The sequence below is a fragment of the Brassica napus genome, chromosome C9, assembly GCF_020379485.1.
Source record: "Brassica napus cultivar Da-Ae chromosome C9, Da-Ae, whole genome shotgun sequence".
Taxonomy (NCBI): Eukaryota; Viridiplantae; Streptophyta; class Magnoliopsida; order Brassicales; family Brassicaceae; genus Brassica; species Brassica napus.
The window spans coordinates 44356512-44420581 of record NC_063452.1 but is presented as its reverse complement, the minus strand read 5'-3'; the positions used below and the strand labels follow the sequence as shown (position 1 = coordinate 44420581).

Genomic DNA, 64070 nt, shown 5'->3' with positions numbered 1-64070 from the left:
ACTTCTGGTACGACTTACCTGTTAGTCGTCTAAAATATAATGCACTAGACGACTTCCAGGAAGTCTTCCAGACGACTTCCAGGACTTCCTGGAAGTCTTCTGACGATGTCTCCCTTTCATAATAGATCTGAGCGTTTTGGTAAGTTTTTATGTCTGATTTTTTTTCATTTGGTAACTTCTTGTTATATAAAGTTCTTACTTTTTTTCCCAAACTAAAACTCTCCAAACCCACTCTAATCTTTTTGACTTGAAAACACCAAACTTTATATGAATTTTTCAGTTTTTTCTCATGTCTTTCTTACTAATCTATCTTTTTTTGCAAGTTTTTAATCAGATGGTACTCATCTTCTACTCATTTAAAGGTAGATCTATTAATTTTAGATATGTATTTTTGTGTATTCTATAAAAGTAGATTTATCTAATCTTCCACTCATTTTCTCTGTTTTTAACCCATTTGAAAGTTTTTTTATATGCAGGTTTTTCAGATCTGGATTTGATATGCAGGTTTTTCAGATCTGGAAGACTTCTGGGACGACTTACCTGTTAGTCGTCTGAAATATAATGCGCTAGACGACTTCCATGAAGTCTTCCAGACGACTTCCATGAAGTCTTCCAGACGACTTCCAGGAAGTCTTCTGGACTTCATGGAAGTCTTCTGACGAAGTCTTCTTCCATATCAAGTGGAGTCCAAGCTTGTCTTTGTAGAGGAATGATCTATAATAGTTTTGTTTGTGGTCTGTTTTGTGATTTGCATGTCTACTCTTTTAGTTGTGAATTTTTTGTAAAATCAGTAATAATGTTTCCCAAGATGTAATACATGTGCTAACAATGTGCTTACACATTTACAAATCAATGAAATAATAGACTTCAATAGCCTTTTTCTTATCTTTGGATCTCTCATATGCAATAATAAACTCCAATGGTCTTTTTCTCATCTTAATAAACAAGAATGTTGGTAGCTTCATATTGATACAACATTTTAAGAAGCATTTTAACCCTTTTTCCAACTCATAGCAATAATTATCATTAGTGTCTATAACAATAATACTTAAGAGATGGAAACAAATAATAGTAACTAGTCAAAGCATATCATATTTTTTATAATTTTGTGTTGAAAAACTTAGTAAAAATTTAGTAAAAGTAAGGGAGAAAACATATTTTGAAAATATGAGTTTTACATATCTTGAAGTTACTTATCACTCTTAAAAATACAAGTTATTCAAAAACTAGCGTAGAAGACTTCCACGGAAGTCTTCTCGGATCAGTTAGAAACTTTAATTAATATGAATGTTGGTAACCTCATAAATATCACCAATTAAGTTATAAATTTCATTCAGTAGCCCAAATATTCATTAATAAACATGAATTAACAAGAAAATGTTAAAAAGTCTTTATAGTTTTAGAGAAAATGCAAGTTTATTAAACATTGGCGCATACAACATCCACGGAGGTCGTCTAGTAGACTTCCAGAGAAGTCGTCCATTTAGGTCATTTTTGCAATTAAATTTTTACAAAGACTATGTTGTAATGAGTAGGTTAATTCCATAGATTATGTGTTCATGTCCAGGTTATAATCTTCTTGAGCCATTGCAACAAGATCAGCATGTGTCGAACCTTCACTCAAAAATAACATTCTCGCTCCTCTGAAATGATCAACCACAAAATTCCAACATCCATCTTTCAACAACCATTCTTCATACACTAAATGTAACTAACACATCATCTGAAAAGTAAAAATAAAACACATTAGCAAACATAGAACAAAGAAAACGAAAGTTTATTAAAGATCGACGCGGACGACTTCAATCTAAGTCTTCCTGACGACTAAAATATAATTGACTTTGAAATCTGTTATCTGAGACGACTGAAAAATAAGTCGTCTACTTTTGTTTGGTTAAAAGAAAACTCAAAAAAAGCTAGACGACTTACATTTCAGTCGTCATATGTTAGTTTTGCATTTGACTGGATTATTTCAAAAGTTTGACTTTCCTGGACGACTTACATTTCAGTCGTCTGGTGAAAAATTGAAATATCAATAATTTATTAAAACTCGACAACTTACAATTAAGTCGTCATAGGTTAGTTTTGCAATTGAAAAATAAAACTTCAATATTTAATTATATATAGACGATTTACAATTCAGTCGTTCGTCCGACGACTTACATGTAAGTCGTCCAGGATTTATGAGGTTTGACCATAATCTCGGAATAAAATCCTGGACGACTTACATGTAAGTCGTCGGGCGGACGACTGAATTGTAAGTTGTTTGGGTATAATTAAATATTGAAGTTTTTTTTTCAATGGCAAAACTAACCTACGACGACTTACATGTAAGTCGTCGGGTTTTAATAAAATATTGATATTTCAATTTTCCACCAGACGACAAAAAAATAAGTCGTCTAGGAAAGTCAAAATTCCGACAAAATCCAGTCAAATGCAAAACTAACCTATGACGACTTACATGTAAATCGTCATAGGTTCTTTGGAGATTTTTTTGTAACCAAACAAAAGGAGACGACTTATATTTCAGTCGTCTCAGAAAACAGATTTCAAAGTTAATTGCAAAAATAACCTCTGCATTGACCAGACGACTTCCAGGTAAGTCGTCTACAGCCAGACGACTTACCTGGGAAGTCGTCTGGACGAATAGATCTGGAAAAAAACTCGATTTCATACCTTAAATTGGTGAGATAACTTCCTTAGCACACATAAGGCTTCTCCAAGCACACATAATCTCAAACGAAAGTGACCCACCCAGAATTGTTAGCTTCTATGACTCTATGAACCATAAAAAATATAGAATCAAAATCTTGGGTTTTTTTAGTTGAATGTGGAGAGAAAGTGAGAGAGATGTTGTGTTTAGTTCATAAGAATGGAGAAAGAAGAAAGGTAAATCGATTTTGGAAGCATTAAGAGCTTCAAATTGGTTGTTCATGGTGGTTGGGGTATTGATGACAATGACAATCTTGTATTTACTTGAAGATGATGAGGGTGAGAGAGTAAAAATGTCATTTTCGAAAAAAATAAAATTGATGGTATTTTCGTGAATTATATGGACTTGTGGGGTGAATAGAGCAAAACTCATTTCCATAAAAAAATGAGGTTAGTTTTGTGTTTGACTTTGAGTTTTAGGTCGATTTTGAAAAAAACCCTATTAAAACCTCTAAATGAATAATGATCAAAACAGTCAAAAATAGACAAATGTAAAGTCATGTCATCATCTTCTTCCTTTAAGATCAGAGATTTTTGGGTTTCAAAATTTTACAGGCTGATGATGTATCATATGAGGGTGTGTTTTTTCTTTGGTAAAAATGTTACATATTAGTCCCATCTTCCAGATATTTGATAGGAGAGCACATAAAAACTAGTAGGAGATGGCTATTCTTCTCTAAACAACAAGAAAGCCAACATATTAGCTTAACAAAACAACAACAATAGGGCGTAAAACTTTAGCACAACCTAAACTAGAAGACTAATTAAGCGAAGGAGAAATGTCTGGACAAACTTCAACTCTCAAGAGGATACCCACGGTTAAATCGCGAGACTGGACTCGGTAGAGTTTGGCTTGCACAAAGGCTAACTCGATAAGATTATGCCTCAACGTAAACAAACATCGAAAGCAAAAATCACCGTCAAGCTAGCCAAGCAGCACGAACACCCAGGGGTTTAGGCGCAAAATCTTATAAGATGTTCAGGGGTGACAAATATGGTAAATTTCACCCTAGTCTAGTGGATGTTACCTTATCCTCTTGACCAACCTTTCACGTGTTCGACTTAATTCCCCTTTTGGATAATAATAACATTTTTGTTCCTATGATGATGCTAATAACAATTTAATTTGATTCATTCATGGATACAGAGAGAGACGGTTAATTACTTAATCTAACAACTGGTTTCTTTAATTATACATCTTATCTACTAATAATAGCAATCCCGATTAATTTTAAAGGTTGTGAATCTCACTTATGTTAAAATTGTGTCTTTTCTAAAAGTTGTCCAAAAAGTTGTGTCTTTACTAAAAATTGAATGTTGAAAGGTTGTGTATTTTTTAAAAGTTGTCTAAATAGTTGTGTCTTTTCTGAAAGTTGTCAAAACGGTTGTGTATTTTCTAAAAATTGAATGTTGAAAGGTTGTATATTTTCTAAAAATTGTCTAATAGTTGTGTCTTTTCATCCTAAAAATATTTTATAAACATCTCAATTAATGTGAAAGGTTGTGTCTTTTAAATAATAAAAATGTGATTAATCCTCAAAATTTCTCAAATTTTGGAATGATATATCTTCCTACAATTATTTGAATTTTCACATGCAATAATTATAAAAGGTTGTGAAATAGTAATAAAAATCCTAACAGTTTTATCCTTTCACTATAAAAAGTTGTGAAAAATGTCGCCAAGATTGCATCCTTCTATTTCTACAATTGTACCTAACCACTTAACTTTTTAGAAGTTGCACATTTTACTACTCAATACTTGTACATTTTCAATTTGATCAGTTGTACGTAAATGTTTTACAATTGCAACTTTATTTCTATTAATTGTTATATATACCTGTTCGTTTTAAAGCGTTAAACTTTTGAAAGATTGCGTACTTTGCCATTCATACATTTTCAATTCTATTTAAACAATCTTGGTGGAATTTTAGACACAAAAAAAATCAAATATTGGGTGTATCACACATGACGTGATCAAGGAGTTATCTCCTCCAGTGTTATGAATCTCGCTGGTCATAAAATCAATTAAAGCTAACACACAGTGCCATATCATCCGAAAGAAAGCCCTATCTCCAAACCATTCTCTCTTTGCTATTTGCTGTCCCTGTCTCTCCACTACAAGAAAACATAACCTTAACGAGGGCGGATTTCCTCGTTATTTCGTCGTAAAAGAGGCTTTACGACGAAATAGCGAGGAAGCGCGTTTGCTCGTTACTCGTCCGTCGTAACACATATTTCCTCGCTAATTCGTCGTAACTTAGCGAGGAATATATTTCGTCGTAAAGACGAAGTAGGGCGATTCGTCGTAAAGACCACGTCAATATTCCACGCAAGGACGTCGCTACAATTCCTCGTAAATACCTCGAAATGAGTTCCTCGTAACCTACACGTAAATACCTTGAAAGAGTTTCCTCGCAAAATACACGTAACAACCACGAAACGATTTCCTCGTAAAATACTCGTAAAATACTCGTAAATTTTTCCTCGTTATTTCCTCGCAAATGTTTCCTCGTAAAATAGTCGTTAACTGTTTTTCGTCATTTCCTCGTAAGGTTTCCACGTAAAGAGGTCGTACATTAGCTACGAATTTACTTCGTTTTTATTATTTTTACAGAATTTAAAAATATAATTAAAAAATAATTAAAATTAATTAATTTAATAATAAATTAAAATTTAAAATAAAAATAAATCAATATGAAAATATTTTATATATAAATAAGTTTTGAAAATTTATATAATACAACAACCAAAAATAAAACTAAGGGTCGTTCATCGCCCGGTAGAATTCATCACTCCTCCTCGTAACATCCGCCTCGTTATGTACGTCGGATGACTCGCCTTGAATGAGATGTTGTTGTCGCATGTTCCTCAACATGGACTCCCATTCCGGATTTGTGGCCGCAATAACGTCCAAGAAGCCCTCGACTCCACCCATACGAGATTTTGTCGCGGTCAACTCGTTACGCAGCTGAGCGGACTCTCTACGCAGCTCAGTGACTTCATCATCCCGTCACTGACCATAAGACGATGTCTCTCTCGGAACATCGTTGACGGAACCAATACCCAACATCCGTCCCTTTTTTTAGGGACAACCTTAAAAACAAAAAATAAATATTGTAAGTAAAAATTTAAAGTTAAATTAAATGAATAATAAAAAATTAATTTTTTTGAAAATTTACCTCCTCGTAAATTTTATCCACGTCAAGTGTGGATAAGGTGACGGATAATCCGTCGGTAGACTGCTGGGTCAGCTGAGTCTGGCGGTCTTCAACCCGAGCAACTACGTCGTTGTAGATTTGCTCGGACTTGCCATCTACAAATACGCCCACCTTGTTCTTGTGGGTCCTCTCGTAAAGTTCCATAAGAGACGGGAGATGTCCCGTCTCTTTGGCCTAAAAAACAATTAAGAAAGTTAGAATAAATTAATATATATATTAAAAAAATTATTTAATAAAATAATTAATTACCATTTCCAAACGGACACCGGCGTGGGGTTTTTGGCCCGTAGTGTGAAGCATCGGCCCGTTCCCGTGCTCATCGACCGTGTTACGGGAGTTAGAGCAAGCCTGGGCGATTCTAATGGAATCAGGAAGGCGCCAATAACGGATGAGGCCATCCCACACATCCGTGGTGAGCTCAGCGGGTTTGCCACGCTCATACCCCTTCACGATCCAGTCACCCTTCCAGTTGGAGACCGTGTCCAACAAGCGAACTTTCACCTTCGCGTTAAACTTCTTCCTCACCCTCTCAGTGATCCCCAAGGCCCAAGTATATTTTTGCTGTTGGAAAAATAAATTAACAATTAGTTTTTTAGAAAGTATATATATAAATCATGAAAAAATTAAAGTATATATAATTAATTAATAGAAACTTACAGCGTAAATTTTGAACCACGTCTTTCTGACGTAGTGAGGCGTGTTACTCCAGTTTGGATGTGGCATGGAGAAGTAACCCTTGATCGTGTCGGTTACGTCCGATGCAAGACATCCGTCAACCCCCCACCTGGAAAATACAAATTTAAATTATAAATTATTTTTTAATGTTATAAAAGAAATTTAAACGAATTAAAAAAAAATAATGCAACATACCACAAAGTTCCGTCCGGTCGGTCTGGGTCGATGACTGGTAAACCTTCTCTGCCTGGCAGACTGAGAATGTCCTCTACAGTGTACTGCGAGTAAGGAGCACTCGGAGGCACCATCAAATCAGGATGAATATCGGCGGCCATCGGAGGTGCCATCGGAGGAGGCACAGGAGGAGGCATCGGAGGAGGCACATGAGGAGCCGATGGTGCAGTAGAAGAAGTAGACCCAGAGACTCTCTGAGTGTACTGAGTCTCGGGGACAGTCTCCTGGCCCGAAGAACTGGGAGCGGAAGAAGAGGCCGGGTCTAAACGACTACCCGGCTCACCGAAGATCTCTCTGTAATGGGCAGTAAGTCTTCCTTTTCGAACCTGGAAAAAAAATGAAATTTTTAAAATTAACATCAACAATATATTTCCCAACATTATCCACATAATCAACACTAAACAACATAAAATCCGCAAACCTATCTAAATTCCCTATACTAACCACCTAATCTATCCTAAACTAACCAAATTAGAGAGGAATCAGAGAGGCTTACCATTGCTACGAAATGGAGAGGAAGTAGAGAGGAAAGAAAGAGTGAGCGCTCGCGTGTATATATAAGATTACATATCGTCGCAAATTCCTCGTAAGTTTACGACGAAATAGCGAGCAGTTACAAAGGCCCGTCTTTTTTTTTACGAGGAAATTGCGAGGAATCACAAAGGCCCGTGTTTTTTTATACCAGGTATTAACGACGATTTACCTTACGAGGAATTAACGAGGCTTGCTTTCCTATAAATATACCCACAACTCTCACTCTCAAACCACACACAAACTCCCAAATCACACCTTATCTCAAATCACAATCCTCAAAAAAATCTTATTCAAATTATAAATATTTGAAAAAAATAGGAAAAGGAGAAGATATTAGAATTCATGTGGGCGAGACTTACGTATTATAATTGCTGGAAGTCTTGCCACATGTTAATCTGGTATTTCTCTCCTTTTCCTTTTTTTTTCAAGTTTGTACACTGCGAGATATTTACGACGATTTGTACTTACGTGGAATTAACGGGTTTATGTATAAATCTGTTTACGTGGTCTTTACGACGATTTCTGCTTACGTGGAATTAACAAGTGTTTTGTTTAAATCATTTTACGTGGTAGTTACGACGATTTCATCCTACGAGGACTTTACGACGATTTGTGCTTACGTGGAATTAATAAGTGTTATGTTTAAATCCCTAGAAGGATGTCACCCGAAACCCGAAACCCAAACCCGAAACCCGAAACCCCAAACCCCAACCCCCAAACCCGAAACCCAAACCCCCATCTTTAATTTTCTACTTCATATATTCCAAACCCCATATTTAATTTTAAGTTTCGTCGTTATTTTTAACGAATGTTATGGTTAAATCCCTAGAACCCGAAACCCGAAACCCGAAATCCAAAACCCGAAACCCCAAACCCCGAACCCCTAAACCCGAAACCCCAAACCCGAAACCAAAAACCCGAAACCCGAAACCCGAAATCCAAAACCCGAAACCCCAAAACCCGATACCCCAAACCCCAAACCCGATACCCCAAACCCCAAACCCGAAACCCGAAACCCGAAACCCCAAACCCCAAACCCCATATTCCTTATTTTCTACTTCATATATTCCAAACCCCATATTTATTTTTATGTTGTCTTTTGTCTTCCCTGGGACATTCAATATTGTATTCATGATGTTCTCAAAGAAATTCTTCTCTATATGCATCACATCGAGGTTGTGGCGCATAAGAAGATCCTTCCAATATGACAACTCCCAAAATATACTCTTCTTGTGCCAGTTGTGATGAACACCGTAAGAATCTGGCATATTACGAGGGACATGCCAATTACCACCCCAACGAACTATTTCGTTAGCTCCGTAGTAGTCGATTTGCGCTTCAATTTGTTCTCCAGTTAGATATGGAGGAGGAGTGTCTCTCACAACCCTTTTGTGCCTAAACAAATTCTTGTTTCTTCGGTAAGGATGGCCAATGGGAAGAAATCGACGGTGACAATCAAACCAACTTGTCTTCCTACCATTCTTCAGTTGAAACGCATCTGTCGTTCCATTACAATATGGACAAGCTAATCTCCCATGTGTAGTCCATCCAGACAACATCCCATAGGCAGGAAAATCACTTATGGTCCACAAAAGCATCGCTCGCATCGTAAAATTCGTCTTCGTTGAACAGTCATACGTCCTCACCCCTGTTGACCACAAATCCTTCAACTCTTTTATCAGTGGTTGTAGGAAAACATCCAGGGACCTTTTTGGATGGTTCGGACCAGGTATTAATATGGTCAAGAATAGTAACTCCCGTTGCATGCACATCTCCGGTGGCAGGTTGTATGGAGTAAGAAAGACTGGCCACAATGAATATTGTCTCCCAGACATTCCGAACGGAGTAAATCCATCTGTGCATAATCCGAGATACACATTCCGGATATTGCTAGCGAAATCTGGATGTACTTTGTTGAAATGTTTCCAGGCTCTTGCATCTGATGGATGAGTCATCTCACCATCCGTCTGAGTATGCTTGGCATGCCATCTCATCTTTCCAGCAGTCTGCTCTGATTAATACAATCTTTTCAATCTGTCTGTAATTGGTAGGTACCACATCCTTTGGTACGGTACCCTATTACGTCCCCGTCCTTGCGGCTTGAATCGTGGCTTCTTGCAGAATCGACATTCTTCTAGCTTCTCATCATCTCTCCAATAGATCATGCAGTTGTCGATGCAAACATCTATCATCTCCGAAGGCAACCCAAGACTATAAACCAGTTTCTGAATCTCATAATAAGAATCAGCAGACACATTGTCTTCCGGCAAATACTCTTTAAAAAAGTCTGCCCATTCGTTCATGCAACTTTCAAGTAGATTGTGATCAGTTTTAATATTCATCATTCTAGCAGCTAACGACAATTTAGAGAGACCTTCTCTACAACCACTGTAAAGTGGTTGATTCGCCGCGTTTAACATTTCGTAAAACGTTTTTGCATCTATATTAGGTTCTTCATCTTCATCATGAGCTACGAATGCATCAGCTACCATATCATGAACCCTATCATAATCTACCATCTCCTCCTGATGGTAACTATGTTCATTATGCAAATGATGATCAACCGGTTCTTTTTCCTGAAAATTGCTATTACTACTACTAGCTTCGTTCTGATCATTATTAAAACATTCTCCATGTTGAAACTAGATATAGTAATTTGCCGTGAAACCTCTATTTATTAAATGCTTCCAAACATTTTCACGGTTTGCCAGTTTCGAATTGTTGCATTTCCGACAAGGACAGAACATCTTACCACTTTCTTGGGCGAGCGGTGTTGAATCTGCTTGATGCATAAATGTCTCCAGACCCGCAAGGTATTCTTTCGTCACTCTCCCGTTAGCATCTCTATGCATATACATCCACTTCCGCAACTCGTAAATAGTCCCAGAGCCAGCCATTTTTTTTCTTTCACGTTTTTTGTTGTTGGTGTGTTTAAAATGATGTTCAAACATCCATATTTATAGGAAAATTTGAATCTGGTAGTTGTAATTTTCCTATGAATTTACGACGAAAATTAATTAGGTGGGCAAAAAAAACGTGTAACACCTATAAAGTTGGTGGATTCAAAAATTTCCTCGCTAAATACACGTAAACTATTTCCTCGTAAATACCACGCAAAGTTTACGTCGTATTTACGAGGAAATAGTTTTTCCTTGTAAAATACTCGTAAAGTTACATCCACTTTACAACGAAACAGTTTTGTCATTACGTTACGAGGAAATAACGATGACTTTAGTTTTTCACGTAAATTCCTCTTAAACTCGACGCAAATTTACGAGGATTGTTTTTCCTCGTTAAATTTCGTCGTTAAGCATGTGTTTTCTTGTAGTGCTCCACTTTTATCTTTGTCCAAGGTCATGGTTGCTACGAAAAGTGGACGTAGATATGTAAAAAATCACTTTGTATAATATGCATGCATGTGTATGGAACAAAGTTTTGGTTATGAATAAGGTACGCAAAAAGTCCCTTGTTCTTCTTTTTCCCTGTTTCTTCAGATCAGATTAACAAAAAACACAGTAACCATTTGAAAACTCATTTTTGATGAATTTGCAAGAAAATCTGTTTTATAATGCTTAGTTTACATAAAAGAAAAGATGAATCTTTTTATTAATACTTTCTGTTTTTTTTTTTTAATTTTCAATAAGTTTAAAAAAGTTGTCACAATAATTAAAGTTGCCAAGCCAAAATTCAAGCTCTGGCATATGTAGATAAATATGAATCAATATAATTATTTGGTTAAACTATATTTGGTCAAAAGAAAAAAATATAAAATAAAATGAGGATGGAAGAAAAAAAAAAGCAAAAAAAGAAGAAGATGAGAGATTGCATGTAGAGACTCAATGCATGTGTGATCAACCGACCCCGGTTGTTAAAAGTAAGCAATTTAATATTATATAAAAAATACATAATACTTTTGCCAATTTGTTGTTATAAAAATTTGATGATTTGTTTTGTTTTGGTTATAAATTATATTTTCTTAAATAAAAGGGTCTGCTTTATACATAGAAATAAAAAAAAATTAAATGTAACAAAAACTTAAAAATGTTTAAGATGTACCTTTTCTTTATAAAATAAGATAGCTTTAAAAAAGCTTTCAAATGATGTGTGTATCTATATTATGTGTCTTTTCGATATGCAATTATTGAAATAAAAATGAAAATATGTGTAGATGTGTATTTCATCGTAAGAATGTGTCTTTGTATTCAAAATATGTGTTTTTGATGTTAAATGTACTATCTAAAAATTATTATTTCAAATATGAAAGTAATGGCTATTCATATAGATTTTCGAGAGAATATAATAGTACATTTCTAAAAGTAATTCATTGTCATTTTTAATTATTTTATAATTTCATATATTTATAAACTATTACAATATTTGGTGATGAACTATTATATCTATGATAAATCATTGCAACTGTTGGCAATTATATATTTTGGTGATGAACTATAGTAAATTTTAGTGTCAACAATTATAACTCTTAATCATTGTAATGCTTGGTTGTTAACCATTGTAATTCTAAACTCTCTGCATAAGAAGTTATGGGAATTGGAAATCATAATTAAAAAAAATTAAATTAAAAAAAAAATATATATATATATATATATATATATATTTTCTTTTCAATATCATCTCTAAAATGCATTAGTTTTAAGAATGGTGTTTTTTTAGTTAGTTTAAAAAATAGTTAAAATATTCAGAAATTGTCTTTCTAAAAACTAAGGAGTTGTGTCTTTTCATTAGGTTATGTTATTTCATCCTAAAAGTTGCATTAAGAACTTTTCAAATTATATATGCGCTTTTCAAGCATCATCTCTAAAATTTATTAGTGTTAAGAGTTGTGTTTTTCAATTAACTTTAAAAAGTAGTTAAAATATCCTTAAAACTCATTCTAAAAATTAAAGAGCTGTGTCTTTTCATTATGCGATAAGGTGATTTTTCTATTCAAATATATTGTAAGTCTACTATTTAAAATAACTATATCTAATTTAAAAATTGTGACTATTCGTATAGTTCTTTGAAAATTTATAAATAGGTCATGTACATATTTTTTTATTGTAAATCTTTCACAAATTTATTAAAATAGTGAATAGAAAAAGTTGTATGCACGTACCTAACTGCAAATTCTTAGAATATTTTCAAATGAAATATTGTAACCAATGGATGTTAAGAAGGGTCATTCGGATTTGGATAGCAAAATATCATATAAAAATGAAATAATGAAATTCTTAGTTTCAATTTTCTTCTATTAGAAAAAAAAATTCTTCGATTAGTCGTTATAAGCTACCTTTTTTAATTTAGCAAAACGATTAGATTGGAATATGCTTACTATTAATTAGTGTTAGTTTTTTCGAGATTCCTAAATAATTTGGATAAGCAGATAATAAGACATATATCTTATTTAGTATTAACATATTTGTAATTTTAATACAGTCAACCTATAAATAAAATATAGTTTTTAATATTTCTCCAAAAGCAATTATATAATTTGGAATCAATACTATTAAAAAAGAAGGAGTCCTAAAAAATCTACTTATGAAAGTTGTTTGGATCCTTTCATCAGATTTATTTATTTTGGTCTTACTTAATTTATATGTCTGTAACAATATATTACTCAAGACTAGGCCTGAGACTTTTATCCGAGATCCGGATTCGATCCGGATCCGATCCGAAAATCCGGATATCCGAAGGGGCCGATCCGAAAATCCGGATATCCGGAGGGGCCGAATCCGGATCCGGATAGTAAAATGTTGGATCCGGATATCTTAATTTTTAAGTCCGGATATCCGGATCCGTAAGTTTTATTAATAAATATTTCAAAAATAGTAATATCTATATATAAAAATAAATTTTATTTAATATATTTTTATTTTTATAATAGTATATATAAATTTTATGTAAATTTTGTAATATTATACATAGAAATAATTAAAAACATTATATATATTTTTTTTAAAAAAATATTGTTAATATTTTATATATATATTAATATTATTTTTTATTTATTTTAAGGATCCAAATCCGGATCCGGATATCTGCCGGATATTACAATTTTTAGAAGGATATCCGACATCCGGATCCGGATAAAGATAGTAAAATTATGGATACGCCAAATAAGGATCTGGATCCGGATACTTTAAAATTGCCCAGATATCCGATCCGTCCCAGGCCTAATCAAGACCATATATTTACCCGATTTTTTCTTCTTTCTCTAACAATACGTTAGTATTAATTAATATTGATACCAAAGGGAGAAATAATCAAATTATAGAAACTCGGCCTCATGTGCATTTATATACATGCAACCGTCTATTTATTGTTTATTGTTTATACTTCTTTATTAAAACGAACTGCATACTTGATTAGTACAATATACATAACTTTTTCATGATGGACCATCATACAATCATCCAACTAAAAACATGGTTCAAAATCTTACTTTTCAAATATTATGTTATTACTCTTTATTTTATGTAATACACTTCTTTTATAAATTAATTATATCTCTCATCATAGTGATTGTTAATCAATATTGTTCTACACTATATTTTATGCTCATGATCTACAATATTTTGACATCTATACTTTTAAATATTCTTAAAAAATCTACTTAACCAAAGTTGTTAGATCATTTCATTAGACTTAACTATTTTTTTGGTCTTTCCTTATATTTTTCTAACTATATAAATAATTTACATAATTTAAATGAATTTATTTATTATTCTCGCATAATCTATTATATAATTACTCTAACAATAAATCCACATGAATATATGACAGATTATTCAAACATGTTTACACATGGCGTGATCATTACCACATATAGTTCCATTAATAGTATGAAATTTTAATGGTTTACTTATGTTTAATATATGTTGTAATGGAGAATTCTCTGGTGTATAACAATTTTTTCTTTCATTTTTACGTGAATTGGAAACTAAAATCCATAATGTCAACTATTCAACTATGAAACATTAATTTAATTGATTACATGCAATAAATTATTATGATTTGATCGTACATTCTTATATATGAACTAAATGATTAATCTTATCATAAAAAAATATCAAATAGGTCTAAACGGGTTGAAGATTTAAATGAAATTAGTAAAAAAAGACTGGTTAAAATAGAACATATTTATTTATTTTACAAATTCTAACAATGCATATGATAGGTTTTATTGAATTTTCACAAATGTAAAATATCTTGCGTTTTAAATCGGGCAGTTTAGGTTGTTTGGAAAAAAATATAAGATAAATAATTAACTATTAATTATTTGAATAAAAAAAATTCGAGTCATTAATTTTTTTTTTGCATAATTTGGTTTATAAATAGTATTTTTAGGATATTTGATTATTTAGAAATTAAATATAATTAATATTTGTAGGTAGATAGTTTGTATTTTAAAAATTTAAGTATTCATTTGGTTTTCAATTCAGTTTCTATTTTTCGGTTCCAAAGATATATGATATGCTCTGTTTTTTTATGAAATTCAGCTTAATTTTAGTTTTTTTTTCAATCGGGTACGGTTCAGTACACCCACGTAAATGTACCTAAACTTATACATTATATTATATATAAATTATATAAAAACAATATATTTAATTTCAAAAATAAATCTGCGTTTTTTAAACGCGGATCAAAGTCTAGTTTGTTTTTAAAAATGAATTCCCATGTGGTATCGCACGGGTTCCTTACTAGTATTATTAAAAAAATATTTGCTAAATTGGGTAAAAGAAAACTGTCTCTCGTCCTTCTAATCTTTTACTTCTAAATATTTTCCTAATACCCTTTCACATTGAATTTAATACATTTTAGCCCCAGATTTAGTTTATATATATATTTAGTTAATAATTAATTATTAAATTAATAAAATATGCACAAATCCCTAAATCAGTTTCAAGATCCCCTTCTCCGATGGTTTCCTTTTCGTGAAGCGACGACGGCAAAGCTTCCCTTGTCTCGAGCTCCATCTCCGATGAGAAACTCCGGCCTGTCGTCCTTCTCTCCTCTCATCCTCGTTTTTTTATCTTTCTTGCTAAGCAGCAGCCATGTGCTCGTCGCCGGTTATTCCTCGCTAGGGCCCATATGGGTGTGTCTAGATGAACGTTTTTTTTTTTTCAAAGACTGTTTTGATCAACGCCCATATAAGACCATACCCAAATAGGACCATGACCAGTTAGGCAGGTTCCTGTCCTGGGCCAAGCCGAAAGATACATTCGCCTCAAGCCCCTAAAATTTAAACTTTATTATTTTGCAATCAGTGTTTTTGGCGAAAAAACACGATTTCGCAATTTTGGTAGATTATGCAGTTCATCATGTTTCGGCAAAAAAACTAGATTTTACGGTTTTAGTGAGAAAACTTGTCTTGCAGTTTTGGCGAAAAAATTTAAATTTGTGGTTTTGATGGAAAAATGTGATTTTGGTTTCGGCAAAAAGTGTGATTTTACGATTTTGACGAAAAAAATGTGATTTTCCAGTTTTGGCGGGAATAAATTTTATAGTTTTGGCAGGGAAATGTGATTTTCAGTTTTGGAGGGAAAACACGATTTTGCGGTTTGGCGGAAAATCTTATTTTCCGGTTTTAATGGGAAAACGGATTTTCTGGTTTTGGACGAGAAGACATTATTTTCCAGTTTTGGCAAGAAATGTGATTTTGAGGTTTTGACAAGAAAACACTATTTTGCGATTTTGGTAGGAAAATACTATTTTGCGGTTTTGGCGAGAAAACGCTATTTTGAGGTTGTAACGAGAAACATGATTTTGCAGTTTTAGTAGGAAACACGATTTTCTTATTTGGCCGGGAAAACTCGATTTGTGAAAAAAAATGTAATTTTGGAGTTCTGATGGAAAAATGCAATTTTATGATTTTGGTAGGACAACACTATTTTATGGTTTTGGCAAAAAAATCGATTTTATGAATTTGGCAAGACAAAGTAAAATTATAATTTTCCTAATTTCGTAAACCTACATTTTTTAGCTATTTGGACCGCCCCAATGTCCATATTGTCCAGTCCCATGCCCATAAGTGCAATTGGATTTCACCATTAGACCCATTTAAATTTGGTACAATATGGGTGTGTATCCATATTAGCCCATAACAACTTGGACACGGGCCGCCCATGGACAACCCGCCCATTTGATATCTCTACCTCGCAGAAGCACTTATGGTAAGTTCATAACTACCTCCGTACTTTTCGATTTAAGGTAGTATATAGAATTGCATGTTGTTTCCTCATTATTTGATTTTCTTGAACATATTTCGAGTTAGGTTTCATTTCGGCTGTTCTATTTTATGGGTATATGTTGTTAAAGTTTGATACTTTATAGATTCGTGATACACTAAATATTGGATCTTTGCTATTATCAAGTTAACAGTGATTGTTGTAATATTTTAGATTCAATTCCAAAAGACCAGTTTATACTTTACTTCTATGGAATCAATATCAAGCTAAGACAATCAATTCCAGAGGACCAGAAGGGTAAATATTCATTCAGCACAGCTTACAACTACATGCATCATACTAACCGAGATAAAGATTACTAGAGAGCAAGAGAAAATAGTGATTTAGTCATGATTTTATGCCATCAAATCTTGATAAAAAGATAGTGAAAAGATCTGCTAACCAAACTTTTTAAAAATTTGGGAATTTCATACTTGTTTCGGCAGAAAAGTTGTTTACCAATATAGAACAAAAGGAAAGCGGCAGAATTCGTATTCTACTTAATGTAGATCAAAATAAGATTGGTAGATGATAGTAGAAAATACTTTCAGAAACATGTAGAATAATTATGAAAAGATAGAATGTGTATTCTCGGTTTTCCAGAATTATGTAAAACTGGTAGTAATTGTTTCTACCAAATCTTTATTATAATAATTGAGTTTTTACTCTCTCTTTAGGATGTCCACCTCAGTATTTCATTTATTTTGATGGGATTCATCTTTATGCTTTTGTTTTAATATATTATATATTCATAAAAACTTACAATAAATATCACTTAGTACATCGGTTTACACATCTTTAAAAAAGCTAACAATCCGAGTTCAAATTGAAACCATGGGTGTTTTGCATGTTTTTATGATTAAGTTTAATTAAAGGCAATTATGACTTTTACAAGTCGTCTTCCTCTTTAGACTTTTATGTTTTCTGCAATATTGACTCTGACGCCTCATAAAATTTCACGAGTTATACATCAGTTTCTTCGTTTTTTGCCATTTTCATGAAAACATCATGAATCCTTATATATACTACTCGATTATAGGATGAAACGAGAAAAAAACTTAAATTTTTTTAAGAATCCCGATTTTCGGACCGAATCAGTCTAAATCGTCACCGTTGGTGCCCGAGTTACGTTTTTCCGACGACTTTACGGCCTTCGGCGGCGAGTTTTCGAACAGGACTGTGTAATGAATTAATGGTTGTTGGGTCATAACTTGCGGCCGATCGAACCCAGTTTCTACATAAGCCTTAAAAGGTAAGGCTGATGCGTCAGACAAACCCAAAAAAGCTTTTTAATCGTCTATTCTTTTTCACTGTTTTTAAGCTAGGGCCTAGGGTTCTCCCACTTCGACGCTTAACTCTCACCTTCGATGATAAACCATTACACTCAAAATGCTCTATTCAGTGTCGCGTATCATTTAAACTCTTTAAATTGATAGAATTTCATATTCCTACTGAAAACTTGATTAATGTAACTTTTCTTTGTTGTTTGTTCTACTTTCAAAAGTTGTCCACTAAGACATGTACACCATGGAGGGATTCACTAATTTCCCAGACTTCAAATCCAAATTAGAATACATTGGTAATTTTAAGGAGGAGGTGAACAAAATCGTTTACACAGCCGACAACTACAGGAACAACCAATGAAAAAGAAACACAGCTTCTTGGACGGACTAAGAGAGTTCGCATAGACCTGGGAGGAGCTCATGGAAATTCATTTTTTATTTCTGTTAAAAGATCTCGCCTTGACCATATTTATAGGGTTATGTATATTCTCTTGCTCTATGTCTAATAAAAGGTTTCACTATTGTTTGGGGTTTCTAAACTGTGGTAGATAATTATTTTCTTATACTTGCACAGCTTGCGGATTTACTGGATAGCTAATGAGTAATGAGAATGACCATTAGTCAGCGTATCAGAAGTTTAATCTCAGCGTATATGTGGGTCTCTGTCCGACATATTCATGGGAAAAATGTTGCTAGATGTCAAATTCATGAAGATAAATCGGAAACTCTTTTAGACGTCCACACATAAGATATGAAATATCAACACATAAGAAATCACCGGTTATTCTCATATCAACCTAATCATTCTATTATAATATATATTATATACAACACGGAAAAACAAAAGTTCAAAAAATAAACCAAAATCTCATACATAAGACTACACAATGCATCAATAACGTACCCAGTGGTGGAGGAAGAAATTTGTTTTACGAAGATCAAACTGATGATACAAATATTTTTACAAGGGTCATAAGCTAACTTCATTATAGATTTCCACAAGATATACATGCAAAAAAAAAATTCAAAATTTAACATGGGCCATATGACCCACGTGATTATATACTCCCTCCACCACTGAACGTACTCGGCCCCGTGCTTGCGCGGAGGCTATTCCCCTCCCCTAGTAGTAGATCAATAGATAAGTCATGTAATGTACACCTACCAAGAATAAAAATAATCAAAAATTCAGAATATACATTCTGGAAACAGTAGATCAACTTCTTAAAAGTTTCTTGAAATTAGTAATTTTTCAAAAACTTAATGACGAACCAATCATATTTATATATATAAAGTTGATTTTTTCCCTTTTTATGACAAGTGGCATGGGGATTTTGCGACACATGTCATCCATGTATTTTTTTTTCATTTTAGTTATTTCTTTTTTTAGATTATTGCAATTTGGCAAAGTACTTTCTAATCGTGAACTATCTAATCCCGTACTAACTATTATCGTATGAAGTTTGATAATCTATTTTATTGTTCACTAAAATTCAAGATGAATAAAAAATAAATAAAATAAAATAAATATATTTTACATATTTAATTTATTTACAACTAAAAATATAAAACAACCAAACTAATAAGAAGAAATTAGAGTGCAATACAAACTCCAAACATAAAACTTCCACAATCAGAGAAAAAAAGAAGAAGCAAAATACCATAATAACACAAACTCAATAAATGTTTGGAGCTGAAAAAGATCAGCAAAGAAGACTAACCTATCTCATCTTACCATAGAATGTCTTTGCTACAACAATCAGATTTCAGGAAAAGGTAAAAAGATAAAATATGAGACAAAACAATCCCCGGAATACAAAGGATCGCGATCAAGCACCAGCGCAAAAAACCAAAAGAACGGGTTAGAGAAAGAATAATCATCGGAAGAACCAAGTCACCACGAAACAAAAAGACGCATGTCTAAAACACCGGAAGCACAACCACTAGCTAAGAGATAAGAAGCACCTACAAATTAAACAAGCACATACAAGACACTCATGCCAGCGAAGAACCACAAAACTCTGAATAGAAGAAACCAAAGTTCCAAAAGACTAACTCCGCACACATACACTAACGGATGCATGAGAATAAGATAAATAACCTGAGTGTGGGAGAATGGAAGCCAACCACCGAGAAACAATCTTCCAAGCGCACAAAGCATACACAGAGAAAAACACTATCCAAACCTAGAGTAGCAAATATGGCGAAAGGGAGAGCCACAAGAGATGTGATCAGCGATGAAAGGTGCAAGGAGATGAGAGAACAAAGAGATAAAAAGAGACAAAATGACATCAACAAACCGTGGAAGCCATCCTCGAGCTATGAAAAAGAGCATAGAAGTCAGATCACCAAAAACTAGATCTTGAAAACCAAGACAAGCAGAGACTATTGACAGCAAACCAGTGACGAGGAAAACAACATCAATGACAACTAAACTCTGACCCAACCCAACGAGATGTAGTTTCTAACCTTAGCCAAAACCTAAGGAAAAAGAGGACCAATATTGACCGAAATAACATACAACGCCATAAGAAACAAGCGCACAACATGAAACTAATATGCATGATCTATAACAAATACCAGATAATCTCACAGAAAAAAGTGAGGAAAAACAAGAGCAGAGAGGTGAGTCTTTTCCCAGTGATGGTGAGAAACGCTGCACACCAAAAAGGTAAATGAAATACATAGATGGTGATGGCTAAAGGTCAAAAGATGTGGGAGAGTGTAAAAACACGTAAAAAGAATAATGTAAAAAATTAAAATACAATTTTGACGCTGTTAATCTTAAAATCAACAAATGCCTAAAGACAAAGTTATTGAAATAAAAATATGTTTTACATCAGAAACTCACTTCACCACTAACAAGTGGTATTATACATACAACAACACATTATTAAAAAGACAAATACATAGTATATTATTAACTTATTACCTACTACTACATAACATAATAAAACATTAAATAATGCTCTTCATAAATAAATACTGACCACATAATCACATCATCAGAAAATCATATCTAAGAACAATAAAACAATATTTCGCACGAAGCGCAGGGCATCCCCAGTTGTCAATAAAATCATGTTTTTATTTTTTCACTTAAAAAATAAACAAATTTCAGTTAAGGGTATTTTAGAGAAAAATAAGAAAAAGAGGAAATGTGTATTGGGACCATAACTTTTTAACTCTTTAAAATTTAACGAATATTATAAATTTAACATCGATTTCGGTTTGGTTGATTCGGATTTTTGGATTTTTTGTGTTATGCTCATAAGTCCAATTCCGATTTTACTAATTATTGGTCGGGTTTGGTTCGGTTCATTCCGGGTTTGGTTCGGATCGGATTGGATTGTAACCAATGTTTGAAATCATCCAAAAATATATTTCTTAAACCTCAAAAATTGACAAAAAAAAATCAAAATACAAAAATTATTCACAAATCTAATTAAAACTTGTTAGACTATCTAAATTAACTAAAAGTATTCAAAATAAAAAAAAATAAAAAAACTACAAAAACTACAAAAATATTTTTGAACACTCTAAAATATCTAAATCACCGTAACATATATAAAAACATTAACATATTTAACTAATTTAAGATATCTTCGGATCGTAGTTTTGATTTCGGTTCGGGTTATAACCAAACTCTAAAGTACTAAGCTCATAAGTTACATTCGGATATTTTTGTATAACCGTTCAGATCTGGTTTTGGTTTTTTCGGTTCGGATTTAAGTAGGTACTTCGGGTTGTGGTAAAAACGCCCCTGCCTATTGATTCATTTGTGCATGAGAACTACTATATGAATTAGGCCTGGAACTTTTATCCGAGATCCGGATTCGATCCGTGATCCGATCCGGATCCGATCCGAAAATCCGAATATCCGGAGAGGCCAAATCCGGATCCGGATAGTAAAATGTTGGATCCGTCAAAGCCGAATCCGGATCCGGATATCTTGATTTTTTAGTCCGAATATCCGGATCCGTAAATTTTATTAATAACTATTTCAAAAATAGTAATATCTATATATAAAACTAATTTTATTTAATATATTTTCATTTTTATAATTTTTATAATAGTATATATAAATTTTATGTAAATTTTGTAATATTATACATAGAAATAATTAAAACATTATATATATTTTTATTTTTAAATTATTGTTAATATTTTATATATATATTAACATTATTTTTTATTTATTTTAAGGATCCAAATCCGGATCCGGATATCCGCCGGATATTATAATTTTTAGAAGGATATCTGACACCCGGATATCCGCGAACCCCGGATCCGGATAAGAATAGTAAAATTATGGATCCGCCGGATAAGGATCCGGATCCGGATATCTTAAAATTGACCGGATACCCGATCCGTCGCAGGCCTAATGTGAATATATATTTGCGCGCATGTGCAGAGAGCGCTTTTGTACAAGGTCCATCAAAATTTGGAGCCCATTTTTATCGGCTTTTTTCTACATTTATAATCATGTAAATTATGACCAGGTCAGATAATAACTACAAGATAAAGCATATTTGATTAGAGCCCATTTTTAGTTATAGCTCAGGGCCACCCTACTACTAATCCAGGCCTGGCGTCGCAGTGTCATCAACCATATATATATATATATATATTCACATCTCCTATATATATTTATTGAGAAACATTATAAATTATTTGTGTAGTCATCTGTCATCCTAGTGATGATTCTTAAAATCATTAGAGAAATATGATGGTCCATCTAATTATATAATTATATTTTTATTAAGCTCGTCATTAGTTCATTATTAATGTTTTTTATTATTTCCTTAAATAAAAATTACGAAATTACCTAATGTGGCTAAATTATATATGACAATTAATGATTTTGAATGATAAAAACTTGATAAAAATTAGTGTATCTTCAATCCTATTTGTTTAATTAAAATTATTAAAATAAATAAAACAACCACATTAATCATATAATAAAATTTGGATTTATTTGCATATGTTATATTTTGATTTTTTTAAAATGACTATAAATTACTAAAACTATTAAAATTCTCACATTAAAATTTTGTGATCTATGGTTTAAATTTTTTGTTATGAAAAAGTACAAATGATTACAAAATCATATAACTAAAAAGTCTAATTTAATTAATTATTAAGATTAAAACTAATATATATATATATCATTTTAAATTAAACTATGTACCATGTGGGAACCAAAATTCACACCGTCAATTTTAATTAATAAATATGGAGGAAAATCAAGAAAACCCGATTTTCCCTGAAGGTCCGAATTCTCTGGGTAATCACTTTTAGAACGCAAAAAGATAGATAGCAAGATAAAGATAAATAGTCGCTCGGAGGCGTTTTATTAATGAAATGGTATGAATACATGACTTCTCCGAGATTAGTAGAGATATGCTAACTAAACAAAAGCAGAACAGAAAGGCGGCAAAACGTCCTAAGCCTTGCCTTGCTAGTCTAACCACCTAAGTTCTAAGTTCCCTAAGCTAGCAGAAGTTCTCTAAGTCTAAATTCTCGGATCCATTTTCTTCTGCTCTAGCTCTCCTTATATAGTTATTTTAAGTTGGTGGCCAATTTACTTCTTTGCCTTTGGGCCCAAGTTTATCTCTTTTGGGAATATTCCATTTTTCGTCGATCTTTGTAGTTATCCTCGAATCTTGATATTTATCTTCGGAAACTTAACGTTTATCCTACTTCCGCGAGTTAGGATAAACCGTCATAACTCCCATTGGGCTCGGCTCCCTTCTAAATCGTAGATTGGCCTCTAGACACGTTTAGATCCTCTCGGGCCGTTTTTAAGCCTTCGGGTTTTTCTACGATTTTAGTCGTAAAACTTCGAGAGTAACTCCGATCGAGACGAAACGAGAGGCATATGATCCAAAAGTCAGATATCACAACTATACGGAGGACACGAGAGTCGAAACGAGTCGGACTGACCGGGATTGGATTGTCCTCGCCCTAGGGCAAGGTGAACCGGGCACGGATCGTCCTCGCCCATGGGCGAGGTGACCGTGGTGCTGGTCGTCCTCGCCCATGGGCGAGGTGACCTTGGTGATGGTCGTCCTCGCCCATGGGCGAGGTGACCGTGGTGCTGGTCATCCTCGCCCATGGGCGAGGTGACCGTGGTGCTGGTCGTCCTCGCCCATGGGCGAGGTGACCTCGGTGAGAACGGTCCGGTTTTTGGATCCTGACCTGTCTTTTTTCGTACCGATCTTTCCGGAGACCCTCGTCCATAAGTATTTGTATTTTTCCGATCTTTCTTTCGAGAACTCTTTCGTGAAGAATTTGCTAAAATGATAATCTTAGCCGTTGATTTCGAGATAACCGTTTTCGACCCCAACAGTTAGCCCCCCAGCCTGCAAGACTCGGAGACGATTTTGCGGGCGAGTGAAGTGTTTTTAATCGGAATTTTCGGTTAAGAGTATGTTTTTTGTAGATTGTCTTTTGAGATTATTTTATTGCGGAAATCCACGTCACCCTCATATCTTTATAAGTAGCAACTCATCAATTACCATTATTCACACATCTTATTCCTTCAAACTTTTCTCCCTTCATTCTCTTAAGTAAGAATGTCTTCCTCCCAAAACGAAAAGAAGAACTCCGACGTCGAGATGGGTGAGGCCAGCCCGGTTCTACCAATTCCGGCCATTCATGAAGCCACTCCGACGTTCGTTGCTGGATTCATTTCTTTCAAAGAGAGGGTATCCAGGCGTAGTGCCGAAGGAAACAAGTCTCTGAGCGATGCTGCGCCCCTCATAGGAACGGATACGGCACCTGTGCAGGTGCCGGAGGTCTTGGCCCAACCTTTGGGCTCTTCCACTACCCCAGTCCCGATTCCTGAGAAAGGACAAGTAATGGAGTCGATGCCTCCGCCTTTGGACAGGAAAGAGATCGTTCTAGGGCTTCCTGCGCCTAGGCCGCTCCGCTGCCCAAAGGTCGCAAAAGGAATGGTGCCGCAACCGAGACCGCCAAGAAGAGGAGATGTTCCAAAGGTGCGGAAGGAGAGCCTTCGGGGCCTTTACCGCAATATTGTGCCAAGGTTCGTTTTCGAATAACAAATTTTCTTGTAGGATACTTTGTTCCTCAATTATTCTGACTCTTATTTTGTTCGCAGTTCATATAGTTGATTGACGGGATGATTAACGACTGCGGTTCGGAGGTGGAGCGTTTGACAGAGGGCCTAGCAGAGTCGCGGGAGGCGTTGAAACGAATTGAGGCCACACTGAAATCTATTGAGGACGCTCACGCCGCTGAGACTTCGCAGCTGGAGGTTCAGGTCAGCGGTCTCGAGAGGGATCTCGGAAAATTGGCGAGTGCATTGTTTAGGATGAAGAAAGAGAAAAAAGCCAAGGCTTCCGAAGTCCGTCGTCTTCAGCGCCAAATCCAGAGTCAAGAGGAACCGAGGACTCGTGAGCCAGCGGGGACCGTTGTCCCGCGGGACGAGTTTCATGCCCGCCTAACGAGGATGGCTGTTCTGTTTGATTCCCTCATGGAAGTCCGTAAGAAGGATCTGGCCCTGGCGGGAATCGAGGGAGGTCTAGGTGAGATCCAGCTACTCAAAGGCGAAGCGGTTCCGACTCTGGACTCTGAAGAGGCCAGGCTGCTGTCTCATAAGGACGAACTGATGGCCTCCGAAGGTGACTTCGATTCGATCCTCTCTCTCCTGAAATCTGAATGCACCCTCACGCCGTGTTTGGAAGAGACCGAAGGGCAAGGCAGTGCGGCCGAAGAAGGCGAGGGTGATGCAGTCGAGAGAGGTGATGGTGAAGTGGCTGAGGGAGGTGATGGCGATGCGGTCCCGAGCTCCGATGAAGTTGAGGATGAATGCGGTGCTCCGAGGAGTGCCTAGGGTAATGATCCTTTCGGGGATTTTCTTTGTTTTGTGTTGGCCTGTTCATGAGGCCGTAATTTGTATGTTCTAGGACTGGCCGTTGGTGGCTTCGAATCCCTGCCCTTGTTAGGGCTTTTTGTAAGATGCTTGGCTTAATCTATAAAACTTTTCGGTTGTTTTAAATCGAGAGAACTTCTGTTTTTCGAAGTTAGAGGCCGAGGGTGTGAGTTGTCATCTCATTCCCCCCCGGATGATCACCGTATCCATCGTTGGTTGAGTACGCGAGTTTACGTGGTTTTCCGCTTCTCGTGAAAACGTACAGATTTAAGTGAAGAGACAAGTTTTGGGATCTCATATCATGATGTTGATATCATGCCTTTGAAATGCCAAGATCCAGCAAGGCTGGGTTTAGGGCAAGACCTAGGTTTACTCTTGGACTGAGGCTATGCGATGACAAGTCGGCTTTCGTTTTGCCTATTTGCGATTTTAACCTGATTCGTACCGATATAAAGTCCGCGAATTGTTATCGTCTTATACGACTTGTCTTGATACGAATCGAGCTACCTCCAAAGGCCGTTTGGAGATGCTGACCAAAATTTCGGATTTCTTGTATAGCGCGCTATGGTATCCTTGTCGAATGTAAGAGAGCCTATCCTTTCGAGGGCGACTGATGTCTGTTTAGGACGTTAGGGTTCGTTTGTTGTGATCAGCAACAAAGAAATGATGTCAGTTTAAAGGTATTTTACCGTTAGAGGTGTACTAATTTTGTTTTGGAAACGAGAACGTCGTTTTTGTAGATGTCGAAAAAATCGTAACTTTAAGCGTGTAACAACGTCTCGCAGAGTGTTCGGGGGTTTTATCGGATTTAGTGTGATAACTAATCGATTTTGCTTAGGCGCTTTGAGCGAGTCTTAGATTGCCACTTTAGCCGTTTGGTGAATAGCGGGATTGGCGACCGTAAGGTCGCATTTTTCCGCAAAAAAATTAGAAAAAGGTCGAGTTTTTTGAATGTCGTGGGAGTATACGAGTATACGTACCCACTCCCCCCCCCTTTTTTAAGATGGGGGGATAGCTGCCAACGTACCCTTTTTCGGGTATCAAGCCATCTCGTAGTTCTTATTTCCCACGTTGCGATTAGTGGTAGTATTTTTTTAAGATGCATCGCGTTCCAGGTTCTTTGGATCTTGACATCTTGCATGTTCGCGATTTGGTATGATCCTAGCCGAACCACCTTTATGACCTGGTATGGTCCTTCCCAGTTTGCTCCCAGATTTCCTGCGTTACGTTTGGCAGTGTTTTGGAAGACTTTGCGGAGAACCAGATCACCTTCCTTAAACCTGCGGTGGCGAACGTTTGAATTGTAGTATTTCACGGCAGTGTGCTGGTAGTTCTGGATTCTTATGAGAGCTTGGTCTCGTCGCTCGTTAATGAGATCGAGTTCGTCCAGCAGCATCGCGTTGTTGAGATCTTCTCGTTTGGGGAGGAATCTTCTCCGCACTCCGGGAAATTCTACTTCCGCTGGGATAATGCATTTCGTCCCGTAAACAAGGGCAAATGGGGTTTCTCCCGTAGCCCGTCATGGGGTTGTACGATGTGACCAAAGAAGTCCTTCGAGCTCATCTGCACATCGTCCATTTTTGGCTTCTAAGCGCTTTTTTAACCCGTCAAGGACGGTTTTGTTAATGGTCTCTGCCTGGCCGTTACATTGTGGACATCTAGGAGTTGACCTGTTCAGCCATATTTTCCACTTCTCGCAAAACGCTTCAAATCGGGTAGAGATGAACTGAGATCCGTTGTCTGTTACGATTTCGTAAGGGACCCTGTGCCTGGTGATAATGTTCTTCCATACGAAGCTCTCGACTTGTACGTCTTTGATACTTACGTAGGATACTGCTTCTACCCACTTCGAAAAGAAATCCGTAATGACCAAAAGGAAGCGTTTCTGTTTTGAATTGTGTAAAGGTCCGACGATATCCATGGACCATCGCATAAAGGGATACATAGATGAAATGGACGAGAGGACCTCCGTAGGTTGATGGATCGTGGGTGCGTGCCTTTGGCATTTTTCGCATTTTCGTGCGAATTTCTCGCAGTCTTTGATCATAGCTGGCCAGTAATAACCGTGGCATTTTATTTTGACTGCGAGTGACCTTCCACTGGAGTGGTTTCCGCACGATCCGGAATGGACCTCTTCCATCACTTTTCTCGCTTTCTCTCCCTCGGCGCAGGTCATGAGTGGGCCGGAGAATCTGCATTTGTAGATTTCTCCCTCTACCGTTACATATCGTGCGGCTTGGGTTTTAATTTTGCGTGCCGCCCATTTCTCGGCAGGAAGCGTTCCGTCGAATATGTAGGCTCGGATCGGCTCTAGCCATGGGCTGTCGCAACCGTATTCCGGCTGATCCATTTTTCTTTCTGGTGGATCTTCGATTTTCTCCGCATCTTCGATTTGTCCCCAAATCAGATTAGCGATCACCGGCGGTCCGATGCTCGGATGTTCAATGAATTCCACGGGGATTACCCGTTTTAGTCCTGGATCCGAGCTTGACGCTAGCGCGGCCAAGGCATCTGCCTGGGTGTTTTCCGAGCGAGGAATTCTGGTGAGGGCGAAGTGGTTGAATTCTTGGGCCTGGTCCTGGACGAGTTTTAGATATGCGTCCATTCTTTCGTCCCTTGCCTCGTATTCTCCGTTGTAATGATTTGCGACTAACTGAGAATCGCAGTAAGCGTGGATGTTGCAAATCTTCAGCCCATGGGCTAGTCGTAATCCTGCAATGAGTGCTTCATATTCAGCCTCATTGTTTGATGCATGAAATTCTAACCGAAACGACTGCTCCAAGATTTCCTCGGTGGGCGACATGAGCCGAATCCCTATTCTGGATCCTTGTTTGGACGATGATCCATCGACGTGAAGAACCCAAGTTGAATCTGGTTCCGTGTTTGTCATATCCCCCGTGGGCAATTTTACTAAGAAATCAGCCAGCACCTGAGATTTTGCGCAGGTTCATGGGCGGTACTCGACATCGTACTCGCTCAGTTCGATTGCCCGTTTCGCGAGCCGTCCTGACTGACTCGGACTGTGCAGAATCGTGCTCAGGGGAAAGGTGGTGAGAATCACTATGGTATGAGATTGGAAATATGACATGAGCTTTCTCGCCGATGTTACAACAGCGAATGCTAGTTTTTCCATCAAGGGGTACCGCGTCTCAGCGTCCAGCAAGGTTTTACTTATGTAAAAGATTGGTTTTTGTTCACCGCGTACTTCTCTGATCAAAACGCCACTTACTGGTATTGTGGAGACCGCGATGTATAAGAATAGAGGTTCTCCCTCTACTGGTTTTGCAAGAACATGAGGAGTGGCCAGGTAACGCTTCAGCTGTTGGAAAGCCTTTTCGCACTCTTCCGACCATTCGAACTTTTTGTTCCCTTTCAACGTGTCATAGAAAGGCAGGCACTTGTCCGTCGAACGTGAGATGAAACGGTTCAAAGCTGCGACCCTTCCGGTTAGCCTTTGGACTTCTCGTTTTGTCTTTGGTGAGACCATTTCTATCAGTGCGTTTATCTATTTGGGGTTGGCCTCGATCCCGCGACATGTGACCAGATGACCGAGAAACTCTCCTGATGCGACTGTGAACCTACATTTTGCCGGGTTTAGTTTCATGTTATGTAGGTTCAGCCTTGCGAAGCACTCTTCCAAGTGGGATATGTAGTCGTGTTTGTCAAGGGATTTTACGAGCATGTCATCGATGTACACTTCCATAGTCTTTCCGAGCTGTTCGGAGAACATTCGATTGACAAGTCGCTGGTAAGTAGCACCCGCATTCTTGAGGCTGAAAGGCATTACCTTGTAGCAATACGTTCCGCGGTCGGTGATGAATGCGGTCTTCTCGCGATCGTCGGGATTCATCATGATTTGATTGTACCCAGAGAAGGCGTCCATGAATGATAAAAGTTCGTTCCCTGCTGTTGCTTCGACCAGTCGGTCAATGTGCGGAAGTGGGAAGCAATCTTTTGGACATGCCTTCTTGAGATCGGTGAAGTCGACGCATACTCGCCATTTTCCGTTTTTCTTTTTGACCACGACGGGATTGGCGAGCCAATCCGGGTATCTGACTTCTGTTATTGACCCTACTTTGAGGAGTTTCTTAACTTCCTCGTTTACTGCGGTAGCACGCTCTGGTCCTAGCTTCCGTCTTTTTTGTTTTACGGGTTTGTAGGTCAGGTCAATGTTGAGTTCGTGACATGTTATGCCGATGTCGATTCCTGGCATATCCTCTATGGCCCAAGCGAACGTATCGAGGTTCTTTTTAAGACAAGCCATGAGCTCTGTTCTCAATGGTTCGCAGAGGTTGGCTCCGATCTCGACGCATCGTTCTGGGCGGGATTCGTCGAGACACACCGAGATTACCGGTTCGCAAGTTGGTTCACGCTTCCCTTCTAGAGCTTCGACCCTCTGTAACTGCCAGAAGACTTCCGAGTCATGTCCTGGGGCGCCCTCGTCGAGAGTCAGCTTTCTTTTCCTCTTGTGGGAAGATTCGATCGCAAAGTTCTTTCTTTTTAACTCAGCGGCGAAACATACTTGTGACATCATGTGGTCTCCTTGAATTGTTTCGACTCCATGAGGGGTCAGAAATTTAAGGCATAGGTGGAATGTCGATGGGATCGCCCTCATGGAATTCAGCTATGGAGTTCCAATGATTACATTATACGATGTTGGGCGATTGACGACCAAGAATTCCGTGATTTTTACGACGCTCACAGCTTTAATCAAGAGGTTGATTGAGCCGAGGGTCATAGTAGCGTCTCCTGAGAGTCCGAAAATTGGACTGGGACCTTCCGTGGTGGCGCACAGGTCGATTTCCATTCTCTCGAGGGTGCTTTTATAGATAATGTTGGCCGAGCATCCGGTGTCGACCAACACTCTTGTTACGTCGATGTCCTGAATGGTCAGTTCGATGACAAGGAGATCGTTGTGAGGTTTGACCTGGTCGGCCGTTGCTCTGTCCTTGAAAGAGACGACATCGTGAGCTACTGGAGCGGACATCTTGTATCTTTAATCGTTTGTGATTTTTGAGTTAGAGAATTCGACCCCTCCCCTCCTTCTAGCGCCAAACTGTGGGAACCGATATTCACACCGTCGATTTTAATGAATAAATATGGAGGAAAATCAAGAAAACCCGATTTTCCCTGAAGGTCCGAATTCTCTGCGTAATCACTTTAAGAACGTAAAAAGATAGATAGCAAGATAAAGATAAATAGTCGCTCGGATGCGTTTTATTAATGAAATGGTATGAATACATGACTTCTCCGAGAGGAGTAGAGATATGTTAACTAGACAAAAGCAGAACAAAAAGGCGGCAAAATGTCCTAAGCCTTGCCTTGCTAGTCTAACCACCTAAGTTCTAAGTTCCCTAAGCTAGCAGGACTAAGTCTAAATTCTTGGATCTCTTTTCTTCTGCTCCAGCTCTCCTTATATAGTTGTTTTAAGTCGGTGGCCCATTTACTTCTTTGCCTTTGGGCCCAAGTTTATCTCTTTTGGGAATATTCTATTTTTCGTCGATCTTTGTAGTTATCCTCGAATCTTGATATTTATCTTCGGAAACTTAACGTTTATCCTACTTCCGCGAGTTAGGATAAACCGTCATAACTCCCATTGGGCTCGGGTCCCTTCTAAATCGTAGATTGGCCTCTAGACACGTTTAGATCCTCTCAGGCCGTTTTTAGGCCTTCGGGCTTTTCTACGATTTTAGTCGTAAAACTTCGAGAGTAACTCCGATCGAGACGAAACGAGAGGTATATGATCCAAAAGTCGGATATCACAACTATACGGAGGACACGAGAGTCGAAACGAGTCGGACTGACCGGGATTGGATTGTCCTCGCCCTAGGACGAGGTGAACCGGGCTCGGATCGTCCTCGCCCATGGGGGAGGTGACCGTGGCGCTGGTCGTCCTCGCCCATGGGCGAGGTGACCTTGGTGATGGTCGTCCTCGCCCATGGGCGAGGTGACCGTGGTGCTGGTCGTCCTCGCCCATGGGCGAGGTGACCGTGGTGCTGGTCGTCCTCGCCCATGGGCGAGGTGACCTTGGTGATGGTCGTCCTCGCCCATGGGCGAGGTGACCGTGGTGCTGGTAGTCCTCGCCCATGGGCGAGGTGACCGTGGTGCTGGTCGTCCTCCACCATGGGCGAGGTGACCTCGGTGAGAACGGTCCGGTTTTCGGGTCTTGACCTGTCTCTTTTCGTACCGATCTTTCCGGAGACCCTCGTCCATAAGTATTTGTATTCTTCCGATCTTTCTTTCGAGAAGTCTTTCGTGAAGAATTTGCTAAAATGATAATTTTAGCCGTTGATTTCGAGATAACTGTTTTCGACCCCAACGTACCATATAAAATACAGAAATATTTTAGCTTCGAAATTTACTTTGAATAATTTTTTTTGATAAAAGTTTTGAACAAACATTAACAACTTAATTAAAAAAAATATAAATTACTAAAACTTTTAATCTCACAATGAAAATTTTATCATCATTAATTTAAGTTTTTTCGATAAATAATACAAATGATACTATTAAAAATATATTATGTATGTTAATATCATTTAAATTTAATTAGATGTTCTATTAAATAATAAAAAAATTGTTTGGATTAATAAAATTGATTTATATGTTCGCACCAATTTAATTATATTTATAATAGTTACTGAATTTTAATTATTCAATATATATTTATTATTTCATAATATGTAAAAATATATAATACATAAAATAATTTATATGTACAATGCTTATTCCGTGCAAGCGTGGATATAGATTAAAAATTAGTGTCACCAACCATATTTAAAAGTTCACATAATGCAAGATATTAGATTAGTATTTGTATCTTATCAAGGTCGTCCTAGTCCGTAGACCTTGGCCCAAAAGGTTCCCATAACTAGTAGAAACTGAACCGTGGCGCAAAACTTACAAAGGAAAGGCAAAAAAAAACGCTACAAACTACAAACTACAAAAAAACGACTTCTTGTTTGGGTGGGGGCTAGATATAATAACTTGCCACAAAAAGGGCCTGTCAAGAAATTAGAGATGCACTTAGTCCTCAAAACGTAAATTCTGAGGTTGAAGCTCCAATGTCTTTGTTCAAAGACTTTATTTAGAGGTAAAGTTATGTCTTGTAACAACCAAACAGCTCCTTTTCATCTACACTCAATATTTTAAAGACATGTGTGTTGCCTTGCTTTGACTTGTCTTTCTCTCTCCAACTTCCCTCCTTCAACATAAAGCCAAATCCTAAATCCAAACCTATACCAAAACGTAACAAACATAACCGACTGGTATCATGAGTAAACCGGAAAGAAAACTGAATTAAATTTTTCATGCAAATACAAACCGTATTCTTTCTGCTTCACACAAACAAACATTTCGTTTTCTTCACATGAAAAATCAGATACGATCTGCCATTAGTAACCTAAACACAAAGCAAGGTTAGGTGAATGACATAGACCCTTTTGAATAATCAAACAATACATAACAACGTAAGATCCATATTCCCTCTTCGGACATCCATCTCCTTTCAAAGAAACCCACATTCAGACAAGAGAAGAAAGAGGAAAACAAAGACATAAACAGAGAGATGCAGCTGCATATATCTCCGAGCTTAAGACATGTGACGGTGGTCACGGGGAAAGGATTGAGAGAGTTCATAAAAGTGAAGGTGGGTTCTAGAAGATTCTCGTATCAGATGTTGTTTTACTCTCTGCTCTTCTTCACTTTTCTTCTCCGGTTCGTCTTCGTTCTCTCCACCGTTGATACTATCGACGGCGATCCCTCTCCTTGCTCCTCTCTTGGTAAGTTGTTCTTGTCCCTTCATTTATTATTCTTTTTTTTTCTCTAAATCCGGAAAATAGTAAAAAGATGAACTACTTTTGGTTTTAAAGAAAAACTATATACTTTTGATCATTTCGTCACAAATTAAATATATAAATGCGATTTTATTTTATTTTTAAACGCAAGTTACCGTTTTCTCAAATCATTGTACGTATGTTACCGTTTTTTTAAATACACACTTATTCAGGCTAATAAATAAACAGTTATAGGAATATGAACTTAACCTCAAGTTCTTGCAATAAAATAACCTAAGCGAAAATATTGAATATTTTCTAGATATTTACGCTCAAAAGTGAATAATCCAAGAACTTGTCGGTGTGTTTCAGGTTTAGTTTGTAGTGTATTGGTCGAGCTTGGTTAAATATTTATGAACATTTCAAGAGACAAAGATATGAATTAGTTAATCTAAAACTTAATATATAAAATCATATTAATAAACACATTTTAAAATTTGTCAATAAAATTAATTTCATTGTTTGAAATCAATTTACATTAAAAAAGTATATGTACATCTTGTTATTGATTTTTGAATTATTATATATTAGTTTATTCTTAAATATATAATCTATAAGTTAGTTTGAGAAGATAATTTATAAAGCCGAAATCAAAAACTAAATGAAATAACTAACCAAATTTTTGAAAAACCAAAATCTAGAGAAAAAAAAAATCAAAATCCAAAGATTACTCAAACGATCAATGCCTAAATATGAGAAAGTATGTTTCTTTTTAATTAACAGCTTGCTTAGGAAAAAGACTAAAGCCAAAGCTTTTAGGACGAAGAACTGAGACTGGTGTAAGTGCTCTAACTTCAGACTTTAGACTCTTGAGCATATTACATTTACTGTAGTTAAAAAGGTTAAACTTCTTTTGTTATTTATTTAGAATGTTCCAGAAGCTATGTACCAAGTGTTGGAACAACCTTTAAGTGAACAAGAGCTAAAAGGACGATCAGACATACCACAAACACTTCAAGATTTCATGTCTGAGGTCAAAAGAAGCAAATCAGACGCAAGAGAGTTTGCTCAAAAGCTTAAAGAAATGGTGACATTAATGGAACAGAGAACCAGAACGGCTAAGATCCAAGAGTATTTATACCGACATGTTGCATCAAGCAGCATACCGAAACAACTTCACTGTTTAGCTCTTAAACTAGCACACGAGCATTCCATAAACGCAGCCGCACGTCTCCAGCTTCCAGAAGCAGAACTAGTCCCAACCTTAGTCGACAACAATTACTTTCACTTTGTCTTGGCGTCAGACAATATTCTTGCAGCCTCGGTGGTGGCTAAGTCTTTGGTTCAGAACTCTTTAAGACCTCATAAGATCGTTCTTCACATCATAACGGATAGGAAAACTTATTTCCCAATGCAAGCTTGGTTCTCATTGCATCCTCTGTCTCCAGCGATCATTGAGGTCAAGGCTTTGCATCATTTTGATTGGTTATCGAAAGGGAAAGTTCCTGTTTTGGAAGCTATGGAGAAGGATCAGAGAGTGAGGTCTCAGTTCAGAGGCGGATCATCGGTTATTGTCGCTAACAACGAGGAGAATCCAGTTGTCGTTGCTGCCAAGTTACAAGCTCTTAGCCCTAAATACAACTCCTTGATGAATCACATCCGTATTCATCTACCAGAGGTAGGCTTGATCCTTGACTTGTGACCATTACAAAGCTAAAACAGTCTTTTGATTCTTTGTTTATTTATTTTTTTGCAGTTGTTTCCGAGCCTAAACAAGGTTGTGTTTCTAGACGATGACATTGTGATCCAAACTGATCTTTCACCACTTTGGGACATTGACATGGATGGGAAAGTTAATGGAGCAGTGGAGACATGTCGAGGAGAAGACAAGTTTGTCATGTCTAAGAAGTTCAAGAGTTACCTCAATTTCTCAAACCCTATAATTGCTAGACACTTCGACCCAGAGGAATGTGCTTGGGCTTACGGGATGAATGTGTTCGATCTAGCTGCTTGGAGGAAGACTAACATAAGCTCCACTTACTATCATTGGCTCGACGAGGTAAATCAAAAACCACTAACTACCCAACAAACACTATTATGCACCTACTCAACTTAACTCGGTCCATTTCTTGTATATGTTTCAGAACTTAAAGTCGGACCTGAGTTTGTGGCAGCTGGGAACTTTGCCTCCAGGGTTGATAGCTTTCCACGGCCATGTCCAGACCATAGATCCGTTCTGGCATATGCTTGGTCTTGGATACCAAGAGACCACAAGCTTTTCTGATGCTGAAAGTGCAGCTGTTGTCCATTTCAATGGAAGAGCTAAGCCTTGGCTTGATATAGCATTTCCTCATCTACGTCCTCTTTGGGCTAAGTATCTTGATTCCTCTGACAGGTTCATCAAGAGCTGTCACATCAGAGCATCATAATAATCACATATCAAAGACGTTGAACCCAGAGAAGAGATTCACAGATCAATTCATAGGAGCAAACTTTTCTGCAATGGAGCTTCTACTTCACCCTTCAAAGATCATGTTGTGCTGTCTCTCCTGTTTCAAATTTTTTGTACTTTCGAACTATTATGGCGAGGAAGAAAAAACCCATTCTATGTATTAATAATGTAAGCAAACATAATTTGAGAGACGATCTGCCAGACTCTACTTAAATTTACATGTGAATAGATAAACACTGCGACAAACAATTGTGAGTTTACAATGCCATATCATTGTTCAAAAGATAACTGTTATAAGAAGATAACACTGATGAAACCAGAGCATCCATAAAAGACTACTAAAAAAGCCGAGAAAGAGGAGAGCAAAACAAATGGACTTTTCTTTTTTTTTTAGCGGGAGCAAGAAGCAAACCAGTTGACGCTGATTTTCTTGAGGTTTTGTTTTTGGTCGTCCCAGTTAAGCAACTGGTGGACGAAGGACGTGATCCTGAGAAGTATCTACTGAAGCAGGAGGCATGAACTGCCACATGGCAACTCCTGGATAACTGATGACTGGCACCATCTTGTTTCCGGGAGCCTGGCCTTGCGCAGAAGCAAAAGCGGTTGGCATCATAGGTGGGCCTGGGAAGAAGCTTGGTTGAGGAGGAGCATTCATGGCTTTCAGCTGTTGCTCCAGCTTCTCTTTCTCTGTCTTCAGCCTCTGCTTCTCATCACGCAGCTCGTTCTTCTCGGTCTGATCGAGATCACAAGGAAACTAGTAAGCATTAGAAGATTTTTATACGGAAAAAGAAGGATTACAAAACGAAGAAAGGTTCACCTTCAACTCATTGATTTTGCCTTGAAGACTTGAATTGGAGTCCTTCAACTTCTGTGCCTCGCCACGTAGTTGTGTAACCATACGGACAGCATCGACCAAGATTGCAGCCTTGTCTGTTTTGGGAGGATTTCCCGGCTCCAAAATTACACTCAATTCCGTAAACCTGTTATTCATTCAGAAAAGGCGTGATGAATTTTTAAGATGAGAAGAAGGAGAAACAAAACTGAAAAGCTTACTTGTCATTCAGCCTGTCACGTCGCTGCTTCTCTCTACAGGCTTTGGAGCTAGTAGCAGAGGACGAATCACATCTCGCCCTGAGAAAAGTAAATGACGTTTACATTTTTTTTTTTTTGATAATATTTTATCAGGCCAAATATATATATTTCGAGAGGAGCCAATACAGATATCCCGGAAACAACAGTTTAACAATGAAACGATTTCTTTTGAAAGTTTGCCTTACCTCTTTTTAGAGACAGGTTCCTTGGTGGCTTCTGAATTACCAGCTGAGCCATCAACTCCCACGCTGAGAAGAAAAAAAATAAACGCAATAAAAATTTATCTATACCCAACAAAAACTTTGAAAGAACGATATTCAACCATGCAACAGCTTACAACTGCTCACTTCAAGAAAGAAGATTTATTAAAGAAAAATATTGACATGGGTAAGGTCAAACCCGCCACTAAGACAAAGAAATGCCCTTTCCAGAAAAGGAATCTAATTCCCCACCTAACATAGTGATCGAGATCAATCGATTCCCTAATCAAGAAACATGCGAGGCACACACACAGATATACAGGTTGACTTTGGATAAACAAACAAAGGATCTCTCCTGTCCTGAAGACTTAACCAACTGCAAGGATATCTCACAAGCTAAAGAAACCAACTTTAAGCTTAAAATCAAAATTACAAAAAGTCGGTATCTTTACTCATATTTCTTCCAATATGTGAGCAAGTAATTACGGTTTAATTGAACGTTAAATGAAACAATCATGAGTAAACTAATTCGATTAGAAACAGATCCGAACCCTCAATGAATCACTTGGAGAAAAAAGGGAACCTGGAAACGCCAATAGGTTGCTGGTGAACAGGCCAGGAGAAGCCAGGACCTTGGATGGTGAAACTTCCATAGTCTGCATCGATCAATTCGGATATCCAATTAGCGTTTTCGGGCGATACCATCTCCTCAAACTACCACCTAAATACAAAAGACGGTGAGCTATTTTCTTCACTCCCGGAGGAAATTGGATCTTCCCGGCGGCGATCAGCGAGGTTCTGTTTGGGGGAAGAGGGAAGTTTAGCGGAATCGAATTTTGTTTTGTGGTTTGGTTGTGGAAGGAAACAGAGACAGAGACAGAGAGAGACAGAAGACAAAAACTGTTGGAGGAGGCGAGTTGTGGAATCTTTGGAATCCAGATATTAGTGTTGTCTTCACGCGCATACGTTTTGGGCTTTCAAGGCCCATCCATGACATGACGTATATACAAATCATTTTTATATTTCTTTTTGTTACATCATCGTATTTATTAAACATACATGTAATTTTGTTTTCTTTGTTTGTTACTTTGTTTATTCAATTTAAGTAAATCTAATGGAGTAAATTTTTTAAACAATAGTGTACATAAGTTTCGTATGTTTTGGTTGAAAAAACTGCTAAAATGGATAAGCTCTACACAATGCAGTTTTGCGAGAAGAAACTAAAATTAGGTTTCGACTGCGTGAGTAAAAAAACTATAAAGTATACTACCGGGCATAACTCAAATTGTTTTGTTAAAAAATACTGCTAGTATATGTTAATTATTTTTTCCGTTTTGATAATTATTTCGGATCACCTTAGTTGGGTTGGATGGTCGTAATCTAGGAGATCTCATTTCTTCTGCTTCCTCCCGTACACACATGAAAATTCCATAAAGATTTGGTTACACAGAACTCCGAATTATTCACATGAATTTTTTTTTTTTAAGTCATATGAAAAATTAATGAAATATTCACATGAAAATTATGAATATAATATACTCCTTCTGTTTCAAAAAGATGCACATTCTAAAGAATTTTTTTGTTTCAAAATGATACTCCCTCCGTTTCATATTAAGTGTCGTTGTAGAGAAATTTTTTCGTTACAAAATAAGTGTCGTTTTCGATTTTCAATACAAAATTTATTTATTTTATTTAACAATTTATTTTTCTATTGGTTGAAATATGGTTAGGCGTATAGGTAATTGTGTTTTTATATAGGAAATATACAAAATTAATTGTTTTCTTAGTCTGTGTGCACAAACTCAAAATGACACTTAAATTGAAACAGAATGAGTACATTTTTTTGTATCCCCAATGCATTTTTATCAACTAATAATGACTAATTGTAAACTTCAAGAAAATTAATTGCATTTCTGAATTCTTATTGGTTTAAAATTATAAGAAATAGATAATCACATAAAATTATGTATTTAATATTAAAATTTAATATGTTTCATTAATCTGTGTGAAAAAGTTAAAACATTTATCATTTTAATCTGTGTGAAAATTATGTTTTGTTTTTAATAAAAACAATTAATACTAATTAATTTTTCATAATTATATCAAGTAGAAGTCAACTTATTTTCTTTCAGTTTCGTAAATAGACTTATTAACTACTGATCATGGATATTCATTGACACACAGTGGGTATATTCTCTGAATATACCCTAATTAATTAGCAAATGAATATATATCCGCATTGTGCGGATGTTTGTTTTTTTATTAATTGTTTAGTGATTTTTTAACATTTGGGATATTTGTCTAATATTAGGTTTCTATGAACCTACATGGACTTGTAAGAATCTGATTCGAATCTCGTCCGGAAATTTTATTATATCCAAACAGAGTTTAATTTTAAAATCCCAAAAAAATTAATACCCGAAAAACCGATATGTACTTTGAATATATTTATGTAACTAATTATGTAAATAAATAAAAAATTTGTTAACTGGTTTGAATTCTTATCATGGAGTAACTTCATTCAAACCTGTGAAATTATTAAGGTTTATACGTAAAATAAATTATGTCGAATTATTATGATAATTGAAATTAATGAAGCAGTTTGGAAAAGTAAAAAAATGAATGTAAAAGATATAATAGTTATGTTTATAATTCTGTAATAAACGAAATCAAATTAATAAAAAAAATAATAAATGAAGTAGGAATGAAAATATATAAGAAATAAATTAAAATTAGGAAAATATTGTTTTGTAAGATTATCCTATGCGTTCATGGTCCTTCTCTTATTGCTATCTTGTACACATAGTGTATATTGTATAATACACATTTTTAGTACAATGCGAAGTATAAGCTAATTGCACAGTAACACAGGGAGATGATCGCCGTCTTCTTATTATACGTTTTCAGAACGATTATCTTTAGAAAACACAAAATAGCTTAGTACAATGTAAAATGTCAATTTGCGAGTCGTAAATAAACTGAATCCAACTGCTTTTAGTTTGATTAATAATGTATGTAGAAGTGACGTTATATATCAACTTGAAAATCTATGATAAACTTTCAAAATTCTGAATCAAAATATGTTTGGTAATATTTATATGAATGTTGTAAATATTTTTAGAGGTTGACTTATTCTTTTGCCAAGTTCCGTGGAGCAGTGGAGGCATGAATTCGACCGTTAATGTTCTAGATGTTTGAGTTTACCTTATCTACTTGAAGGAACTTAACTGGAGTTGACCATATCATACAATAGTTTTATATTTAAAGGCAATATATTCCAAAAAAAAATCGATTACTTGTTAAAACTTAAAACTAATAAGCTTTAGTGGGTTTAGTGAATTTATAAATGACTAACAGAAGAAATGAAACATTTTTCATATAATTTTGTGTTGATATGAAATAAGAAATGTATGATAATTTTGTGTTATAATAATGATATAATAAAGGTTCATTATGCGAAATGATAAGGCTTGGTATTAAAAAAAAAATCAATTTAATGTAAACGTAAAAGCACTATGAATCATGTATGTTGACAATCATTAGATAGTCATTTTGAAAATTTGGTACATTTCCCATGCATGAATTACAATCACTGTCAATTTGAGATCATAGAGTATCATGATCCTATCAATATCAGTTTTACTTATTTCTTAAGAAAGAATTCACACACCATTTCTTAAGAAAAAATAGACATTAAAAGAAGAAACGGTTAAAAAGAGACGGCTACGGCGATTGCGATGTTTTACTCGAACTAAGATTCGATGAGCTTTTCCGATGAGGATCGGGGAAATCAAGTGGCTATTACGAGGCGGGGATGGAAGGATCCAGTCAAGGACAGGGGATTTGGAAAGTTACAAAGAGAATTGAAAGGGCGGGGAAGATTGGGCATTCTCGGATCTTGATTCGGATCTGGAAAACAAGGGATGCTTTTGTTTACGGAAACTTGTGGTACTAAAGGGTTGTGAGGATCTATTTGTTTATGGGAAGAATAAGGTCTTAGGGATGAAATCTCTTCAGCAAATAATCAGACAAGGTATAATCTCTTCAAAACTTGATCTGATATCGGATCTGCTTATTGTGATGAGACAAGTTATTACTTGCTTGCGATTTGGTATTAAAAGTTGGATTCACGGGGTATTATGGGTTTGGAAAGATCTAAAGGGATTTCTAAGGATACTTGGTAGTAGAGGATCTTGCGAAATCATTTTGGTATCCATCATAGTGGCTAGTTGGAAATTAAAGATTGTAATAGGAATCTTGGTCTTTACAGTTTTGATACCACTGATTATTGCTCTAGGAATGATTGAGGAGTATATAATAGTCATTCAGGCGAGAGGTTTAGGCATCAATTTCAATCAAAATAGTTTTATATTGCCTCTTTTTCATTATCTCTTTGAGGTTACTAATTGGGAAGGAGGGGAGCCCCAAGGGTGCAGTTGGTAACATGAACATCAAGAGAAGGAAGATCACGGTTCCACATTTTGACAACACAGCCCTCATCAAAGGCTAAGCAAGAACGCTGATAGGGAGATGCATGAACCCGAAGCAACAAGACGTTAAGGCTTTGATCATCATGCTTCCTAAAATATGGAAAATGGAGGAGAGGGTGGTGGGAGCGGACCTGGGACTAGGCTGTTTTCAGTTTGATTTTGATGAGGAGGAAGACATCGAGACGGTACTCAAAATGCAGCCTCTTCATTTTGATTACTGGATGCTCTCGTTTGTGAGATGGCAGCCGGTTGGAGCCAAAAACTATCCATCTGATATCATTTTCTGGGTCCGTGTTTTGGGAGTTCCGTTACAGTTCTGGGCGGCTCCATTGTTTGAGAGTATAGGGAATGATCTGGGTGAAGTTATGGAGGTCGATTTGGATACTGGTAGGATCAGGGTGAGGATTGACGGATTTCAGAACTTATGTTTTGAAACTACAGTGGATCTCCGAGGTGGGGAGTTCTACGAAGGTGAAGAACTAACTGTATCACTAAGATATGAGAAGCTCTTTGGGTATTGCAGAACCTGCTTCAGCCTGTGCCACGACATTCACAAGTTTCCATTGGGTAAAGGAAGTGTAGAAGAAAAGAGTGAGAACCGAGAGGCCCATACAAGACGACTTGAGGAACGTAGCTCCAGCTACAAAGGCGTGGTGATTCATGGGAATGTGGACACCAAAGAGAAGGAGATGGAGAGAAGAGGGTATCATGGAAAGGGGAAAGGAAAGATGTACGAGGAGCCGGATTCAAAATGGGTTAAGGTGGGAGACAGAGATAACAGGAGATCATCTGATGGTTGTGGCAAACACAGAGGATCAGAGGGGGGTCAAGCAAATATGTAGCGAGAAGCTCGTTTAAGGAGGACCGCACGCGAACTTTGCACCATGGAGTACGGAGAGAAAGGAGCCCCAGAGAACATGTTTATTCAAGAGGTCGTCTGCTTGAGCGCAGGCAGGAAACAAACTCAGAGGCAAGGTCTACGGGGCCTGAAGAAGGTGAGCTCCAGATGTCACACCATGAGCCTATCAATGAGCTTCCTTTGGAGATAGGGGAATCTATGGAGGCAACTAAAGAGGGTAAGGAGATTGAAAAGATAGAGAACGGTTTAGATTTGATGAACGAGGTCCTAGGAGAGGAGGATGGTTTACTAGGAGAGAATGATTTACTAGATGAGAATGAGATGGACATTGACGAGCAGGAAGCTCGAGCCTTTTTGGATGATATTACTGAAGACGTTGCAAACGCTGAGGCTGAAAATGAAGACGTTGGGGAAGATTTCCAAGAGCTAACTGATGGAGAGTTGGAGAAGGAGGCAGAAGAAAAGGAAGATGCAGGGGAACAGGTTGCGGTGGATGAGTCTGAGACACAGATTGGACGTAAGGAGGAGGGAAAAATGATGGGAAGAGGAAGCAGGAGAAGAAACCGGGGGCAAAGAAGCAGTTATTCAAACAGGGAATTGCAGCAGGTGGTACCAAGAAAAGACTGGTTCAGTCGTTCCTGTCTCCCCGCAAGAGAGGTGTGGCCAAGACTGCGTCCCGTCAAGGTGGAGAGGAAGTGAAGCAGGTGGAGGAGAGGGGCCCTTCAAACCCCAATCCAAGCAATACCAAACCTTAATGTTTTATGGATCAAGTTCAAGAGGAGAAGAAACTCTGGTGGTGTTTGTTTACTTATGGTTTTTTAATAAGCTCTATGAGCAGTGTTAGTTGTTTTTCTATGGGTTTTTATTTTGCTTTGATTCAATCTCTTTATTTGTATGAGTCTCGATCTGCGTTTGTGTGGGTCGCTGAGAATAAAAGGTTCTTTCTTTACTTGGTCGGCTCCTTGTGGTTTGATGAGTTCTCAAGAAGGATAGAACGGCATCACGTGTTGACTTCGGGACAAACACAAGATCATGTAGGTTTAAGGAGGATAATGGTTTATTTAAGGAATTATCTCAGGCTAGAAGGCAAGGCTATTTTTTTTGGTAGTCAGATTGGTGTTAATGGTTTCTTTAGACCAGATAAAAGAATATTTTTGGTTTTATCAAGTAATACTGGTTGCAGAGAAGAGGGTGAGGACCATATTCAATGAAATAGATATGAAACAATGTTTACAGGACACTGTTTTTGGTTCGGTGATATCGTTTCATGATAATCATACAAGGAATATGGTTCCAACACTTTGTGTCTTAGAACAGATTAATTTAACGGACGTGGGAAAACGTTATGCGTACGTCTCATTACAACATCAAAGTCAACATAGGGCATTTGTGGCTAGCGTTAGAGGTTTGTCCAAGGATATGGGAATCTCATATATCTTAATTTTAAGATGTAGTCACTTTGGTTTTGCGTGTAGCAGCGGGTTTGATTGGGGTTCTTGGATTCAGTTTTCTCCTCGGAGTGAAAACCACCAGTATAGAGTTTTCTATTTATTCAGGGTCTCATTATACCCGCGGAAATCGCTCGTCCGAGGAAACTCAAAGTTATTTTTTATGAAGATCTTAAGTTGGAATTGCAGAGGTATGGGCAGTCATTGGACGATCAGTTATCTCAAAGAAATTTGGCATAAGCATAGACCAGATTTTTTATTTTTATCGGAAATAAAACAAGAATTTAATTTTGTGCAAGGATTTCAAGCGCATTTCGGATTTGATAATTTGGTGACAGTGGACCCAATTGGCACAAGTGGAGGTCTAGCCTTGTATTTTAACAATGATTATCTGGTTAAGGTTCTATATTCAAATAACCGCATGATTGATATTGAGGCGATGATCCTGGGGAAACACGTTTTTCTAACTTTTGTTTATGGAGACCCGGTTCCAAAATTGCGAGAACAACTATGGGAGAGACTAACGAGATATGGCCTAGCTCGTTCGGAACCATGGTTCGTTATTGAGGATCTCAATGAGATTATTGGTAATCATGAGAAAGAAGTTGGCTCATTAAGACCTGCAGGATCTTTTGTGCCTTTTAATAACATGATCCGAAATTGTGGTCTTTTGGAATTCCCAGCTAAAGGGAATCAAATGTCATGGCGAGGGAAAAGACAAAACGGAGTAATTCGATGCCGACTAGACCGAGCATTAGCAAATAAAGACTGGCATACTTTATTCCCATGCTCCTTTACAGAATATTTAGGAATGGAAGGATCGGACCACTGACCAGTATTGGCTTTCCTTGAGGATAAGATGCCTAAGCGATGGGGTCAATTCCGTTTTGATAAACGATGGATTGGCCAAGATGGTTTATTGGAGTCCATTGATAGGGGTTGGAAATATCCAGGAGAAAGAGGAACGAGGGACTTCGTTGTAAAAGTTAGTAATTGTCGACATGAGATTTCTAGGTGGAGAAAGAATAATCCACCTTATGGAAAAGAGAAAATAAGTGAACTTCAGCAAGCTTTAGAAGAAGTCCAATCGGATAACAATAGAACCCAGGAGGAAATAGTGGAAGTATCCAGGAAACTGCAAGAAGCTTACAAAGATGAAGAGGACTATTGGCACCAGAAAAGCAGGAATTTATGGCACATAGGAGGGGATTGTAATACTAAATTCTATCATGCCTTGACGAAATAACGGCGTACTCGCAATAGGATTGTAGGTCTACACGATGAAGGAGGAAATTGGATTACTGAAGATAAAGGTATTGAGAAGGTAGCACTTGACTATTTCGATGATTTATTCTGTACTACTTCACCCATAGAAGTTGAAGGTTTTTTGGAGGAGATTACACCATGCATAACACAGCAGATGAATCAGAGGCTGATTAGACCAGCAACAAAGGAAGAAATCTATCAAGTTTTATTTATGATGCATCCGGAGAAAGCTCCTGGACCGGATGGAATGACAACACTTTTCTACCAGCATTTGTGACCTATCACCAAACATGATTTACTGGATTTGGTAAATAATTTTTTAACTACTGAGACGTTGGATCCAAGGTTAAATGTTACAAATATATGTTTGATTCCAAAGACGGAGAGGCGTACAAAAATGACGGAGCTGAGACCGATAAGTCTTTGCAATGTAGGATACAAAATTATTTCTAAGGTTTTATGTCAAAGGTTGAAGACTTGTCTTCCAATCTTGATTTCAGAGACTCAGTCGGCTTTCGTGGCAGGGAGATTAATATCGGATAATATTCTTATCGCTCAGGAAATGTTTCATGGTTTAAGGACTAACAAGTCATGTCAGAATAAGTTCATGGCTATAAAAACAGATATGAGCAAGGCTTATGATAGAGTGGAATGGAGTTTTATTCAAGCTTTACTCCTTAAGATGGGATTTGACCCTATGTGGACCCAACTAATGATGGAATGCATATCTTCGGTTCAATACCGGGTTCTTTTGAATGGTCACCCGCGAGGGCACATTACTCCACAGAGAGAATTGCACCAGGGGGATCCTCTTTCTCTATATTTATTTATCATGTGCACAGAAGCTTTAATAGCAAATATTAAAAAAGGCTGAAAGGGAAAAACAACTCACAGGAATGAAGGTTGCAAGGGCTTGCCCGGCGGTATCTCACTTGTTATTTGCGGATGATAGTCTATTTTTTTTGTAAGGCCCAAAAGGAGGAATGCCAGACCATACTCAGGATTCTGAAAGAGTATGAGGTGGTGTCGGGGCAATTGATAAACTTCCAGAAATCTTCGATCCAATTTGGGCATAGGATTGAGGAAACTAATCAACAAGAGCTAAGAGATATTTTAGGGATCCAAAATATAGGAGGTATGGGAACATATTTGGGGTTACCATAGAGCTTGGGTGGCTCGAAAACACAAGTTTTTGGGTTTGTTCAGGATCGTTTGAGTAATAGAGTAAATGGATGGACTTTCAAATTCTTTACGAAAGGAGGCAAGGAGGTGATCATCAAGACAGTGGTCACAGCTCTACCTAATCATGTTATCTCATGCTACCGTCTCCCTAAGACAGTAACGAAGAAACTAACAAGTTCGACGGCACAATTCTAGTGGAGCTCGAGAGGAAACACAAGAGGGCTTCATTGGAAATCATAGGATAAGGTATGTCATTCTAAAGAAGAGGGAGGATTGGGTTTCAAGGATCTCACGGATTTTAACACAGCCATGTTGGGAAAACAATTGTGCCGTCTGATTGAAAAGCCTCATACTTTATTTTCACGAGTGTTCAAAGGCCTGTATTTCCGGAATGCATCACCTCTGGAACTGATCCGTTCGTATTCGCCGTCTTATGGATGGCGCAGTATCGTATCTGCTAGATCTCTGGTTAGCAAAAGACTAATCAAAAGGGTGGGATCAAGATCATCTATCTCAGTATGGAACGATCCTTGGCTCCCAGCCATACGCCCGAGACCAGCAAACAACAATCAACTTACTAGTAACCTTAACCCGGACCTTATTGTGGATTATTTTATCGATCCTACTTCACGGACGTGGAATACTCAAGCAATCCGATCCATGGTTGACGCACAAGATGCGAAGATTATAGAGAGTATACCATTGAGTCGGACTCATATGGTTGACAGAGATGGATGGCATTTCACTAATAATGGCAGGTATACAGTGAAATCTGGTTACCAGGTAGAGCGGGTTTACCCGGATGGGGAGGAATCACTACCGTTACATGGTCCAAACGTCACACCTCTTAAGGCTTTTTCCTGGAAAATCAGATGCCCACCGAAGATAAAACACTTTTTGTGGCAGATAGTTTCGGGTTGTATTTCGATAATGAAAAATTTGAGGATTAGAGGGATACAAGGGGATACACAATGTGCAAGATGTGGAGCGGCCGAAGAATCAATAAATCATGTGTTTTTTGAATGTCCACCGGCAGTCCAAGTATGGGCTCTATCAAGGATTCCCTCAAATCCAGAAAACTTTCCTACTCAGTCGCTCTACACAAACATGGGTTTTTTGTACTGGAGGGTAGTTCCGCAGATGGAAGACCACCATTTTGCTTGGATTCTATGGTATATTTGGAAGGCCAGGAATAACAAGGTTCTTAGCAACATAGATATTGATCCAAGAGATTCTTTAAAATTAGCAGAAACTGAATCGTTGATTTGGAGAGAAGCCCAAGCATCGATAACTGAGAGGGTTATACAAACTAGGGAGGTGGAGTTACAAGTCTTACCTAATATACCAGGGAGATGGTGTTTCACGGATGGGTCATGGAAGGAGAATGATATTCTTTCCGGGCAAGGATGGTATAGTACTCTTGAAGGTTTTGCAGGACTAATGGGAGCAAGAAACACAAGGGCAAGTTTAACACCACTTCACTCGGAAGTCGAAACCCTTATCTGGGCAATGGAATGCATGAAGAATTTAAGGCAGTATCAGGTTACGTCTGCAACGGATTGCTCTCAACTGGTGAAGATGGTTTCGGAACCAGAAGAATGGCCGGCATTTGCAAGTTATTTGGAAGATACTGAAGGAAAGTTTCAATCACTCAGAGCTCATTCATATACCCCAGACGCTTAATACAAGGGCGGACAGTCTTGCACGGAGTGCTAGGCAGCAATCATCGTTTGTCATTCTTATGGATGCCGAGTTACCGGTGTGGTTTGCAGAGTCTTAGTTGAGTCTGTGTTTGCTGTCAACAAAAAAAAAAAAAGAATTCACACACCAATACCGCATTCAAATCGAAATGAGCTTAATGATAACACTGACACGACAACCTTATTAACAAAAGTAATCACTGGACTACAAGTTGATTGTTGTAATTAGAGAGTTTAGAGACTGAATATTTCTGTGTTATTATTAATGATCAAGGGGGTTCCTTTATATAAGGATTACAAGATGAAGATAAATGGAAAGTATCCAAAACCTAAACTCACTAGGATTATGAAAACTACTAATACATAATAATGGAAAGATTACATCTACTAGGAAAAGGAAAGGGTTTCCTTTTCTCCAAGCTTTGTGGCCGCCTTTCTCTCTCCTCTCTCTAGGCTTCGGCCATCTCTCCATCTTCTAGGTATTGGGCCGGTCTCGGTCCGGGCCTGGTTAATGGCAATCCACTCCATGATTTATAACACTCCCCCTTGGATGCCATAACCATACATGATTTGTAGTACGCTTCATGTTGCCTCATTAAAACCTTATCAGGAAAACCCAGTGGGACAAAACCATGATGAAGGAAAAAGAGTACAACACGCACTACTCCCCCTGATGTGAACCTCAGTGTAGGTTTCTACATTCTACACATCTGGTGCGTGATCTTTGCTGTATATGAAGGAAGGGAGTAATCGGCCAAGTTCATTACTAAACCGTATCTAGACCACTTTGACCTCTTAGGTCGTTTCTCATGTCTCTTGACATTGAGTGTCCCGGTAAAGCATGTGTGCTAAACAATGTGAACCATATTGTCCTTGGGGATCACTATTGGGTCTTTGCAAATCGTGTTTGCATGTGTCCATAGTCTAGACGTGATCGTCTAATCTTAACTCTTTACTATGGTCGGATAAACTAAGTACTTATGGACAGTGTACTAGACATGGTTATCATGAACCTATGTCTCGATCTGGCCGATCCATGTCTGGGTCATAGACCTCGTCTATACATGTCCACTACTTGTCTCATGAGTGTTCAAGATCAATGATCATTGCTGTGAGTTTATAATCTCTTATTATGGCTCTGCGACCGAACACTCTCATTGATATGGACATCGATTTCTTTGCCTTAGGCAGTACCATATCTATCTCAGACATTGTAGTCCTTTATCCATCTCTTGATGGTGTCTCATGACCTATGTTGCTGTGGATTATATCACACACTGAAATATATATTATTAGGTCATAGATCTCGGCTCTCACAAGCTTATGGACTACAATACATTTGTATCCAGTTGATCTTTTGTCTCTACTAGCCCGTGATCAAGAAGAAGGGCTAGACGCCTTTTAGTCTTAAAAGCCGGACGCGTCTAGTAGAAGAGCCAGACGTTCTTTGCTGAAGAGTCGGACGCCCTTAGACGGACATAGTCGGACATCTTTAGTTTTGAAGGGCCGGGGCCGGACGCCTTTTGTTCGGACACCCACATAGATTTATTCTATGCCTACTAACCTCTTTAAGGTTTAGTATAATCACAAGGAATTTCAAATATATGGACTGTATTGGATTGTCTTTTAATACAACTCCAAGATCAATGATCATGCGTGATCAATTTATTTTACATACTATATGCAGCTGCTTTATGTTTCAGTCCATGAATCAGCTTAGGAACGAAGCTGTTCTTTCATCTTATCCAGTGATCCAGATGCTGCTTACTACATCATTTGTATCTAATATCTTTCTTATGACCAGACCATTGTCAATTTCGAAAATCTGTAGCAGCATCTACCACATAGGAGTTTATCTCCTTATAATCTGTTCCTTTGATCTCTGTGAGTACCTTGTGTAACAAGATATGATCTAATGCTGTTTAGTAGGAAGACATGAACACTTTAGACCTCGTGATCATGTGCCTTCTCTCACGGTTTCTTTACCTTACAAGATCCATCTATTTCACTGGTTTATCAGATGGCGTTTCTGTATATGTATATGGCCAATACGCCCATCTCTCTTTTAGATACTTTGAACCTCCACGTTTTATCTTTTCTAATCTCTATGATCTTTTATGACTGTATGAGTACTCATTCGTGGGTTCATGATCCTCGTTCATCTCTTTATGTTCAAGTGCTATAACTTTATGTATCTTTATACAAATGTGTGTGTGTGTCGACACTTTCATGTGGTTCCATTATGTTCCAGACATGATCTATAGATTTGAGATCTTATTATCCAGGACCTTGATTACCTAGTAGCTTGGCGTCCCAAGACTACATGGTTTGGTACCTTAGATGTGTAGCTGCGCAGCCTTTTCTCAATGTCTGGTAGGGTTTCTCTTATAATCTCGGATCTATATTCTATGCACCATTTTTCTATCCGAGATTCCTTTATCTTATGGAACACTTGGTCTATCTTGTATAGACTCTATAGCAACTTGATTATGTCTCTTCTAGGACATTCATTTGGTGCTAAGCTGGTTAGTCATTTCTCGGGTCAGTGTCTGGCATTTCGATTAGCTTCTCAATTAGCTAGCTTTATATAATCTTTCTTTGGACGTCTTAAATTATAATCTCTAGTCCGAGGATCTTTGCCAAGACAATGATGGTTAAAACCATTCTTATCATTCTTTTACTTTTTAATTTTTCTTTGTCCAGCTTATAATCTTTCTCCTTTAATATTGAATATCCGGATTCATTTGTTTCATGCAATCCGTACCTGGCCACTATTTTAATCACCCATGTTTTGGCTCACGGTCTTTTGAATTCGTGGAGAAGATCTTATTCTATATATTCCCAATCCTCTTCTGAGGTTCCATCTTAGACGACACATGTATGTATGTGGTGGTTTATTCAAAATCTCTTAAGATGGTGTATGTCTGGTTTTATGACCCGTATTTAATCTGAGAGGGAATATCTATGCTCACTTATATGGCCTGATGCATATGATCATATTATCATTCTATACATGTAAAACATAATGTCTCCAAGCTTTATAGACTTTAGAATCTTAGTCTTATAGATAATGGCTTACATGGCCGAATCTTTATAGGTAATGGCTTGTGTGCGGCCAAGCCTGCACTATGCGTATACAAGTCGTGGCCAAGCCATGTATAGGTGATGGTCTTTGCAGCCGACCATAACATGGTTTCTTCGGTTTGGCCGTTTGTATCATGGCCTCTATGGCCGAAGAATGGTCCTTTATGGCCGAGTAATGACCGAGCCATATAACATGGTCTTAGACCATAGTGGTACACAAACTTTGTAGTATTGATCATGGGTTTATCCTCTCTCCCCCTCATGACCATACTATAAGGTTGTGGTGCTTGGGACAATTAAGCCTAATGAGTTTCCCTTTGAGTACATGTTTCACAACGTGAGATCTTTTACGGGATAACTCTTTGTGCCTTTTCAATTTCAATCTTTGCATCAAGTTCTAGATTAGGATGGCTAATCCTATCATGCCATATAGTGTAAAATTTCGTGGTGTTATCTCAATATGGTTACCACATCTCTTGCCTCTTTATCATACTGATCTGTAGCATAGTTTTGATCAGTAGAGATCATAGGTATAGTCTCGACCACTTTCTTTCAAGGTCTTAGGCGTTTTTCTTCTTAAAGTCTAAAGGAACTTGTTTCCTTCCTTACCCATTGTTTCTACTTGGAAACCATACATTATAACTTCAATGGGTCACATGATCTTTTGGGTGTGTATAATGCCTTTTAAGGCAATGCCTTAGCCATAGTTTCTTTACTATGCTTACTATACCCATTCATGATTTCTTTATGCCCTTTAGGCAACTCTTTATCAAATAAAACATTCATATGTTCAAGTAAGATCATGCAAGATAATGAATTCAAAATCAATTCTTTTATATATATAAAATCGTGAACCATCAAGTAGGTTAAAAGCATATCACAAAACAAGGACTTTAAAATAAAATGTCGAGATCCCTCTTAGTCAATAGACATGCCGGCCACTCCTTGAGTTATATTGGACACGGCTCCCTTGGATTCATCCTGATCTATATTAGTTTTATTTGTATCAGGATATCTCATCCCACTGCTCCTCTTTAGTACCTTGTCATTCTCAATCACCGTTAGGCAAGAGATCGAGTCATTGTAAGTGGTAGAACCTCTTTCTATGTAGATATGTTTTGACAACAAATCTTCTGGATGAAATGTGGAGTATGTCTTGAATAGACAATCATTATCTGTTACCTCTTCTCCACATAATCTCAGTTGGTACACGACCATGGACAAGGCAAAGTGAAACTCGGCCACTGTCTCAAAGTCTTGGAATCTGAGACTCATCCATTCATGTTTGACCTTTGGTAATAATACCATAGTGTATCTGGACTTTATTTCTGTCCAAAGGTCACGAGGATTCTTGATATGTAAATACTGATTTCTCAGTTCCTCAGTGAGATGATGGCTCATAATAGTTATGGCTCTTAACTTTTCACTTTCAATTTCATCATTTCTTTCAATGATACATTTCCCGATTCCTTTAGACTTCAGGGCAATTTAAAGTGTTCATTTCCAATTCTAGATAATTATCTCCAGAGAGATTTAGAATGGCATAATCCATGGGTTAAATTTCGGCATCTGAAATCATATTATCAATCAATTCTTTGATTTAGAATTCTTGCAACCAATTCAAATAATCAGTGCATATGATTTCATAAGTCTCTCTATAATGCTTAGGCCATACGGCTTTGCATTGTGACGCTTATACCTCACGGGCATTATAAGATACAACGATCTTAAGGATCGGATCATGATGCAATCCGGTTTATATAACCATCCGGATACTAGGCCACACGGTCACTTTGATATGCACTAAGCCACACAACTTTTAATCAATTAAGGGCACAAGGCCGCAAGTATGAACAATGTATTAGGCCACACGGCCATATACAAAACAGGATCTAGATGTATTCAATCCTATTTCTTTAGTTGCATATCTATTAGGTTTTAGAATTAAATAATCTAGCAACCTAACTCTCATTCAATATGTAAATTCTTTAAATCAATCTTCCAAGCTTTAAGTAATGAGAGATTTAAGGTTTCAAGGCCTTTAGGAATTTTAAAATTCGAGATTAGGGTTTTAGTTTAAACAAGATTCAGATTCAAGTTTTAAAACAATCCTAATCATAGCTCTAGGCGATCAATCAAACACTCAAGTTTCAAATCAAAATTAAAAACCGATTTTCCAAAATTAGGGTTTTAGGGGATTTCGAAAACTTTGATCTTTGATCAAGGGGATTTGATTTGAGATTCAAAAAACCTTTAAGGTTCTGATTTTAATTTATCAATGGATCAATCTCGTTTTTAGGTTTAGATCGAACTTATACAGCTTCGATTTACTCATAGGGGATTGATCTATTTAACCTATGGCTTTTAGTTTTAGAGATTATCTTTTAGGGTTTCAATCTTTACAAAACAACCAGTTTCGATTCTTGTTTTCAGATTTCGAAGTACCTTTATTTTGTAGGGTTGAATCGGACCACCAAAGTCAGATGAACCTCTAGTTGCACACGGACGCGAGCTGGCTCCTTTATCGGGTCGCAAGATGGGACGAAACGCGAGCTGTCTGGAACGGTCTTGCGTCTGGTCACGGATGTGTGCTGAGGTCATCGGACGCGATCGGGACGCGTCTTCTTCTTATCTAGTTCGCGAGCTGGTTGATTGGGAACTCAAGCTGGCTGTGATGCGAACTGGACTAGCTCTGTTGTGAACATGAAACTGCGAATGTCTAGGATCAGGAACGCTTAAGGGCTTTAGCTGATCAGGTGTTTGCAAGATGGAACACAAGCAAGAACAATCTAGGATTCTTCGGGATTAGATCTTTGCACCAACTCCTCTCAGATCATGAAATAAAAACAAGGAGTATTAAATTACATGAACACCATAATCTGAACAAGATATCATCAAACAACTAAGGTATGATAAACTTATCTTTCACAGGATTTGAATTTGGCTAGAAAAACTTGTTGGTTCGGATTAGGGTTCCAAAAGATCAAGACGGCGCCGCGTATTGTTTCTGCGAGTGTGGGCGCGTCTGAGATCGGATCGACGAACGGTTTTTGCTGCTGGATTCGTCTCGTCAAGAGCTTCAATTTGATATGTGGTTCGTCGTCTGGTTCCTCAGGGTTTGAGAGACAGATCGATCTTAAATTGCGCTTGATTTAGGGTTTATGTGTGACAGATTTTAGGTTAGGTTTTGTCTCAGGGTTTTGGAGTCTATAGTGTTGATAACGTGTTGTAATTAGAGAGTTTAGAGACTGAATATTTCTGTGTTATTATTAATGATCAAGGGGGTTACTTTATATAAAGATTACAAGATGAAGATAAATGGAAAGTATCTGAAACCTAAACTCACTAGGATTAGGAAAACTACTAATACATAATAATGGAAAGATTACATCTACTAGGAAAAAGGAAAGAGTTTCATTTTCTCCAAGCTTTGTGGCCGCCTTTCTCTCTCCTGAAGTCAGCTCTCTCTCCTCTCTCTAGGCTTCAGCCATCTCTCCATCTTTTAGGTATTGGGCCGGACCTGGTTAATGGCAATACACTCCATAATTTATAACATTGATTTGTTTGTAAGTTTGTACATTTTACAATTTCTATAACAATAAGATAACAGACATTATTAATCTATTTCATCAAGATAATTTTCATGTTGGTCAATGAAATACTTTGTCCCTATTAAAGCCTTGATTTAGTCTAGAGTCTCATTAGCTCAAGAAATCTGATCTTTTGCTAAAAGAGAAACATTAATCGGTCATATCAAAGTGTTGACCAAACTATACAGATTACAACAAAAGGTCTTTGTGTGTTTCCCGTTAGAGCTCATCTCATCATTCAATCAAGTCTTGTGACCATATTTTAAGTACAAACATTCGTATAATTAACTTAGAAAATGATGCTTCAAACTTCAAATTTCATCTCTCTCATCCGAGGCTCAAACGATCCAATTGTTTGATGTTAGTCTGCCTACGTGGAGTTCCAATCTCACAAGCATTTACTCTCGCTGCGAATCTAAGCGAGCAAAGAGACTCACCGGTTGAAGAAGATTCCGGAGCAATGTTCACAAACATTAGTGTCTTTGAGTCACCTCCTAAGCAAGGCTGATATTACAAATGAAACATTAGTTCCATCATGAGAACAAAATCTTTTGATAATCTGTGTTTTGCTTTGTGAAGTAGTTAGTACCTGGAGAAGGTAAGTAAGCTTCGAATTTCGGAATGGAACGTGATCTTCTTTTTTTCCTAATGCGAAAATGACATCGCCAAGAGACGACAAGCTTTTGTTGATTGCCTAAAGAAAGAATAAAAAGAATGTTTTATAGTTGCAAGAAGAACCGTAATCTTGTTTTATATTTGGTAAAGAACTAACCTGAGTTTCTTTAAGTCTGTCTCCGGTTGATCCACTCTTTGATAAACGCTCACTCCCCGCAAGATCAATCAGGTTCAAGACCCCTTGTACTTGTTGCTCAGTGCTCTGTCAGAAGAAGTAAACAAACAGTTTGGTTTATTAGACAAAACAGGAATCATCAGAAAACAAAAAGCTGGTTTGGTTGATAAATTACCTCGTTGACACCAGAGATTCTTAGTGTGAAAACAAAATGGCTTCTTGAAGACTGCTCGTTCATCTGTGTCTTCCCTACCGATCTAAAGAAGAAAAGATAACACCATTAAAAAAAAAAACAATCTTGATGACCAATCTGTTAATGGGTTTTACTTTTAGCTAATCACCTGTTACGAGCAGCGTGGTCTAAGAGGAATGAAACCTCTCGAGAGCTTTTAACATCCAAAATAGTAAGCTCAGCGACATGTGTGTTCCCATGAGCATCATGTTTGATAGCATGTTTCTGCGGAGATACACCATTGTCTGTTCTCACTGCTTCTTTGTTCGTTGACAAGAGGTCTCTGATCGTTTCATTGTATATCTCCAACATAGAAACCTATGCACATGAAACAAGACTACAAAAGTTAAATGTTGATTCTAACCACAAGGATGCATCTTACTTATTAATGCAACGAGATAAAAAGATTACCTGCAGTTCGTACTTCCAACCTTGAGATCGAAGAGACTGCCTCGTTTCAAATATTTGCTCCAGACAACGAGGGATCAGTCCTTTCTCCTCGACGTTCCCTGGCTTACCCATCATTGTGTAAGTCTTGCCCGAACCGGTTTGTCCATATGCAAAAATGCACACCTTGTAACCATCGAGAGCACTTTGAACAAGTTGAGAAATCTCTATGAAAACGTCTTCTTGTGATGTATTAGGCACAAAGACCTTATCAAATGTGAACGAATGCTTTTGCGCTGTCCATAGCCAAAAACACACAACAACAACAACAACAGATGTTAAGAAACTGTGTCGTTTTCCACGTTCTTGCAGAGTTTTTTTTTTCTTTTTAGTTTCATACCATTTTGTATCAAGTCAATACCACGACCAAGTAGTTCTAGTGATGCTGGGTAAGAAATGGTTTTCCCCTCATCACCATTGTTCTCTCCTGGCAGTAGAGGTCTAACTCTACAGAACACACGTATGTTCCCTTTCAGTTCCTGCAATAAGAGAAGGAAACAAAACTGTGATCAGGTGAAGGAAAAAAAGAAGTGGCAGAGGTTAAAGTTAAGGGGGATCATACAAGAATAGTATTGTGCAACTTCTTCCGTAGCTTTTCTCCTTCCACGAATTTAAGCTCTGCTTCTTCTACACGACTTTTCAGATCGATAATGGTTTGCTTCTGCTCTTCAAACTCATTCATTTTCTCAAATGTAGTTAGATCAGACATCTATTAACCATAAAAAAAAAAATCAAGAATGGTTATCAAAAACTTACTAGTCAAATATTATATAAGTAATTTGTTATATGTGTAACTCTGAAACCTGCAGTTGCCTATCAGAAGATACTAGTTGATCTTGCAACTCTCGTATCTGGCTACTCTGGGAAGAACACGTGGCCTGGACCAAAAGAGTTTACATTCATCTTAATAAAAAATAATCTGCAATAGATTTTTGAAAGAAATTATCAAAAGAATAGAAAACCTCAAGCTCTGCTATGGTGTCTTTGAAGTCATTGTACTTGGCTGCCTCGGCTTGGAAGGTTTTTAACTCTGTTAAATGGTGATCACGTTCATCTTTAGCCTGCTGAAGCTCCACCTTTAGACTCGCAACTTCGTTTACCAATTCAGCTTTCTGCTTCATGATATCATCTTGACAGGCCTAAAACAAAAACAAGACAACAAGTCATATTCTGATGGCAAACATACATTTACTAACATTAGAGTACTAAATCACCTTAGAAGCAGCAAGTTGATCCTGCAATGCTGAGAATTGACCCTTCAAGTTGCCAATGTTTTCAACAATGGCAGTCCTTTCTTTCTCGCCGCGTTTTATGGTTTCGTGAGCTTCATCAAGGTCACCTTGTAGCTTGCTGTTGTACAGCTGCAAGCTTGAGTTATACTCTTGCAACAGTTTGTACATGTCATTTACAGATTGTATCTGAACAAACACACACAAAAAAAGTCAAGTCAAGATTAGGTGTGACAGCAATTTTAACATTTTCAGATCCTTTTTTTTTTTTTTAGTTTTCTCACTCTTTGATTAGCAGTTTGAAGCTCTCCTTGTGCTTTTCCAAGCTCTTCTGTGAGACCAGCTTGTGCCTTTTCAACAGCAAGTCTTGCTTCTTTCTCTTTCCCAAGAGAATCATTTGCAGCCTAAAGCACAACATATCCAATTAAAACCCACAAAACACAAGTACTTTTAACTACAAACTAACCAATTCTTACCAACTTCTCTGTCTGTTCCTTGGCAAGCTGAATTTGAGCAGATTCAAAGTTCTTTCTCAGCTCCTCAATTATCATATTCAGCTCCTCTTCTTTGTTTCTCAAGCTAGTCTCTGTTCATCATATTGCAATAGTATAAAGTTTAAATATGAAAAATTCAAAAGAAAAAATATTCAACAACTAAAACCCACCCATATCAGCACAATGCTTCTCATTCATTTCCAAGGCGTTCTTCAACTTCTCTTGCTCAAAAGCATAATCCAGCTCAAGTTCTTGAAACCATCTAATGCAAAGTCTAAGTCTTTTTATATATTCCATCATATTCTCGCATCTCTCCTGCAAAATTCAAATACCAAGATTAACATTCAAAATTCAAGCTAAACTAACTCAGGCTAAAAAGGTCAAACACACAGACAAAAGTCTTCAATGCTTATCAAACAGACAAAAACTATTTTGGTCCCACAAATTGTCTTTTTTATACTCCACATTCAAAATCTTCTTCAAAAACAAAGAGATCCAACGATAAAAGCCAGTAAGCAAACTGAATTTAAAGCCTAGAGATTTTATCACAAACGATCTAACACATAAAACAAAGTCTTTAAATTAAGGTCCTACAAAATGTCTTATAACGATCAAATCTTCAAAAAGCCAATGGATCCAACGAGAAAAGCCAGTAAAACTACTTAGAACTCAAACCTTCTTAACTCAAGATTTAACAACTTAATCTCTTTGTTAACAAGAACCCTGATTGATTCATGACCACACAACATAATGGATTCATTTTTACCTTAATTACAGAGGAAGACTTTTAGATTCAGTAAAAAAGAAAAGAATTGATATATATATATATATATTTAATGAGGGTGCAAAAAGAAAGAAACCTTGTAGTTGAACTTGCTTTTGTACTTGATTCGCTCATTAAGAAGAGCTTCAACGTCTTCTCTACTGAACTCAACCGGACCATACTCAGATCCCGCCGTGCTCGCCGGAGCACTGTTCGGCGTCAGATCTTTTGACCCATTTGTTACCGGAAAAGCTGACCGGATTCTTCCATTGTTTGCCATCGCCCCCACCATAACAAGGAACAAAATAACTGTTCTCTTCTTGTTACTTAATCACTTCAAAACCTGCAAAAAACGGTAGAGATCTTTAAAAATAAAGAAAGATGATAAATTGAGTAAACGATTTAATACGGGGAAAAGGACAGGAACCCCGTGAACATTGATTTGAACGAAAAAAAAAAACAGAACATGTTCTGAAGAGAAAAAAAAAACATAAAGATTGAGACTTTAAGAGAGAGGAATAAGAAGTAAAGAAACCCACTGATCCTGAAGAATGAATGTGGATTTCAGAGAGAGAGAGAGAGAGAGTGAAAACAATCCTAGATTTGTGAGAACCTTTGAGAATGGAAGAAGAAGATGAAGATATTAAAAGGTAGTACCTTTAGCATTTAAGAGGGCTTTGTACTAAAAGGATTTGTGGAAATGGAGGCACGTTTCAGTTTTGTTCCTCTCGTCTTCCTGCTGCTGCCTTGCTTCTTTTCTATATTTGTTGTTTGAATGTTCTGAGAGAAGGAAGAGAGATGGACGTGGGGCCGTTGATTGGATCTGAAGTCACCGGTGTAATGTAATCACAGCCGTTGCTTTGTTAAGCAGCAAAGAAATTTGGAGAAAAGATGTGTGTAATAGAATAGTAGGAGTTTTTACGACTATGGGGCAGTGGGGGGTAAGGTCAGTGGACTTAATTATAACTTTAATCCATACACCAAAATAATTAGTTTATTATGGAAATTAACAAAAAGATAAACATAAATGAAATTTAAGGAGAACATTCTTCGAAGTTTAAACCATAGTCCAGACTTTTTAAATGTTAGGAAAACAAAAACAAGATTTTGCAAAAATTTGCAAAAATATTCATTTATGGCATATTTTGTAAATTAAAAAAAAATGCATCGTGGATAATTTATTTTCTCAACTAAACCTTGGATTAAATATATCATTTACGTTTAGTTTTCAAAACATCAAATTCTAAATTATAAGATAATATATTAAAAAGTTATATCATTTATTAGTTATTTTGATGTTTAATAAGGAAAACTCAAAATTGAGATTTTGATAATGGCTCATATTTTTAGATAGGATCTTATTGTTTTGTTTTAAACAAAGATTAAATTATCTTTACCATATGTTGTATCGGTAACCTCACAGATTTAACATAGGAATTAAATAAGCTAATAACGATTATTATTAATAAAAATAAAGAAAAACTAGCAATAACGTGTCGGTAAAATGTGATACGTCAACATTTTTAGAGAATAGATTCCTTTCAGAAAAGTGGATATTTTACCTTACCGAAATTACCCTTAGCATCACTCCAAAAATTGCTCAAAGCAGTCACGTTTCTGGTTTGAAAAGGTATGGGATAATATTGTCCGAATGAAAAATTGTCTGTTGTCGTGTAATTCTTAGATCCTGCCTCGTACCCTGACGAGATGTCCAATTTCATGTGAAATATATGTAAAGTGTAAACTCTAATGGTCCGAGCAACGAGCTCAATTGGCAGCTGAAATATCGTCGTTGATATGGTTGTGAAATTGACGTTTATTAAGCAGTGAATTAACAAAGATTGTGAGATACATCCCATTAATATAACTTTCAGGTTCAGACAAAATATGCAAGTTTTTGTTAGGTTAGTGAATGGTGAGGTGACATACAGACATTTAGTGTATTCGAGATGCACTAATCTCTTTTTAAAACACTTTATTTTTGAAACATCGAGATGCACTAATCATTTTTCAACTTTATTTACTCTCTTACACCAAAAAACAAAAAACTTTATGCACTCTAATGGTATTCCTAAATCGGATCATGGAATACGCAAAAAAATGAAATATTATTTTTTAATTTGTTTAATCCTATAATGTTTCAAACTTTCTAGTTCACCTTTTATATATTTTAATCCATTATATGTAAATAAACCTTTGATTAGTGAGATGGGTTTTCAACTTTGTGCATATATTAAGACATAATTTAAATTTGGATAAAGCATATACTACTTTATGCAAAGGTGATTATTAGGGTCACTACAAGAAAACATCAAGGATTCTGAGGGAAAAAATCGTCGGAATTTCGTCGGAATATCGTTATTCCGACAAAATTCCGACGAAACACGTCGTCGGAAATAATTCCTCGGAATTTCTTTTTTCCTCGGAAATCCCTCGGAATTTTCCGACGGAATTCCGAGGAAATAAATTTCCGAGGAAATTCCGAGGATCCCTTGTTTGTCGGAAAAATCCTCGGAATATACCGAGGGAGAACTTCGTCGGGATAATTCCTCGGAAGTTCATCGATCGATGCGTGTTTGGACATATATACATCGATCGATAGGAGTATACCGACAGACTTTTTCCTCGGTTTATTCCGAGGAACTGTTCCCTCGGTATATTCCGAGGGATCCGTTCCTCAGAATTTTCCGAGGGAAATGTCCCTCGCTATATTTTTTTTAAAAAACGGATCGATCGATGCGTTTTTGTTCAAAAACGCATCGATCGATCTAGTGAAAAATATAATTAATTTCCTCGGAATGTAAAAAATATTAATTTTTTTGAAAAAATAAAATTTCTGAAATTTAAATTCGAAAATATGAAATTAAAAGTAAAATTGAAATCATATTAATTAATATTCAAAGTTTCACAAATAAAAATAAAACATTCCGAGATTGGGGAAAAAAAAAACTACGGGTCTGGCACGTCCGAGAACACCTCGTTCGGGTACATCCTCTGCATCATCTCCATCATTTGCTGGTTCAGCCTCCTCTGTGCCTCATAGCCCGTCTGTTGAGCCGCCATCTGGGTCTCCAACAAAGATATACGATCATCTTTGTCCTTCAACTGAGCCGTAAGTACTTCTGGATCAACAAAGGGCGGTGGTGCAGAAGAAGGAGGAACCGACCGGGTGCGACGACCCAAACCGACCAAACGTCCCTTCTTCTTTGGAACCGACTGAATAGAAAAAAGCCAAATTTAGAAATTTAAACCAAGAAATAAATGAATTGAACTTTAAAAAAAAAAGAACTTACGGATTCAACGATTTCGTTGATTCGAAACCGGGACAAGTTGGTCGAAGCCGTCGAAGCGTCATCCTCGGTTTGAAGCTGAGACACTTCGTCTACCACCTGAGTTTGGACCAGGTCGACCACGTCCCTCACAAGACCGTCATCAATCTGGCCGGTCTTCTTGTTGGTATACGCCCTCCTCATTAGGGCGAGATCATCAACCGGCTCGCCATCATTTTCTTCCGCCTTGAAAAAAAACATAAAATTAAAGAAACATTAGAAATTAGAAGAAATGCACAATAAATTTAAATTCTAAAACTCAAATAATTGAAGAAAAAGCGGTTGAACTTACCATGCGATCTCCGAGAGTGGCAGTAGATTGAGCACCCAAGTTATGCTTGTAGATGCCCTTCCCTTTACGGTCGCTCCTGCGGTTGGTGGAGTTGGTGGAAGAAGTTTCTTTCGTCTCCTCCTTATCCCAATGCGCACACAACTCCTTCCAGACCGTGTCGTTCATCGACTTTGAGACCTTTTAATTAAAAAAAAAAGAAAAAGTTTAATAAATTAAAAAATAGTTTAATAAATTAAAAAATTGTTTAATAAATTAAATCGAACCTTATTGATTTCCCACTTCTTCTTCCACTCGTGGATCTGCTTCCCATAGTTGTCCATTACTTTATGGACGAAGTGGTGATAGATAAAGAGCGTCTCATCGGAATTCCAGTTGAACTCTTGCTGAAAAAAAAACACAATTAGTAGAAAATTTATATTAAAGATTAAAAATATAAGTAAAAAATTAGAATACTTACCGCAAACTGACGAAACCACAGAACCTGCTTGTCGGTTGGGAAGTGAGTGAAAGTCGGATGTCCACTAGTCGAGGGCCGAGTACATCATACGGTTGATCCATGCGCTGATCCCGTTCCCGGATCGGTTGAACATTATTAAATGAACAAACGGTTAATAATGAATCCAAATTTAAAGAAAAAAAATGTTTAATTACCATGTTTGACCCCGTCCATGTGGATACGGAGTGAGATACGGAAGATGGTCACGACCGGGCTGTTGAACCAACTCCGCAACCCTCATCACTCCCGGAGGACCCGGAGGAACATGAGCGGATGCAGCAGCGGGAGCGAGAGGAGCATGAGCGGGTGCAGCAGAGGGAGATGTATGGTTGGAGCTGTGGGGCGAAGGGGAATCCTGAAAATGGCTGGAATCCCGAGACTGGCTCCCCGTACCACCACGACCACGACGCTGTCGAGACCGGGTCTGATCATCATGAGACCTGTAAATTAAAAAAATATATTTAATAAATACAGAAATATATAAATTAATTTTTTTTATTAAAAAAAAATCCCAAATAATTTAATCACAGAAAAAGATTTATATATATTAAATTTTTTAAATAAATATATAAAAATAGTTCTAATAAACAAAAAATAGTTTTAATAAATAAAAATTGTTTAATAATTACAAAAAAATAGTTTTAATAATATATATATATGAAAAATATTTTTAAATCCCAAATAATAGTATTTAATCACAAAATTTTTTTTATAGATATTTAAAATGTTTTGTAAAATCCAAAAAATCGAATTTATATAGAAATTTTTTTTTTGTAAAATCCAAAAAATCGAATTTATATAGAAAAATCGTTTTGTAAAATACAAAAATCAATTTTATATACAAAAATCGATTTTATAAATACAAAAAATAAAAAAAATTATAAAAAAATTCTAAATCAATTCAACAAAACAAATTATTCAACCAAATCACAATTCTAAACCTATTATACAACCAAATCACAATCCTAACCAATCACCCTAACAAAAATCTATCAAAACTACACAAAAACCTAACAAATAGAACCTAAGAGAGTGGGATAGGGTCCTTACATGATTTGTGTAAGAGAAGAGGGAGATCGCCGG

At 37.0% G+C, this 64070-nt stretch overlaps 4 protein-coding genes across 5 annotated transcripts; 1 reads left to right on the top strand and 3 right to left on the bottom strand.

Moving 5' to 3' along the window:
• Nucleotides 1-27296: 27296 nt before the first annotated feature.
• On the bottom strand, nt 27297-28667 carry LOC106393616. Its single transcript, XM_013834301.1, has one exon. It carries the CDS (start codon nt 28665-28667, stop codon nt 27297-27299), a length of 1371 nt encoding a protein of 456 aa, XP_013689755.1.
• Nucleotides 28668-33255: 4588 nt separating this feature from the next.
• Nucleotides 33256-36198, top strand: LOC106390536 (probable galacturonosyltransferase 12). Its single transcript, XM_013831029.3, has 5 exons — nt 33256-33558; nt 34336-34391; nt 34481-35230; nt 35309-35611; nt 35697-36198. The coding sequence occupies exons 1-5, from the start codon at nt 33345-33347 to the stop codon at nt 35979-35981; spliced, it is 1608 nt and encodes a 535-aa protein (XP_013686483.1). The 5' UTR covers nt 33256-33344; the 3' UTR covers nt 35982-36198.
• Nucleotides 36199-36210: 12 nt separating this feature from the next.
• LOC106390538 (transcription factor ILR3) lies at nt 36211-38229 on the bottom strand. Its single transcript, XM_013831030.2, has 5 exons — nt 37880-38229; nt 37282-37344; nt 37058-37135; nt 36822-36984; nt 36211-36737 (listed from the first exon to the last, which is right to left on the bottom strand). Exons 1-5 carry the CDS (start codon nt 37999-38001, stop codon nt 36462-36464), a joined length of 702 nt encoding a protein of 233 aa, XP_013686484.1. The 5' UTR covers nt 38002-38229; the 3' UTR covers nt 36211-36461.
• A 16817-nt stretch (nt 38230-55046) lies between these two features.
• On the bottom strand, nt 55047-59785 carry LOC106390636 (kinesin-like protein KIN-14N). 2 transcript variants are annotated; one of them, XM_013831145.3, is made up of 16 exons: nt 59410-59785; nt 58968-59213; nt 58278-58422; nt 58090-58199; nt 57898-58017; nt 57599-57802; nt 57347-57523; nt 57188-57262; nt 56947-57093; nt 56725-56863; nt 56349-56620; nt 56047-56255; nt 55881-55962; nt 55688-55792; nt 55505-55609; nt 55047-55419 (listed from the first exon to the last, which is right to left on the bottom strand). In XM_013831145.3, exons 2-16 carry the CDS (start codon nt 59160-59162, stop codon nt 55243-55245), a joined length of 2262 nt encoding a protein of 753 aa, XP_013686599.1. In that variant the 5' UTR covers nt 59163-59213; nt 59410-59785; the 3' UTR covers nt 55047-55242. The 2 variants fall into 2 exon arrangements, with proteins under 2 accessions (XP_013686599.1, XP_013686598.1); XM_013831144.3 differs by having other exon boundaries at nt 58968-59212; nt 59528-59785.
• Between the last annotated feature and the right edge of the window lie 4285 nt (nt 59786-64070).

Bases quoted from the DNA above. Each gene is read 5' to 3' on its own strand.
- LOC106390538 (XM_013831030.2), bottom strand. From the start codon at position 38,001: ATGGTATCGCCCGAAAACGCTAATTGGATATCCGAATTGATCGATGCA. The intron at 37,136-37,281 runs GTAAGGCAAACT...TACTTTTCTCAG, and splicing joins GAACCTGTCTCTAAAAAGAG to GGCGAGATGTGATTCGTCCT. The intron at 36,985-37,057 runs GTAAGCTTTTCA...AATGAATAACAG, and splicing joins CGTGACAGGCTGAATGACAA to GTTTACGGAATTGAGTGTAA.
- LOC106393616 (XM_013834301.1), bottom strand. From the start codon at position 28,667: ATGACAAACACGGAACCAGATTCAACTTGGGTTCTTCACGTCGATGGA.
- LOC106390536 (XM_013831029.3), top strand. From the start codon at position 33,345: ATGCAGCTGCATATATCTCCGAGCTTAAGACATGTGACGGTGGTCACG. The intron at 33,559-34,335 runs GTAAGTTGTTCT...TTTAATTAACAG, and splicing joins CTCTCCTTGCTCCTCTCTTG to CTTGCTTAGGAAAAAGACTA. The intron at 34,392-34,480 runs GTAAGTGCTCTA...TTATTTATTTAG, and splicing joins GACGAAGAACTGAGACTGGT to AATGTTCCAGAAGCTATGTA.
- LOC106390636 (XM_013831145.3), bottom strand. From the start codon at position 59,162: ATGGTGGGGGCGATGGCAAACAATGGAAGAATCCGGTCAGCTTTTCCG. The intron at 56,256-56,348 runs GTAATCTTTTTA...TCATGTGCATAG, and splicing joins GTTGGAAGTACGAACTGCAG to GTTTCTATGTTGGAGATATA. The intron at 55,793-55,880 runs GTAATTTATCAA...TTCTTCTGACAG, and splicing joins GAATCTCTGGTGTCAACGAG to AGCACTGAGCAACAAGTACA.